Raw genomic sequence first — 55,806 nt, 5'->3', positions numbered from 1 at the left:
AGTTCTGTGCACAGGGAGAACAGGAGAAAATCTGTTCTCTGAGCTCTCCCCAGAGAAACGCCAAGGAGGGCACATCCGGCCGTCTTCTACGAGGCGCTGCAGGGCCCAGGTTTGGAAAGTTATGCACGAGCCCAGATATACAGAGCTGGAAAATCCTCTCAAGGCTGAAGTACTTGGCTTCCTAATTCCTCAAGCCAGAGGGACTCCTGCACCTAACTGCTTCTGTAAATTCTGACTTTAAGACCAGATTACTGCAGCTGTGGAGGGGTCTGCTACCCCCCTTCCCTGCTCTGGGGCTCAGTAAGAATTACATTTTTTCTAGTGCAAAGATTAGCAATTCAAACAGAGGGAAAAGAAGCCTGAACATGCTGCTGCCAATTGCTTGTTTTAATGAAAAAATTCTTTCACCATATTTTTTTCAAGGAAAAGTGGCTTTTCCAGAGGAAAAAGTCAAGCTCTTTTGAGGGGGAGAAAAGGAAGGCAAAGCTATTTACCATGTCAAACCCAGTGAGGTTCATTGAAGAAGGGCAAAAAAATAATGAAATCTTCACATCAAGACTTAAAATTCAGTTTTGTTTAAACTGGAAGCCACTGCCGTTTTTCCCCCATTCCAAACACACATCCAAGAGATGACCTTGCCTTGCCAGGGTGTTGTGCCCTTGACTTTCTTGGTGCTCTTCAGTGACAACTTCACTTTTATCAAAAAAGGAGCTGAAGAAGAAAGAGGACTTGCTAGAAATCTGTAATTAGCATTTAGAGTCCCCTCTCCTTCAGGTTTTGTTTTTGCAAGCGCTAGGGTTTCTCCAGGGGAAGTGGTGTGCATTGATACTCTCCCTATGATTAGCAAAATCTCTCCTGTCAATGCAGTAAGTGCAGAAATGCAATGGGTTGTCATAAATCCGGCCCAATACCCTCTTGCAAAATAATTACACTTCAAGAGAATTTTAATCTCATGTTAACAAGACCCCCTACAATCTTTGTGCTCTCAGTCATATTAGAAACTGATTTATAATTAATGACAACTGCAATGCCACCACCTTTCCATGCGAGAGATCTTTAGCTACCTCCTCAGAAGGGGTTAAAAATAAAAAAGAAAAATATGAGAGAAAGGTTTAATGGATGCTTTGCCATGTTAATAGTAAGTGGCTCTCACTCAGAAGTACCTGGAAGCACAGAATATATGAGCAAGAAAATAGTCTTTGTATATCGAGCATTTAAATTACAATAGAAAAAGCCTTTTTTTGAGTAAAACCGAGAATGTATTCCATGTGGCATAATATCCAATAACTGTATTTTGCCTCTAGAGAGATATTGAAGCCAATACTTTGACCAGGATTTGACAGTTTGCAGAGTTCTTACTCCAGACAGGGCATTTGTGGGATGGATGTTCTTAAGAAGACTGTCAGATATGAGTTTGTTTAACACAGACATTTTTTTGATGCTGTTCCTGTTGACTTTTGCTCCTTTGATTTTTTTTTCCTCCAAGATTTACTCAATAAATAGGTCCCTAATGTATCCACATTCTTCAAAAGCATTAAAAAATCTGGGTCTGATTAATTAAAATCTCATTATCCATCATAATTGTGGTAGGTATGCAAAAATATAAGATTTATTATTCAAGGAATTAATGCATTTCTAGAACTCTTTGGGGTTCATATGAGAGTTGGAAATGAGCACTGTATAATAATTTGTTTCAGGAGAGCTAATTAAGTCAGTTCATTTATTCAGTCATCTAAGCCTGATCTAATCCCGTATACCGCTAAAACCTTTTGATGCTCCCAACTTCATTACCGATTTGAATTAATGTGAGGACACAAACAGAAAAATGTTCCTTCCGTTTAGTAACGCATGAGAAGTGCCAGACCTGAGGTCCACAGGGTAAATCTGTAGGCTGCCCTTGTCTTCCAGCCAAAGACATGGACTCCTTTTCCTTGCAGTGGGTACCTTCAGTCCTGCCAGAGTCTCTCTGGGTAACACCAGCTGAAGCTGCCTCTCTTCCAGCCTGGCTTTGGACCCCGAGGGCTCTGGGACAGGGGAGAAGGAGGTCCCCAAGCAAGCTGCGATCACAACTGCTGTTAGAGTTGGCATTTACTCTGCACAAAGGGTCTGTGCTGTGGGAAAAGAGGAGAATGGTCCTTGCGGTCATCTTTATGCCTTTCTGCTTCTCTGCCTCATGCCAAACACTGGAGAGCACACAAGGACAAAAGAGAGTCCGCTTGTCAGTAAACAAAGGGTATTTGTTTAAGATGAGGATTAATTCTGAGTTCTGACAGCTCTCTGTTTGAGGATGCTTACTGTGAGGGTGTGCAAAAGGCCATTGACGCCTGTTGTCTGCTGTCTCCTAGAGAAAAGGTTACTGGTTGCTTTGAAAGCAAGACATTTTTTTAGAAAAACATTGGAACTAATTATTATTAGTCTCATGGACGTCAGTTTATTCCTTCCATTAGAGCCCCACTGTATTTTCATGGAAAACAGGAAACCAGTCTTGGTATCCAGTACTTGGAGCTGATACCATTGGGATTTCAGGGTTGAATTTTCATGAGGAAACCTCTGGAGACTTCAGTCCTCATGCAAACTGGCCACACTAGGCATCCATTTAATTTCTTTTCATAAAACTGTGCTGTAAAATGAATTCTTGGGTCTGATGCTTCTGGAGCTTCAGTATCCTTAAGAAGATCAAAGGGAGAACTAAGTAGCTGTTCTGGAGAATTTGCATGAATATATTGCATGAGGTAAGAAAGCTCTACAGGAAACTTCTGGTTTGCCAAGAAGGACTGAAGAAGCATTTCTGTCCTTGCATTGCTGTAGTAAGGGGATTATTTATTAGCCAGATGATCACTGGGTGTTCTGGCTTATAATTTACTGTTTTGCATGGGAGTTTGCAGACCTGCTTCCTGGAGAACTGAAGGCATAGCTCCATCAGAGAGATGAAGTGATGATGGCCTCTTAAAATTTTCAGAATTTTTTTTTTTTCTTGACTGTGCACAGATGCTTCATAAATTTTCCATCCAGCTCGGTTTTTTACAGCCCCAGATGCCATAGCTTTCAATTAAGTAGGGTTTGGATTTTCTCCTCCATTTTGTAAAGAATCTCCTCTATTAGATGTTGACACCAATTGATTATCCCCCTTTATTGCGTCTTCTAAGAACACAGAGCCGATTAAACCCGTCTGCCTTCCTAAGGGTGAGCCAGCCCTGTAGACTCCTAATAGTCCCACCACAGCATGTTGTTCCTTTGTTACTAAGGCAGCAATTAACAAGTTTTTAATGGAACAAAAGCTCCCAGAGACAGGCACGGCATGATAATAGGAAGGTGTCTCCTTTTTGTCTTCTCAACATGGCAAGATCCTGTATAACCCTTCCTCCCTTGGGCTGAACAGCCCTGTCAAGGTGCTCAGTGTGGGGTTCTTATTCCTTCGCTCCCTGCCGCAGTGCATCTAAAAATAATGATATTTACACACGTTCAATTATTAAAGGGTTCTAAAACCCAAATCTGAACTGCAGTCCTGTTTAAAGCAAGAGGTGTTTTAACGTCAGTGAAAGGGAAAGATTATCTTTTCTTACCCAGATGATCTCTGCGGTGCCATTGAGTTCTGCAGTGTCAGGTTTTGTTGATGGAATAATTGTTTGTAAAAGCGATTCTTTCAGGTTTTAATGTCATGTTATGCAAATTAAAACACAGCAGCCGAGAAGGAAACTTGTCATCTTTCCAAAATAATCTATGAGACTATTTTTTAAGACAGAAATCTCAATTGGGAAATAATTGCTTCTGTGCATGAAATTAATAATAACTAAGTAATTTGCTATTGTTTTTCATTAGGAGAATTGGTTTTCAGCTGAGCTATTTAAAAAATCCAAAAAGATGCCTCCTGCAATCTTGGTGATTTTTGAGGGAGATGAGATGTTATTGGATATGACATGGAATCCAAAACACATCTTTTCCCAGGGTGAACTCCAGCCTGTCTGGGTTTTATCTTGTGCTCTGGTGAGTGCGAGGTAATTTTGGATTGGAAGGAAGCAGCACTGTTGCATCTGCATTACTGGGGAGCCTCAGTATCCCAGTCTACTCCTACATGTCCCTTCTCCATGAGGAAGGGATGGGCTGGCAGAAAGGCTGGGGCAGGGGTCATTCTCCAAAGTGAAGGAGGAGCCTCAGGCTGGATCACTGAACGGCTCTGTTTAACCCATGGCAGATAAGACTGTCCTTCCTTTTCTGTCTCCTTCGAAAATGAGAATTTTGGGAGATTCAATCTGCTTCCCACTCTGGCTGAGCAGTGCTGCCATGGTCTCTGGAGGCAGGAGTAAGAAGGAGGGGAACTTGTCCCTTTGGAGAAAATGGACATGTTAATGGCCATTTACTTCTCCAGTAGAAAGTAATGTTTCTGCCTAGGAAAGTGTTGGGTTTTCACTTTGAGGATCAGGCATCACAGGAGGTGCACGTGGGTGTTTGTGGTACAGCCCAGAATCTGCATCCTTTGGAAAAGCCTGTCACTGTGAGAGACCTGCACTAAAACTGGAAACCACGTCGAGTGTGACTAATTTAGCCTCTGCTGTGAACTTGGATCATCTTGGGAAGCTGTAAAGAGAATCTGTCCTGAGCTTTGAGAAAAGATTTCAAATTAAAGGTTTGCATCCATGTGTGCTGAATTCATTGGCCTCTGCTTTTACCTGGATCTGGAAAGGTGCTGCTTTTCTTTTCTATGGTTCATTTATTATGGAAATCCTTTAGGGAGTTGGTGCATTTCCTCATTACTGGTGTACCCAAGCTTTCTTTCCCCTCAAATATAAATATATACATACATACATATATAAATCTAGAAATTAGTATTTGACTCTAAAGAATTTAGCAAAAACTCTGGCCTGGAAACTTTGGCAAAATGTAGATTCACTGTGGAAGTTTATGACCTGAAACTCATTTTTTACAGTTCATTAAAAATGAAATGGGTGAGCTGGAATCTGTCAAGGCAATTAGTCTAGGCTGGGGGAAAAGCAGGAGCTCATTTCTTTTGGACGGTAGCATTCTCTGTGATGCACCCTTGTCTCTGTAAGCAAGTGCTTTATCAGTATGTAGCAAAAAACCCTGCGCGTAGGTCTTGCACTCCAGTGCTGTCACTTCAGAGTGATGCTTGAAATGCTTTAGGAATCATGTAGCTGCAGCAAACAAAATGTTAGTACAGCGAGAGACTAGAAGAAAACACAAGGTATAATCACACCCTTGTAAAATAACTGATGATACGTCTTCATTGGCAGCCCAAGCTCTATTAGCTCCGAAACAACACAGTGCTACAGAGAGGACCTGCAGATGTGAATTTTAAATGGAAATTTTCTGCTTGGCTTTAGCCTTGGCGATGGAAAAGTCGCTGCAAAGCTGGAGCTGTGTCAGGGTGTGTGTAGGAGTATGAGTATCAGAGAAGGTGCACTTCTGGCTGCCCTTGCCCATAAGGTATTAAGAGGGAGTCAATTATACCGGAGGACAACAAATTGAAATTGAGAGGAACTGTCTGCACCATTAACCAATGTGACTCTCCAGGGCTGCATATGCAAGTGCAGAGAAACTCTGAAGAGGAATAACCTCCTCCCTAGGTTATTTATCTGGCAGCTTTGGTCCCTGGTTCTACAGGACTGCAGACAGTGGCTCAGTGACAAGGCACAGGAGAAAACTCCCGTACAAACGGATTAGTTTGGGGTTCTGTACACCCGTGTTTCTCACCCCAAAGGGCTCTGTGTCCCTGCAGGAGCTGTCTCATGGTTCCTGCGTTGGTCTGCAGTCTAGTATAACTTCAGACCACCATGGTGACAGTGCAGTGAGAGCCTGTGATCTCTGTAGCTCGTGTGGGATGTGTGGAAGTCAAGAAAGCTGATCTGCTCGGAAAGATGCGTTCAAATGTGTTCTGCAGCATCCCAGCATGGGTTTTCCCTGTGTCTCCTGTGCAAGGGGAGTTAAACTGGGTCTCATATTCTCACAACTCAACAGACCTACTCCTGCCCACTGAGCACATGCAAGTGGGAGCCCATGGTTAATGTCTATCAGGTGCTTCTCTTGCAGTGACAGTGTCTGAGGTCGTTTCAATAACGTGACACACCCATGCTTTTCCTAACAGGCTGTTAAACCATTTCAAGCTGCCCAAATCTCCCTGTGTACAATGGGATGTACAAAATCGTGGTAATGCTGTTGCTGAGAGGAACAAACTGCTGTCACATTCCCCTCCGTATCCTCAAAGAGCGAGGGTACAATCGCAAATCCATTGAGCTGCACTCCATTATCTCTTATTAATGAGAAATTGTCCATAAATTGCTGAGGCGTGTCTGTGCGGTTTTTTCCCCCCAACACAGCTGCAGTCTCTTTATCCTCTGATATCCCAGCCTCTCAAAAATAAAAAGAGAAAGTGGTGTGTGGGGGTGGGGAGGGAGGCTTGAAACCCCTGGTGCAGCATCTTCCAGCAGTCCCTGGCAAGAGGAGCTTCTTCCCTGCTGGGGGGTGTGTAACTAACAAGGACATACAAGAGTAGGAGCAGGAAGAAGCAAAGGATTTACTGTGTCATGGTGAACGTGAGGTTTTATAGAGAGAAACAGTTCTGTTTACAGCATTATTGTGGAGCACAAACATTGGTGGGAGGCCTTTTCCGTAACACCAGCTTCCCTCCCTTCTTCTTCCAACAGATCTTCTCTGAAGAGGAGTGTTGGGTGTGGAGGAGCTCAGAGAGAGTGGCCCAGCACTCACCAAGGGCTGTGGAAACTTCCCTTTTGCCTTTTATATCAGATCTTGTAACAGCTGGGAGTGGGGAACCATGGGGATGGTTGGATTTTCAATAGGACTCAGTGCTCTTTGGGACAGAGCAAAAAATCTGCCACAAACATCTCAGACAGAGACACTGAAAACTTCTGAACCTGGCCCAGGGCTGTTGTTATTGATGGCTCAAGTGGTGCTTGAAGGGGAAAATCTTGGAAGGTGCGGTAAAAGGGAGGCTGGGCTCTTAAACCAGGGATGATGGCACCAAGTTGTGTTGAAGCTGGGTCTTGCAGTGGCCAGCTTTGCAATCCTAGATCCTCCTTCCCATTTCAGAGCCCCGTGAGTTATCTGCCTGGACTTTGGGCATCTCCACGAGCAGCACAAATACTCCTGAACAGCAGGAACCACGGAGCAGAGGTCTAGGTGTGTTTGGTCAGTGACCCGCACACACGATCCCATTCCTCCTGTCATGTTAGGATGAGGAAAGGAGCTGCTTTGTGTGACGAGTAACAAAAGGCCATACAGTTTTTCTTGTGTTAATTATACTACAGACTGTTTAATTCTGTAAACGAGCTGCTTGGCAGGCTTTCAGGACAATTACACAACTCCCTCTCCTGCTCTCTTGCCACAGCTCAAGAGCAGCTCAGCTGTGAAGCTGAGGAGCCTCAGCACCGTCCACCTCATGGTGGATGTTGGTGGGAGCTTCTGTCCTGACAGCCTGCAAAGCTGGGGCACCCCACGGTGTCCCTGAGCTTCTGTACCGGGTTGGAAGGACTGAAACCTGCAGAGAGGAGGGAAGGTGTGCAGTGGAAGCCACAGTCAAGCTGAGAGAGGAATAAGATGTGATTAATGGGATCCATGGGCTAGAAATTTTTAAGGCGAGATGCTTAAGGCGTGGTCGCCAAAGCCTTTGGAGAGAGTCTCTGTCACTTTTGGGGCAAATGTCTGAGTCTTTGAGGGGCTTGAGCTCTGCCTGTCCCTTAGTCATCAGCATGAGGCACAGTTTGGGCAGCAAACTGCTTCTGGCTCAGCCTCTTCACGTGTCGAAAGGAAATAATGACCCCAGGCTCCTGCTTTGGGACTGGCATCAGCTGAGGAGAGACCAGCAGGTATGATCAGAGTGAAGAGGGGAGAAAGGACAGAGCCCCTGGGGGTGACAAGTGAGGGACCTCAGCACTTGACCGGGCTTGGTAGGGAATGGCCTCTCCTAAGTAAAAGCCTGTGCTGTTGAAGGGTCCGGCCAGCACAGCAAATTAGCATTTGTGTAATTGCACAGTGAAATGCGAGCAGCACAATTTCCCCCCCGGGATCCCATGACGACTTTGCACTGCAATAAATGTTACAGAACACAACCCACCTGTGAGCTCAAGGTTGTTCACCCACTAATTACTGCGCTCTGAACTTCTTGCCCGAGGTCTGCAATGTAAAACATCCCAGGAAAAGTGCCTTTAAATCTCTTCTTTAAGTGGCAAATGTGACTGTGTACACCGAGCACCAGCTCTGCTTTCTGCCAGCAAGGCAATTTTCAAGCAAGCAAAATAGAATCATCCAAAGCACAGTTGAAAATATTAGTCTTTTATGCGGATGCTCAGTAACAATGAAAGGATTCTAGAATTTGTTGAAGGAAATTATGGCTTTGAAGAGAGAAGTGGCTTTTAGTCCTTTGATACATAAGGATTTATAATGCAATGTAATAGAGGCCTTTTTCCCCGAAGGATATATGAATTCCATTACATCCTATTACTTGCCATAAATTTAATATTAAAAGTGTGTTGTTTTTTTTTTTATTTAGGATGACATGTAGAGATGAATATATGAACCAGATTCTTGACTGGTTAATATTGAATTTATTTGTTTTATTAGTGTTATTTATTTTTATATTGCTTTATATAAATATTCCGTCAGTTGAAAGTTTAGTCTTTAAGTGCTATTTATTGATTTGGGGTTTTGTGGTTTTTTTTATTATTCCCCCTTCGTTATGTGTTTTGTTTGGGGAGAGGGGAAGTTCACATATGGACTTTCCCTGTACTTCAAGCCTGGCTAGAAACTCATAGTGGAGCTATGTGAAATAACTTAGCGCCTGTGATTCAAGAAATTAGGCTTGGGCTGAGCCTAAGTCGAAGTCGACTGTCACTTCCCGCTTACGTTTTGTGACATATTATAGAGCACTGCTTCTCTTTGCAGCAATTTTGTCATTATACAAGATAGAAAGAAAAATGGGAAATCCATTACAAGCCAGACTTTGTTATGACACAAGAGAAGAATCCCCTGGGAAGTTAGATTAGATTCTCTTTGAAAATAAAATAAAAATGCCACCATGCTTGACAACATTAGATTTATTATATATTTATCTCAGAAGCTCTGGGTATGCTCCTGTCAAAGCTTCTTTAGATGCTGAGATATGTGAGACAAAGCAAATCATTCCTTGAGTCATTGAAAGGGAAGTTTATTACAGAACTGGAATTAAAAGATTTGAATAAGGACAGAAATCGGCAGTTCCATCACGAGTTGGAGGCTGATGGCTCTCTGCCTATGTGAGCTGCTTAAACCAGCTCAGCTGTGAGGTTTATATGTGCAGGAAGAGGTGCATGCTATAAGCTTGTGTTTGACAGTGGTTTAAGCCAAGCTGTTTTATTCCACCACAGAGCGAACTGGTGGTTTCCCCTGCCCCAACCAGAAAAATGCCATTTTGTGTGATTAAATCCCAGGGATGTTGTTCAGAGGTTTTTCTACAGCCAGTCCCCGTGCTACAAGGAGCTGGCCATGCTCACATGTGATTAATTCAGGTCGTACTATTACACTCCAGGCCTGAGAAACTGAAATTATTGGAAAGATTGTTCTCTCCAAAGCTGTGCATCATCCTAGACAGTGCATCTCAGAAGTACTGGCAGATTCATCTTCCATGGCCTGCTCCAAGAGCTTAGGGGTGTGCACACAAGGGAGCTGGGGCTGTTGTCATCACGACTGAATTCTCTGCAGGAAAGCTTGCAGAAGAAATGGGGAATGGATTCCAACTAGCATCAGGTTAGAAACATTTCCTGTTTCCTGAGGACAATCAACAGGAATATGCACCGTCTGGAACAGGTGTATCTGTGCTGATACCTGGCTTTTCCCGAGGTCCCAGGTGTGGTGGGGATGGATGTGGAGAAAGTAGCTCTCTGTGTAAAATTGACACAGAAAGTGAGGTTGTAACAAAAAAGCAAATGAATGCTGGGCGCCAGGATTGCCCTTGCAGTCAGCAGTGTTAGAGCAGCTCGTGTCTTCAGATCTGTGGGAAGTCTTTATGAAATTGACTTGCTCCAGGGTAGTAGCTGGTCGTGAGCCCCAGAAAGCAGGGAAGCAAGGAGGTTTTCCTTGCCTTTATGGCACTTCCACTGTTCAGGAGCAATAATGCCAGAAAATGACACCGTCTTATTTTATGATTCCCAGATGTGTCAATAAAAGGCCTGGGGTGGGGGGTGGGGGGGGTGGAACTGCATAAAAATACAGAAGCAGAAAGCTCCAGGAGGAAACTCTGAAGTAGCTGGAGAAGAAAACTCTGTACTTGTTGTGGGAACAGGAGTATTGTCCAGAAGGGAAGAGGAATGGGGGAAAAGGAGAAGAGTAAGGAGGTTGAAGAGACACTTAAAGATGAGGAAAACTGAGCAGAGATGAAAGAGGCTACCTGTAAAAATCTAAAGATAAATGAGACTTAAGGCTTGTTAAATAAAACTTCGATCCCCAAAGTTTTTCTTCTCTGCATTAAAAAGCTTATGGAAGATTCTGCTTCCAACTGTGAATTTAGCTTGAAGTTCCCCACTCCAGCACTTTGAGAGAGCATTAGGATTCATTTAAAACCCTTTATTCCTTTTGATGCAATAAAACCCATATAGTGCTTTCCTAAATGAACATCCATTACGGGGACAAAGCCATGAAGGAGCCATTTCCCACAAAATATGAAATCCAATAAGGTTTATTACCTCGCATTTAGTGAATGGCAGAAGCCTGTGAAGTATATGAACAAGTTTCCAATCATCCATCCATTTGTCTCCTGGAAGATGTACAGCACGGAGTGCGCCCGGCTCTTCCCTTCCCCCATAGGTCAAACACAGCATCAGGTTTGTTTATGCACCATTTAACTTTCTTATCTCTTATGCGACACTTTAACTTTGGCTTTTATCTTCTCGCCACTGCCCAAAGGATGAATTCCAAACGCAGCTCGACCCTGCAGTACACTTGACAACCAAACCTCCCTGCACTGTCTCTGGCTCCAGGAGCATTCCAGGAGGGGCAGCAAGGTGTTTTTCCTCCACAAAAGGTGTTTTCCTTTAGCTAGTACCAGAAGCTGTATTTTTGGAAAGCAACCCCACTTTTTAGCTGCTTTTATGGTATGGAACGGGAGAAGCAGTATAGGATTGACTCTTTCCATTACCTTGGAAAATGAGATTAAGGAAAATTAAAAGCTGCTTTCTTGAGGCTGAAATTTGTCCATATCCTTTCAGGTCTCTCAAGCAGTAGCAGAGGAAAACTCTAAAACATGAAAAAGAATATAATATCTTTGTTTTAGAAGTCAGGTTGGTGTGTCATCTAATATTTAAGTGATGGGGTTTAAACTTGACTGGCATTCTTTGCTCCTGTGAAGACTTCTGGCTAAAAGAGGGAGGAAAGACCACAACCAACCTTTATTTCTGAAACTATCTGGTGTTGGCTGATTCTGATTTAAGTACAGAATTTGGAGGAAATCTGTTTCATGAAAGTTTGTACCGGAGGAAAGCATTTGCAATTTTTTCATCCAGAAATTACATTTTTGAGGAAATTACATTTTCTAGGAAGGAGAATGAATACAGTTTTGTAATATTTTCTAACGTATTCCACTCACAAGCTGCAACTCTGCCCTGCTGCCCAGATGTGGACAGATGGACAAATTTTTCTGAGAGCTGCTAGGCATAGAAAATTGAGGGGGAGGGATTTGTCTCACTAATCCCAGGGGATGTCAAAGAGCAAGAGGATATGTAACACTGTACCTTTGCTCTTTGGAACTGTCTTGATTACTGGGTTGTTTGGGGGTTGGATGTTTTTTGGTTTTGTTTTTTTTTTAATATCCTTTATTCCTGGCTTTCTTCTTTGATCTCTCCATGAAAAAAAAAAAAAAAAAAAAAAAAACCAACCAAAAAACCTCACATATATGCAGCAATTCAGCAGTCAGTCTCTGAACAGGGGAGAAGGGTGAGCAGTCTATTCTCACCTTGACAAGCCCCTGCAGAGAAACTCCTACTACTGTTAATGGGAGCTGCTGGCACGCATGAAAGAGAGAATTTATTCCCAGGTTGTTAAGGGGTGTTTTTTTTTATACTTTTTTAAATTTTTCTTTTTTATTTGAATTGCTGTTGTCAGACAGCGCAATAAGAGGATTTGCATGGTAATATGATGGCTGATGGATTTCTTGCAATAAAATCCAACAAGCTGGTTTATGAGGTATTTTATATATTTCTTATTTGTATAATAGGAGCAGCAAGGAGCCCGGGGATATGTCTCTGCTGCGTGAAACTCTTTGCATACATGTTACAAATAGTCATGCTCTGTGTGTTTTCTCTCTGTTTGGGTTGGTTTTCTCTCTTTTCTCACTTGCTCTGAAGTAAGCACGTATAAAGGCGACACATTTGTATGGATGTTATTCATCACTGTTTGTCCTGTGATCGTTTGACAAATAAACCCATATTGGAGATAGGTGTGAGCACGTTTCCCTCCTGACAGGAAAGACTCACAAAAATGGATGTCATGTCATAGATTGATATGAAAAAGGAATCCGATTTGAATAATAAAATACCTTTTTTCCCCCCCTCAAAGCACACTAGTTTTCACACTAATGCGAGTAAGCCACATGTGCAAGCCTTCAGCCTTCATTCTTCTTGCCAGTACCAGGGAAGGTGTGATAATTTTGTCATCTGTGCTGCTTGGTTTTCCTGGGTGTCAGCTTTGCTTCCAAATTAGACTCCACGCTATTAATGGCTCAAAAAATAAATGTGCTAAGTCAGTCAGCTCGCAATTTTTAGAGAAATAAAAACAAGGAAAAAACCCAACAGATTTAAAGGTACTCCTGATTCTCAGCGGTGCTATGTCTGCACAGCTCCAGCAGTCCTTTTAAATTTGGGGGTTTTCCCTAGAAAATTATGCACTTTCTCTGAAGACAATAGATCTGTTCTGATTTACGTCAGCTCAAGATCTGGCTCTGCCTAACTCACATTTTGCCATAAAGAAACATCCATTTCATTTTGCTTAAAAATGTCAGCCCTGTTGAATTAAATGAGTGTATTTGGTTATGGGAAGAAGGGGAAATCTCAGAAAGGAGGGGAAAATGTGGATTTTGAAGCATGATCTGCTTTCTCCTGCTTTCCTGCCCCAAATATCCAACTTTTTGTGTATAATTACCTGGAATGAAAGAATAACAACAGGTGTGGGGAAAAAAATGCTACAAAAGATTGTTAGATTATCCCAGTAGGAAACAAATCCAATTTATGGATGAATTATGCACAGAGCACTACATTTAGGAAAGTAAATTTTAGGGAATTATGAAATTGAGTGGGCCAGGTCCACTGGGAGGAAGCAGTGAAAATTAAAGGGGTTGGTAGAAGGCTGGAGGATAATAACTGGAGCAGTAATTAAAGCAGAACAGGTCCTATTTCCTTTTGGAAAAATGGAAATTAGAAAGAGAGGGGGAAAAAAAAAAAAAGAAACCCTGAAGAAGAAAATCCACAAGAGAGGAGAGTGGCATTTCACAGGGGAGCACACAAGAGTTGAAAGAGAGAGCAAGTGCTGGGAGCTGAGGAAGGTTGGCAGGGAAATAGAAAACATGAGAAGCCAAGTGCAGAGTGAAGCAAGGGTGAGCAAAAACAGGGAATTTCATCATCATGCTCTGAGTGGCTGCCGGGATCTGCCCCAAACACCCGATCCCATTGAGACCCTCTGTGCCCATGCAGAAAAAAATCCAAAAATCTGATTTTGTTGTTTCTCTTCAGTGATTGAAGGTGATGGGGAATGGGGCTAGAGGTTATGATCCATCTGCTGTCGTTCATGGACCGTGCAGGGAAAGGAGTGGATGTGACCGTGAAGGGGCAATCGGGGACCAAGCCAACACAAAGTGAACTCCAGTGGGCAGGGAGGACTTCAGAAAAATGAAGTGTTGAGGCTGCAGTGTCCCTCCTGAGGCTCCTTCTGAGGGCTTAAATTGGAAAGGCTTGGGAAATATTGTGGTTAAATCAAATTCAACCTTTCCCAAGGGATTTCCCAGCAAAGGAGTGCACTGTTTCTTTTTGGGATGGATAGTTGTGCTGGACTGGGAAGTAAGGCAGGATAACATTAGCCTTAATCCACTTTTTTTTTTTTTTTTTTTTTTTCTTTTTTTTTTTTTTTTTTTTAATGAAAAGCCTTCATTAATGAGGCAAAAGCATCATAAAAACCAAGTTGATATTGAGATGTCGAATAACACACATCAGGATGTACTAAAAAAAGCACATAAGGAACAGAGAATATTCACAAATTACGGAACTTTACCTGGAAAGTGGGAAGGGATTAACTTTTTAGGGGAGATTCAGTGATAAAAAGGCACCTAGAGTGACATGTCCTTTCTCTGTAGCCTAAGCCTGAACCTGCAGTGCAGGAAAATTGCGGATGTTAAAGGATGGGCGGGACAAATCCCATGTGAATCCAACAGGGGCTTGAGCAGAACACGTTTAAATGGATCCTGAGCAGCACTGGTGGGGTAGTGAGGTGCTCGTCCAGGAGAGGCGCTTGTCCAGGAGTGCCTCCCTTGCCTGGAACGTAGGAAGAGAGCTTTGAGCTTTGGGGGAAAGCAGGGAAGGGTGACATCGGGAATACTCTGCTCCCTGAAGGCACATCAGACCAGCAGCCACTCTTTTCCGTGGTGGTGTTTTTGGCGTGACTTGAGGACAAGGATGGGATGTTCCTGCTCACGAGCTCTGGCAGGTGAAGCTGGGGGAATTAGAGATCTCCATCTCAAGCTGTCAGCTCCACTTTTCCGTCACGTTGACTTCTCCGTGTCCATGCGCGGGACTGAGCCGCGAGGGCTCACCCGTGCCGCTACAGCCCACCTGAGGATTCAGCTGCAGATGTTGTAGCTCCTACTGGCAATGAGGAGAAACCTCCTCCTCCTTGATGGTCAGCTGCTCAATCCCTGGGCAGAACACAGCACCGGTGCTGCCCTTGCCCTTTCTCCTCGCCCCTGCACCGAGTGCTCAGATGCTCTTTGTTGTACCTACAACCTCCCCGTGTCCAGGGAAAGCCTCAGGGATTTTTGTTTTGCCAAGTTCTTTGCCTGCTTCTGTTGACCTCTGACTAAGTGGTGTGAAAGGCCAGGCTGGACAGGGCTCTGAGCAACCTGATCTAGCAGGAGGAGTCCCTGCCCACGGCACGGGGGGTGGACCTGTTGTCTTTGAGGTCTCTCCCAGCACAAGCCAGCCTTTGATTCTAAATTGCTGGGAAATAGGATCGGATGCTACAGCCGACCAGCTGACTCCTTATCCAACGTGCCCTTTGGTTTGGTGGAAAATGTTTCTGCGCCCATAGGTACATTTACGTACAATGTGTATTTATTTATATGTACAATGTATATGTACCTGTACATGGAGATAAATGACCCTCGTTAGGTCAAGGCTTTAGAAACCCTCAATATTTGGTGTGAGTAATGCCCCTTACTGATAAAATCTTTCAAAATGGGAGCTGGAAATAAAAAATGTAGGTCAGAGATTAGGTTCTGAGTGTGCTTCAGCTCTGTGAGCTGTTCTGAACAAGATGCATCTGAGTAAAAAGTATTAGGGAAAGAAGAAAAGAGCTTGTCGTGTATATATTGTTTTAAAAAAATACACAGAGGTAGAAGGATATACAAAAGTGGGTTTAAAGCTTTCCTATTAATCAACTAAAGCCCTATTAAAACAACTGTGCAAGTAATTGTTCTTCTGCACATCCAACAGTGTTGAGCTTCTTTTGATGTTTACCTCAATTTCTTCTTCTTTTTTTATTTGAGTCTGCAATTAACACTTGTAATGAAAAAGGAGATGACGTGCTGCTGAGAAATTCTGGTGTTAATTAAAATTATTAACAATATGAAAAAATAAGCATGGAAAAAGAGGTAATAAATAGAAAGGTTTGTGTATTATTTTATAATTAAGGTAGAGTAAAGCACAGAGACTGTATTTCTAAAGAGCTCCCTTGAAAATGAATTATGAAACTTGGCCAAAAGAAGTTACAGTGAAATTCTCTCTTTTTAGAAGGATTGTCATGCCCCATGCTCTCTTCAACGGCATTTAGTTTTGCCAAGGCCATTATATGGAGCTGAATTTCATTCCTGAATGAATTACCCTAATCCATAGAAGAACAACAGGGAAAATGAGCTCTGGCAACAATAGAGAAGGAATGGGAGCGCGGTTCATCTTTGCAGAGCGAGAATTTGGGATTGGGTGGAAGCCTTATTCAGAGAGGAATGGTGCAAAAGGGCCCAGGGTTTCTTGTGAGAGCAGCTCACCCACCCAGCTGTGTCACTGTGCTCGCTGGGAACTCCTCAGTGACAGAGGGCCCACACCTGGCATCCTCTGGAGCCTTGGGGGCACCTGGGGCCATCGCTGTGCTCACAGCTCCAGGCACAGAGATCCTTCCACCAAACGGGTGTTTGGCACCCAAATATGCCCTTGGATGCCAGCCCAAATCCGTTTTGAAACGCCGTGCCCGCCTCCCAGCATCATGGAGGTGCTTGCAGAAATTTCACCCGCACTGGGTAAAATTAATTTGGAGGCGCTTTCCAGGAGTGTGCTTGGAAAAGATGCTGTGAACGATGCTGGAGAAGGGAGCAGCAGCAGGGATGGGGGCGCACGTGGGAAGTGACCAACTTGGACAGGTCCCTCTGCGTCCCTCAGGGCACTCAGCCATACAGGCAAGTGGCTGCTGCCTGCTTGGTGGTATTTGCAGGTTTACACACAGGCTAAGAAGCTAAGAAACACCCAGATCCAGTCCAGTATCTTGGGATATTACAAGGAACCGCTCTGGAGCAGTACTTCTATATTGAATTTCTTATCAAAGTTATTACATTTGCAACATTAGAGAGTATGACTAATTACTTTGCCTCCAGAGAAGCTATTACTCAAGAAGGACCATTAGTTTCCTGCTCAGTGCAGATGCTCAGTCATGGAATGGGAGAAAGATACTTTGTGGTTTCAAATTTCCTCCATCATGGCTTTCGGGATGTTACCTGCAATTAGACTTTGCATGGGAAATTCCATTAAAAAAAATCCCATAAAGAAAGCGTCCTTGAGCTGAACAACACTAGAGCTCCGGAGAAGCTGTCAAGAACAACCAGGGGTGTTCCATGTCTCTGGTCTTAAGTGAGCTCTGCAGGTTGGAACCAGTCCCACTGGTGATGGAAATCACGGTCCTTCCCCAAGGAGGGCTCTCCTGGCCGTGCTGAAGCCTCTCAAGGGATGGAGATTGTCACCCAGACTCGTAACTCAAGACTGAGTGATCAAGAGAAACAAGCATGATGCAAGCTGTAGGAGAAGGGAATACAGGTGACCTGGCCCCTGATCATTAACAGCTGTGTTAATTACCCAATACAGCCCCAACCCTGAGGAGTCACAGCTGTAGCAAATAAAGATGAGTGTGATAAAAGGGAATGGGTTTGCTGGTGAGGGAGAATCATGGAGGAGGAACCTTGAAGAAGAGGGAAGGATCCTGAGGAGAGAGAATCCCTGCTCTGAGGTCAGTCTGGGTGTGCAGTCAGAGTCTGCAAACTGATCCCTGCAGTCAGAGTCCAGCAGGAAATAACCAGCAGTCAGAGGCTGCAAGGGAAACCTCCAGTAGGAGCTTGCTGCAGCCAGGGTCAGTGAATGGTTGGGGTCAGGATGGCTGAGCTGTAAAGAGGAATAAACCAGGACCCTTTTTGTGCTGTGATAAACGAGAAGTCTGTGTCTGGGCTCATTTCTACCTTCCAACAAGAGGGCTGCTGCAGTAGCAAGCCATTTGACCCAAAATTAAATGGCAAAATCTATCAGGGACATGAATCCTACAGGTATGTGACTTTATGGAAGTTTTCTTCCTCTTTCTTAGCTGCTGGGTTGGTTTCTGCTTTATGTTTCTACTTTATTCTTCTTTTATGTTGGTTCTTTAACCACCTTCTTTTAGCTGTTCTTTATGACAGATTTTAAGCTTGTTTTCTGTCTAAGTAACCAATTTCATTCCTGTGGTGTCGTAGCATCTTTCACTGAGGAATTAGATGTGACTGTTGAGAATTAAAACTCTAAATATCCTTCCCTTGAGACCTATAACTTGGAATGGAGTGAATCGTTACTGGGTTTAAAAATTTCTCTTCAGGGAGGGTTCAGGTAAGGACAAGAAAAATCCTCTCAACTCGAACATTTCTCACATCAGCAACTAAATTAATCACCTAATCTTGCCAGATCTTGCTGATGAAGGAAGACATTACTGAAGAAGTGAGGCACTCATAATCCATAATATCTTAATCCTCACAGTTTGTAAGAGAAGTAGAAAGTTACTGGTTTTTCCTTTTAACTTCCCGGAGCCTGAGTGATGTGGTTTGGGCCTCTTAGAGATCTGGCATTTAAATTTAGGATCGTTTAAGCTTGAGGTCAGGGTCATTCCCGCTGCTCCATTCTTCTTTGTGAGATAAGACATTTGAAGCTGAAGTGTTACTTAGTAAGTATGGCTGTGGAAAAGGGGAAAAAAAAGTTGTTTCCATGACATTTTAGAGCTGAGTAATTACAGAGGAGGAGAGAAGAAACCAGGAAAATGCAGACTTTATTGCTGGATTTCTCTCTCTACTCTCAAGAGCCAACAGCCCCTTCTGGGCGTCCTGGTGAACAATGTGTTGATTAGAAGAAGGTTCCTGCCTCATTGTGTTGGGGCAGGAAGCAGGATAGGATGACTCTCCAGCCTGCCCCAGTGCAAATGTTAGCCCAGGCCGGCTCTGCTGGGGCCTCCCTGGGTCACTCTGGGTGTGAAATGCAGTATTTTCAGTATTTTGCAGCTGTAACTGCTTGCAAGCCCTTGATGTGCTTTGTGTACACACTGATTTAACCCATCACAAATACAGAGCGATGTGGGAGGGAGCTGTCAGCTGCAAAGGAAGGAGGGATTCAGGGGCTTGGTGGCACTGGTGACAGCCAAGCTAAGGAGCAAATCTGCATTCTCCCCTGCCCTGACATAAAACCCTTTCTGAACCCAGCCTCCAGAGGACGATTTTTGCTTCATCACAGGCAGAAACAAGAAGGCTTAAAAAAATGAGGAAAATGAAAAGGGAAAATGACCGTCAAGTTTTTGTGGTTTTAGGGATGAACTAGAGGATGCTCCATAGGAAAACCACCTCGGATAATGGAATTTGGGTGGGTTCAGCTACGGGTGTGGGGAAGTGTGGAAGCCCGGACAGACCCAGTAAAACACGACAGTAATTAGGGATTTTCACAGATTAGGCTGCCCTGTATTTGTGAAACAGGGGGGTTTTCTAGTACAACAGTCAAACAAGTCCAAGTTCACATTGCTGAAGACACCAATCAATTATATCCATCCAAAAGAGCTCACAAAAATCCGTTTGTGGGCTTTGGTTCCTGGGCTGACATCCTTCCAGGGAAGCTGCCTTCAGTTGCCAAGGAGCCCTAGCCTGGTCCTGTGCTAACATCAATGTGCTAAAAGTGTCTCTGGGAAGGCTCTGGAAGCACATCCTCCCTCTCGGGGCCCGGGAGAGATTGTCACAGCAGCAAACTCTCTTCCAGGAGGCCCCACGTTGTAGTCCCAAAATGGGAGAAGGAGTCCATCAGGGAAGGAAGACCCTAATGCTGCAGGTTAGCCAGTGTCACCCCAAGGAGCAGGGAGGGAGGGTCAGCAGCTGAGCTGCACCCTGCGGGATTTGGCGTTCCCTAAACAGTGTCTTTATGGCAGGTCACTGTGCTGGGAGAGGTGTCCCCCCGGGCTGTGGCACACGGCCCCCAAGGAATCTTTTGGCAGGAGCAATGGTTGAATGAGCCCTGGGTTAAGAGATGCACGAGTACAGACTGCAGTGCGTTCAGACCCTGAGGAACAGCCGCTGCACCCTTGGCAGGTTTTATATCTACTCAAATTCAAGGGTCAGGTCATCCTTGATCAGTTTTGATTGAAGTATCATTCAAGTAAAAATTGCTTTTCATGGGTCAGGAGACACTTTTCAGAATCCAGCTCCCTGCTTGAAATGTGAGTGTCTGATGTATTTATAAGTGCCCTGGAAACTCAAGAGGTTGTGACAGAGCTAAGGGGAGAGCCCTTTGGCTGACCTCTGCCCTTGCAAAGCCATCACAGACAAAATTGATATCGGCTCAAGGGAGCTGTACATTAGTGAAATGTAACGTCAGTTCAGATTCCATCACGTCATGCCATTAAAAAAATCATTATGTTACTTGGTTTAAAAAAAAAAAAAAGTAAAAAATGGTAACAGAAAGCCATTCAGACACAAGCCATCTGGAAGGGAGAGACCATAACACAGGTACTGGTTGCTTTAAATCTCCAGAACAGCTTCACTTTTCTATTTCTGCAGTTGTTGTATCTGCACTTTGCTCTTTTTGGAATAGCAATTACAGCGTGTCTAGTAAGAATTCATGACAGCTTAGGACCTCACTTTAAAAGTAGTTGGGTTCTTTTTTCAAATCAAGGAGGCAAGAAAAAGATATTAATATAACTTCAGATCTCTGCCAACTCCCAGAAGAGATCCAAGCTATTAATATAGCCACGTGTGCAAGACACGGTACGCTGGTCTGGATCTGTTGTTATCAGAAGGGTTTGCAGTGATGCCTGTATCTGTCTAACACTCTCCATCCCTCAGCATTCGTTCCAGCAGAAATTTCGATTCCAAATGGCTGCTTCAGGTGGCTGGCTTGTTTTGGAGGAGTGGGGAGGCAGAGAAAGGCTCAGCAAGGAGAGTCTTGAATCATTAAAAACCGATATAGTCACGGACAAAGACCCTCTAACTAATTAAAGTTAGAAAGTGGTATGTTTATTCACTGGCGGGTGGCACAGGAGTCATCTCCCAAAGGCGTGTCTGCCCCAAACAAAGCTCTTTGCTCTCTATTTATTTTCCAAGATCTTACATACAATACATATGCATAACCCCAGCACCTCCCATCCCCGCTCTGTATTAAAATGAGGCTATCAGTCCTTCAGGCGTGCGCAGTTCTTCTCTTGAATTGGGTCGGTGGTCTCGAATTGGGTCAGTGGTCTCAAAGGATGAAGTCAGGAGAGTCTTCATCAGGTCTCTGTGACCCTCTGGCACTGTCTAAGGTCCCCTGCTTTGTGATTGATTGATACCAAGTCCAGGTGCTGGCCATTGTTCTTAGTGGTTTCAATCTGTTCTTATGACGGATCACTTACTCCACTTTTTCTATAAACAAGCTCATAATGTAACAGTTAGCTCTAGCTTGGGCATCTAATAATCATTAACCTGCCATTTACTAACCTAACTTACATTTTGATCAATATAAATTTCTTCTAACCCTTAGCTAAAATCTTAACTCTTTGAAGTCACGTTTCAGTCTGGTGGCTCACAAAAACCGAGATCCCCACTAGTGAGGGTGTATTAAAGTCAGAGACCTGGCACTGGTCCTGGGGGGCGGTGTTGATGTTTCTGCAGGGTGAGATATCCAGAGACAGTCCTGTGTCATCCCCCAGCCGGGCTTGGCTGGGGCACACACCTGAGAGAGATGTCAGATGTGAGCATCTGCTGGCAGACAAACCCCAGGCACCTCCTCTGCTCTGCACAGCAGGCACTGTGCACTGACCGTGGTTTGGGTACCAGCCCCCTCCAGGCACCGGTGTCTGAACAGCCTGCTTACCCTCCTTGGCTGTGTGACAGCAGATCTCCCTGCTTACCTCATCCCCAGGCTGATGCACTGCCCAGGGAGAGTCACTGCTGTGGCAGAAGGCACCAGATGCGATGAAATCCCTGACGTGAATGTTTTGGTTCCTATCTGGAGCCAAGGAGTTGAAATACTCTGTTGAAAAATTAAATGCCCAGGAGCCAGAAGGGCAGTCAAAGCTGGGGAGCAGGGGAGGGAGGGTAAGGTTTGCATCTTGCCACAGGAACATTGTGTTATTTGCTCATCTCAGATCTGTGGTTGTTTTGCGCTGCTCACTTGACTGACCTTCTGAGTGGGGAAAATGCAAAAATTTACAGTAAAGCTAAGGGGGGTTTAATTGCTTTTTGTTTCCCCTTCTTTATGTAATTTCAAGGCTGGACTCTTTTAACAAGCCCTGGAAGCTCTGAGCCCTTACTCTCAGCTTTTTTCTTGCAATTTGAAGCCACACCTGAGAAAAATCAGATGCTTTTTACGTATTGAGATGTACAACTGTGAGTCCCAGGAAGAGACTAGCGGTTCCCTAAACACAAGTTTTTGGGTTTCTGAACAGACTGTAACCCTACAGATGGGGCCAGGCTAGTTTTAGTTATTGGTACAGGCATTTCTTCCATCAGAGGAGCTGAAAGTTGTTGAACTATGAGCTGGCTGAGTGTTCCCTCTGACTTCAAGGTTGAGATGTAATTTCACATAGCCCATGAAATGTGGTCCCTGCAGAGCAGAGCACAGAGCAGCCCTGCAGGAGGGCTTGTGGTACAGAACAAGCAAAGATTGTGTTCATATCCTCTGGAAAAAATCCAGGTGAATCCACAGGAACAGAACAGGCAAAATAAATCCCTTTTCTGGCTCCATCTCAGCAGAATTACGTCAGTGTTTCATAAACTGATGGAATTCCTATTTGACCAGTGCTCTGAGTCCCAGATCTCACTGCTTGCCATATCTTGCTGCTAATTGAGCAATCCCTGCTCCAGACCAACACTGCAGAGCCTGGAAACTCTTGGGAGCCTCTGAGAATAGCCTCAACAATTAGGAAAGTAGCAATGCTTAATTAAATTGCCTGTGTGTTTAAAACCGGCAGGGAACCAAAGCCAGGATAATCCCCTTCCCCAGAAAAGCATCTTTGGGTGGGATTCCTCATTTCTAAGAGCCAACTTAATTTTCACATCACCCACAACAGATTGTTTTATGAAAGGACTCTTCCCTTACCATTTATCCATCTTTCTCATCGCCCCATTTTCTCCCTGTCCCAGCATTCCTGACTTTGCCTCCTCTGTCTTCCACGGGGGAGTTTCTCCATGTGTTTTCTGGCAGTGGTGCTGGCTTCTGAAGACACCTACTAGTTCCATAACCTCAGATAGCAAATTTCCTGTCTCTCCATCCTTTTGAGAAGCTGGTTATGCAATTACAGGCAGCAGAGTCTCTACTTGAGTGTGTGCCCCACAGCCTGTGCCCACATCCCACCAGCCCCTCTTAACTGCAGCCCCACCCTCAGCTCAGGACTGTCTGCAACGCCAAAAAACACAGCTTTGCCAAGCCAAATGTTCCAGCAGCCCTGTGAGGGATGTAGGACTCGCAGGAACCTTCCTTTCAGAGGTGGATGTCGTCTTTGCTGATAACAGATTTTCCAGAGCAGAAACTTTGTGAGACAACTTTGACCTGGAACTGTCAGCTGAAGATCCAGTGTAACTTCTATTGGACATGTTATCAGGAGCAGCAGTAATTTATTAAGGCAAGAGCCTGCATTCCACATGAAGGGAAAATTATCTATAGCTATGTGTGATAAAAATCCATTCTTCCTTTCCAAGAAGGCAGGTGCAGTGACTTCATGGGGGATCACCTTCTGCCTTCCCAAACCTCTGCAGCTCCCTGGCTGGTGAGCCACGAGCAGGCTTACAGGAAAAGGGTGTGGGGGGAAAGGGGGATATTGTCCTTTCTTGTAATTACCATCTGCAGTTTGGGCCGTCTTACTCTTGTCCTGGATGTTATCCCACAGAGCGCAGCAGGGCTTTTATTCTTTTGTTTGTTTGTTTTCTTTTCCCCTGTTCTTTTGAAGGTGCTGGTGACTTGGGTACGGGGGAAGGGGTACCTGGGCAGGCTCATACTTTCTGACCCCACTGGTGCATTTTAGCATAGAAATGGCAGCAAGGACCGCCCACTTTCCACACTCTTTCATTTGGAGAGGATGTGGATTTATCAGTGGTTTTTTTCCCTCTGTCTGACATTGGGGTATCACCTGTGATCTTGGTGTCTCTTATTTGATCTGCACGTGTCTCGTGAATATTTTAGACAGAAGAGAGCAGGGAAGCTTTGTAAAATTTCCAGGTACCTCCCAAGAACAAAACTTTGCTCTTTCCTGTGTGCTTCTGGAATGGATCTTGCCCCTGCCTTGAGGAGTGCTGGATGTGCACTTGCCCTTTCTCAACAGGCTGAGCGCTTCCACATCGCAGGTGGCTAAACAGGCACATTTCTCTTATCTGTATCTCAGCCAGGCTGCCCAGGACCCTCATGAATCCCAGGCAGCTACAAATCCCTCTTTTGGTTGTCAGGAAGACACAGCAAAGCTCTCCTGTGGGACGGTTTGGGAGTTCAGCCCTGTCCTTCCCCGTAAACAAACAGCTGGAAAATCAAGGAACTGCTGCTGCAGTGATGTAGGGAATCCCAGCCCTACCTGCCTGCACCCGGAGCTGTGCTGCTTTCCCACATGGAGCAGCCAGCTGGGACATGATCCATGTGAAAGCAGCAGTGGAGGAGGGCTGGAGGTGGCTCACACAGGCACGTCAGAAAAGACTCACAGCTCCTGTCCTTCAGAGGCAGAAATTCACCCATCTCGTCATTCCATTCAGAGGGAGAGAATTGTGCAAACAAGAGGCAGGGTGCCCCTTTATTTCCCCCTCCATCACTGAAGTAGCAATTACTGTTCTCTTCAGACTGCCAAGAGCCTGCGCTGAGAGGAACCCAGACGTAAACAGCGCTGTGCAGAGGGGGAATGACGTGAAAGGGAAAGGTCTCCAGGTGATGTTTGCCTTCAAATGGGAGCAGCTCTAGTGCCTGTTGACTATGCCAAATGTGACGGATGTGAGCACAGTGACGTTTTTGAGTAATATTTGCTGCTGAATGTTAAGTATTTGTCTGTCGGTGGACTCCTTTGGAAAGTTTATTTTAGTGGATACACCAGTAATGTGAATGTGTTTCAAACGCATTTCCTCCTCTGTTAACCAGAGGACAAACATTTTAAGGGATCGTGACCGGTTTCTCATTCTTTCTTGCATGAGAATTGCTGTTTCCCACAGATGTGGGCTACTTTGTCATCATGTAGAAGCTCATTTTCTTGCTATTTTGAGAGCTTGATGAGGTGCAGGAAGGGGAATTCTTTGCTCCAGCCATCAGATTCCATGAGTGGCACAAGGCATCGTGTGAGAGAGCTGAGGAATTCTCACGTGGGAAGGGCAATGCAGACAGTAAAAGTGCCTGTGTGTCATAGGGACAAAACTTAGGGATGTAAGACACAAAGCCAGTCTTACATGCAAAAGACCAGGACTCCTGCACGCAGAGAATACAGCAGAAACTCGGTGCTATTATCTGCTTAACGCAGTTTGATTTGACAAAAAAGCTGGGATTTTGTGGATGAGATGCTGCTGATGAATGTGTCAGCACACTGCACGTCCCCGTGGCAGAGGACAGACCCCTCTGGGGCTGCTGGAGTTTGTTGATTTGCCTTCTAAATTCCGTGGAAACGAAAACCAGCAGTTCGCCATCAGGATCCACAGGACGTTCGAAGCTGTGGTCTATAAACTACAAATAAATGTTCAAGGTCTGCTGGATTTGATTTATGGCTTATAAGTGTGATTTTTTGCTGACCTAAATACTACTTATTTGTAGCCTGCCTTCTGTGAGAATGGTTAGAAATAGGAAGCCAAGTTTGTTCCTGCTTTTTTGAGAGAGTCAGCTAAAAGGGAACACACGCTGTTCTCTAGTTAAAAGAAGCCCTTTTCCTCCTGCCTCCCTGATGCATGGAGAAAAGGCAGGGAAAGCCAGTGTCCCAGGAGAATCACCCATTGCTCAGCCCCTTCCTCCCTCAGGGGTAGGAGGGAGCTGCAAAATGCCCTCCCTGTGAGACCATGACTGTGACTGACCATGAAGGAACAGCCCCAAAATCCTGTGCCCCACTTTTAACCACAGCCTGCTGGCTAAACAAATATATAAATAGTTCTGTCCTGCACCGCTGTAGTGAAATCCTGAGACTGATTGGGGCAAAGCAGTGGGATTTGAGATTTCTGGTAAAAGAAGGGCGCTTATCTGTTCTCAGTGCCTTTTGAGTGCTGGTGTCTGGAAGATCTGAGGAGGATTTTGTATTTATTGCTTTATTGCTGGATCAGGCTGTTGGAAATTAACCTCCCACCTGCAGAGCCGTGGCTTTCACAGGCTCCTAATCAAGCTGGGTTCCTCTGCACGGTGAAGGTGCAGCTCTTCCCTAGGACACGACTTGTATTGAGCTCAAATTCATTTCAGGAAGGTCTGAATCAATTACAGTTACTTCAGAAGAAATAAGCACAGGCTTATTTCAAAAGGGTTTTAGCTTTTTTAAAAAAAAACAGCCTAGCAAAGAAGTGGTTTGCTGGCTAATCTGTCAGTGTGAGCTGGGGGTGTTACCCCTGAGAGCCTCATGACAATTTTCCCCCGCTCTCTGTTGAAATTTGCAAGGAGGATCCTGTCCAGCACCATCCAAATGGCAGTGCCCTTCAGCTGGACAGGGATCTGTGAAATGTAAAAGCTGCACAGGAGCCACCAACACGCTGAGCTGGCAGTGCCAGCCCGGGCGGGTAAAACTGCGGCGTGTCTGATTCCCAGGGGATACCCAGGGGAAAGTGGTCTCTGAGGAAGGTCTGTATGTAAAAGTTGCTGATGCATAGCTAATGCTTTGTTTGGGGAAATGTGGGGCTGGCAGGCTCTGCTCCGCTCTCCTCGGGTGATTTGCCTGCAGGCAGTGAAGCAGAGATGTGTTTGGCCAGGAGCAGAAGGCTGCGCATGCAGGCAAAACCACCGGGCGTCCAACAAAAACGCTTCGTGTAACAGGGTCTGCTGACTGAATACAAAGTCAGACATTGCTAAAAGCAAAATCACTAAAGCGGGGAACTGAATACACCAATTTTCTTTTTTTTTTTTTTTTCCTGGGTGTAGCACAATGAGTGGAAATATAGCTGATGACTGCCCTTTCTGTCATTATCGGTGGTGTTCTTCCTTTTATCTGTGGATGATATCTCTGTATTTCACCCTAACAACTCTCCAGGGCATTGATCTGCTGCTCCTTAAGCCAGTCCTTACTGCAATTAAGTCAGCACAGCGAATCTGTGTGGCTGCAGGTACCAAACACTGAGGAGCTTTTAGCTGACCCAGCTTATCAAACTGTAGTATTCGCTTATTTGAGAAGAGAGAATCGGGAAGTGGCAAAGAAAAAAGGTGTCTGTAAGCAGAAGAGAAACAGCAGAAATAGCACCATTGTCTAATGGCCACGATGGGGTACCTACACCCTTACCCAGGCCGTTGTTTGCCAACAATTCCCCCATCACCTGTACTCACCAGGCTCCTCTGTTAATAGGCTCTGATTTCTCATGAGCCACAGCCACCTAATTACATCCAGGAATGGGACTTACATCCCACTCTTCTCATCAGTGTTTCTTACTTAGTAGCTGCCATTGCTGCTCCCTTCTGTGGTTTTCCCAGTACGTTCAATAAAGAGCTCCAACACCTTCACCAGGGCTAGGAAAATTAGCAGGCACTGGAAATTAGCTCTCGTGGATCCACTCCTAAGTGTATCCATGGACAATCTTTCATGTTAAAAAATGTATGGGAAGCCTTGGCCAAACAGACTCTTCAGCCTAATGCAAGGGAAACTGCAGGATGGATTTCATGAGGAAGAGAAAAGGGAAGGCAAGACAAGGTCCTGTTGAGCAACAGTATCAATGATATTTATAATGACCAATATCTAATGTGACTTGTCAGTGGTGGAAATCTGTCCTCAGTCAGGGCTCTGGTGGGTTGTGGGCAAATCTTTCCTGGGTCATCACTACTGGAAGGAGAGCACATGCCAGTTGCAGGCATGTGGGAAAACATAGTACGCAGATAAAAATGCAGCAGCCTTTTGGTTAGAAGCTCAAGTTGCCCTGTCACCTAAAATTACAATAATATGAAATTTATGTAAAAAAAAAAAAGTCACGCTGTCAAAATAAAAGCCTAAAGGGTTTATTGTTTCTGTTGAAATTTCACTCTGAGGAAATGGAAGGCAAGGAAATATTTTTTTCTTTCTTGTTACCGCCATAATGTGTTATTTTAGCTAGGAACAAACGTTTTGGGTATTTTTAACATTTGTTTGATGGAAAATTTCAGTTGGGCCGTGCTGGGGCAACGTCCCAGTGGTGCATGTGGAAATGTTGGAGGTGGCCCTACCCTGGGGCACATCTACAAAGGGAACGACTGTGTCAGTGAAGCAGCCTTTCCTTCACACCTGCATTTAGTGTTTATCACAGTGGAGGTCACGGCAGCGCTGCCCCATTTTGAGTGATTATTTTGTTACTATCTGGGTTAAACTGAAATAGGACGGAGCTTATTCCCAGGAAACCTCCCTATGGAGATACCTACCGCAGTAATGAGATGAGAACTCAATCTAATTGTGGTGTTTTGCTTCCAGAGCATGTGTGGGCAGGTCTCATTCTTAAGACATATTCTTACAGGGTAAAAAAAAAAGCAAACAACATTTAGGAATTGATCCTTCTTCCATAGAAACTAGGCTCTGTTTTGTAATGGGTTCAAATTTAGAAAGACTTACGAGTTAGAGAATAATTCTTTGCTGGTTTTAGAGAGGAGATAGAGGACCTCAGAGGATCTTTAGGTCTCTGATTTTTATGTACAGATATTGCCCGTGTCTGTATCTCTTCTGTTGCGGGTTGCAGCTGTTTCTGTAATATCCTTCTATAAGCTTATAAGAACATGCTCCATTTGCAGTGGTAATGAACTAATTATGAAACTAAAATCAGCCAGCTTTCTTTTAAAAGAAATCAATTTAATTTAAATTTTTAAAGTATACTACCACTCTCCAGATATTGAAATTGCACTCTTTTGTGTCCTTAATACATTTCAACAAGATCAAGTAGCAGCAACAAAATATTCCATTTCCATGGAAATCAGTGTAGTTTTCTTTGCCTCTAATCAGACCACTTCGCTGAAAGCTAAACTGTTTATTTTTAACCTCTCAGAAGATGAAAGCTTGGCATGCCTTTTATGTCAGGAGCGTAGCTGTTCTTCTCTGCTTCATTAGGTCTTTTGGCTGGGAGCTGGGCAGTGGGACAGATGTGCAGAAGATGCTGATGCCTCTGCCCACCTTCCTTCTCTCTGCTGGCAGTTCCCAGCCCAGTGCAGTGGGAAACAGCATTAAAAATAGGGAGACCTGCATAGGACGTGTCTGGCTGCGGGCTGGCTCGGTGGGAAGCATCAGGATCCGGAGGGGGAAAGCGCAGGGGATGCTCAAAGAGCTGGGATATCTCATGCACGTGCATGAAGTAAAATTGGTTGTCTTGTCATTAGTCCCAAAAGCGAGGGACGGGCTCAGGACATAGGTGGCACCTCACGTAACCCATATGGCACTTCCCAATCCAGAGGCTGCAGCAGCTCCCAGGTCCTGCACAGCTCCGTGTGGAAGGCAGATTGGTAACCATTGCCCCTGCCCGTGCAGCAGAGACAGAGAAACAGGCGGGTTTGGCCTGGAGCCAAACTGCTGTCCGTCAGTGTCTGAATCAAGCCGTGGTACCCGTACACCGTGCTCGGTGATGAAGGTGCAGGGGCTCTGTAACCCCCTGTGCAGGTGCCACCGCTTCTGGCCTCACAGCCAGCTCTGATCAGAGAGATTCCTGTGTGTCCTCCCTGGCACTGAGAGAAAAATGGCAGGAAAGCACATTTCAGGAATGCACACTCCAGCATTGTGAAAGCTCTCACTATACCATACTTGTAGGTAGACCGCTTATTTTTATTTTTTTTTTTTTTCCAGAAAACTGAGCTGCTGACTTAGAGCTTTGTACTAAGCCAGAGGCTATTACAGCAAATTGTATTGGGTGGGCTTGTTTATTTTTTTTTTGGAGAAGCCCAGTCGCTGTGACCAAGCTGATGTTTATTTGCACTGATTGAAGAGCACAGCAGATCCCATCAGTGCATGTGTGTTGTGAGGGGTCCACAGGGGTTGGATGTAAAAATGTTTCTTCAGTTTAGAGACACTTACATTTAGGGTTGCCGTCTCCTCTGTGCAGACTCAGCACTGCCAAGGCACTTTTGGGGTGACTAATGTAGGAAGGAGCCAATGCAGAAAATAGAATTCAGGTGGGGAAAGGAGCCCTGAGGTGAGAGGAACAGCCAGAGGGAAGCGACTGGCAGGTGATGGCATAAATAGGGTGTAGGGCAAGGGAGCAGGAGGGCAGGAAAGTTAACAGGAATTTCTGATGTCCATCCCATTCCCGTCTATGCTCCCCACCAAGGTCTCCTCTTCGTTACAGGTGTGTTACTTCAGTGCCTGGCTGCCATGTGTTGGGGAGGTGGTTCTGCTGTTTCAGGTTTCTTGGCAGCATTCTGAAGTTGGTGGTGTTTGCCACCTTCTCCAGGCTGAGACAGTGATCTTCCCATGGATCATCACCAAGATCATGTGTATTGATCTGATAAGAGTGATTTATTGGTTTGGGTTATTTTCTTTTTCTTCCTTGACCTCAGAGTTTAACTTATTGATGTATCTGCTTGGCCCTTGATTTTGTTGAAGGCTGTGTACCTGAGCACAGTTTAAAATCAGCTGTAGTGCTTTTTGCTTTCCTTGTCTCACGTTCTCGTTGGCCTGACAGTGCCAAAGCCATGGCAGGGACTGGGGACAACACGGGGCCTGAGCCTCCAAGGGCAGGGACAGATAATCAGCTCATCAACACAAAGGCCTGTGCAGATCCCCCTAATCACTCTCTGGCTTGCACAGCAGAGATGCAGAGATGTTATTTACCTCTGCTGATGACGCACAGGGGGGAACAATCTCCTGCTCCCTCTTTAATAGCTCGATGTTCTGCACAAACAGCAACCAGCAGTAAAATTGTCTCCTTGCCAGTAAGGTCAGTAGCTGCAGCTCCCAATTCACAGGGGAAAGTGTGCAGGGAAATACCATTTTTGTGAGGTCACTCTTCACCCTGGAAGTGGCATTGAACTGCCTGCGTGGGGCCTCTGCCAGGTAGGGAGGGAGAGAGGCTCTCTCATGATGCCAAAAACGTACTCCAGCCTTTTCATCAAGTATTTGAACTGGGGAGACAGCAGGAGGATAATCAGAATGACCTGATATGAAATAATCTCCTCTGCTTTACTTGGGGGGGGGGGTTTTGTTAGCATTCAGATAAGATTTTAATTAAGGTTTTCATTCATTACCTATTGATCTTTGATGTTTACCCATGGTCCCTTTTTTTTTTTTAATTGATGTGATCTTGCTAGTTAGGCATTAAATACACAATTAGTCTTAAGTTAGCTGAAACTGAATAGTTCAGTTAATGAATGATTTGCTGACAGCACTAATTGCTCAGGTTGCCGATAGACTCCAGGAACCAACACAAGACAAACTGATATATTAGAACAGGTGTCTGAAACTGGCAGATGGTTAGGGAGCAGAAGCAGATAAGCAGGTTCAGGGAATTCCAGAAAAAGTTAACCTCTCTCCTTTCTGGGCCACGCGGGCCTCGCCTGAGGCATCGTTGCTAGAAAATGAGGCCATTGTAAGGTTTGTTGGCTCGGCGCAGCATTTGTTTAGTGCCAGCCGCAGAAGATGGGAGTGTGAGCATGTGCAGCCCGCGGTGTTTAATCGCCTCTGAGCCAGGGCTCTGGTGCCCAGGTGGGGAAGCACTTCCCCAGACGTGTTTAGTGGTGTTTTTCCAGATACACAACACAGGGAGGATGCAGCAGGAGCGGGACCGCAGCACACGGCAGAGCTCAGCTTTGCTTCTCGTGTTACCCCTACTCAAAACATCTCCAGGGAGCATCGCTTCTGATGACTCCATCCTGTGGAGCAACTGCAAAACAAGCACCTACGTGCCTGCCAGAAGGTGCAAGTCAGCCAGGACCAGGAAGAAAAAGGGGTGAGGGGATGTGTGTGTGTGAGAAGGAGACAAAAGTTTCAGTTGTTTCAATCCCAGGTGATTTCTCTTTAAAAAAAAAAATCACAACTCCTATTCTCTTTTTCCTGCCTGTATTCCCTAGAGAGAGTTATCTTTTCTTTACCGGTTTTCCTCCTTCATAGGCCCACTCTTTTTTCTTTTTGGCGCTGCAAGAAGAGGAAGAAAAGAAAGTATGCCGGAGGAAATGAAGGAGAAATGGATAAGCACAACCTGAAAAAGCATTTAATTTCTTTATCACTGCCTAAAAAGCAGAAGTATAGTTTTATAGAATAGTTTTTATAGAAGAATAGTTTTAAAGTAACTTTTATGGTACAGAAGTCATTCAAAGTAATTTTTTTTAAAAAAAATGCCTACCAGGTCAAGCAGTTGTTTCTGTGTCCATCATGCAAGTGAAATGAGTAACAATGAGATGGTAAAAACTGGCTGACTTCAGAAGTTAAAAAAAAAAAAAAAATTGGTCACATCACATTTTGCTTTGGTACAGCTTCTTGCTTTCCCACTCTGATGCTGGACACCAGCTTTATTGCTGCCTTGTGCACTTTGGGTTCAGGAGTGTGTTGCTAGATTAGAGAGGTTAGGTTGGCTGGGGCTCTGAGCAGCCTGGTCTGGTGGAAGGTGTCCCTGCCCCTGGCAGGGAGGTTGGAACTAGATGAGTTTTAAGCTCCCTTCCAACCTAACAAATTCTGTCATTCTATGATTAAAGCATTTGGCCCTGAACACTGAGCCAGGGAGCAGCAGGGGCTGCCTAACCCCACGAGGGCACACCACCTGTTGATGGAGGCAGCCAAACCATCAGATCACCCAGCATCCTTGCCCTACAAGGAAAAAACCAGAAAAAGGCTGGGATTTAATGTAGTTCGGACTTCTTTTTTGTTTTTGTTTTTTTCCTCCACAAGGCTGGTGAGGATGGAGGAGGGGAGCAGGTGGGGATGCCAGGGGTGAGCTTCATCTGCCACAGGATGGAGAAGCTGGGGCCATGCCCAAAGGGAAAGTGAAGCTCAGCCAGGAGGGCTTCTGAGGATACCCTTCTGCAAGTGGGCAGGCACATCATTCCAACAGTGAGAGAGGATCTGGCTTAAGGGCTGAAATGAAAAGCTGTGTATTGCTGAAAATGCGGAGTCTCAATTTTCCCGTGACATGCAGGATTCATTTCTGGGCCTTGCAGTTCATGAGATAATGGACTGTGTAACTGTTCCTCATCGCTGTGACTAACAGCCCCTTTTTGGCACACATCCTGGAACTCAAAGCAGTGTAATTTTTATTTCTGGATATATCACAACTAATTATTCTATTACAACTAGCTGTAATGTTACAACTAACATTATTCATCTGGGCCCTGGTTATCCTTTCCCTTTTATAAATCCTACTTCTGCACAGATTAAATTTTGAGGCTATTAACACTTTGATTACGGTCTAGTCATATTAAATTATCCCTTGGTAGTAAGGTTGTCCTGTCAACCACTATGATACCCACAATTAATTGAAAAGATAACTGGTGGTTTGATGCTAAGGCTGAGCTGGAGCAGGGTGGCAGCCCCCAGGGAGTCTGGTGGAGGCTCAGGTGGGCCCTCCCTCCTTTGCAATGGGGCTGGAGACAAAATGGAGATAGGCTGTAAATGGGAACAGGATTTAGCCTTGTAGCAAAGGCGGGTGGCTGCGTGCTGAAGCATAATTAATTTTTTTTTAAGTCCTCCTTGGTGACACAGGAGAGAGAAATATGAAAAATGGGGAATTGAGTTACTACCTTCTGCTTAAAACTATGTCCCCATCCTTATGTGTTCAAAAGGCCTTGGGGAAACATCACAGCTCCAGGGAACAAAAATCATGGTGTTTGTACACCAGGGCTGAAATCTCAATACGGCCCTTGCCTGGGGCCGTTCAGGTTGCTGTTTACCAGGGTATCTCAGGGTCCCTGAGGGGGTGTGTGCCACAGAGACTCCTATTACCAGCAAAAGGACTTTGGGGTCGTTTCCAAGCACACATCATCCCTGGATTGAACAGCCCCAGGGGAGCAGCTCCATGGAGAATTGCCTTTTTGGCAGCCATTGCCTATGGCTGGGAGCTGCCGAGGAAGGGCTGCTCGCCCCAGGCCTGCCTTGTTTATCTCCCCGCACTGGGATAGACAATGAGCCACGATTTTTCCTTTCCATAATTATTGATAGAGCGGCTGGTAAATGCTTCCTTGCCTTCTCACCGGACTCAAAGGTTAGCTTGTTAACGAGGAGGTTTTCAGATACTTGCCACCCGTGTTCCCTTCGGGGGCGAGCGGGGTGTCTTTTAATGGCTGTTTGATGCCGTTCACATGGGCAAGGCAGCGCGATAACAAGGCAAATGATTGTCTGCTTTGCTGATCAGAGCCTGTAATAACCGCTCGCTTGGTGCTGCACGCTCAGCTCTGACAAACCAAAATGCACTTACCGTTTGGGCTGACGCTATTTTTTACCCCTGACACACACCAGTTGGGCATGGGGTTGTTGCGTCTAATTGCAAATGATCTTTGATGATTTTTTTTCCCCCTCCCCCCCTTCATATCTCCAGAGGCATAACTTTTGGAGTGCCAGCAGCAGGCAATACAATTTCGAAACATTTGGGAATGCCAATTAGGGCTTATTTGTGTGATGATTGAGCTGCCTGAGAGCTCGGTGCCCACTGGAACGCACTGTGGCCTTAGACAAAGGGAATTTTCTTGCCTCCCTACATCTGATGGAGAGGGATGCTTGCGTGACGATAGCTTCTTTTCTCTGTAGTTGAACACCTCAGCTCAATTGTTTGCACCTTCAAAAAGTAGTGTGTCCATCCTTGCATGGAGGCTGCTGCATTGTCACATGTCTATACTAATTTTTGGTGCTGCACATAGAATACAAAAAGAAATTACAAGTAGCTCTAGGAGAAGAAACTTTTTTTTTTTCCCACTAATCTCTAATAGTAAACTTAGGTATATAATGCATATAGTAAATGGTTTATGGGTAAATAGTAAACTCAAATCTCTGCTGAATTATTGGTTAGTTCCACTAAACCAACTGGGCAGTATTGTTTTGTGATGTGGGTGCAGTTTTCTTTTGGTGTTCGTTGCGTTTTTACTATTTGAGCACAGGTGGGATTTTGACGTAGGACTTAAGGCTGTGTTTCCAACACTAAACATTCCTGTATTTCGGAGATAGGCTCTGCTGTTCTGCCCTGGCATCTCCCAGCCTCTGAGCAAGGCAGGAATGCATTGCAGACCTTTCCAAATCACGCAGTCCTTGCAGGTGGCTGGAGGATGGTTTCTGCAGCGGACACGGCGGGATTTTCCCTCTGCTCCCCTTCCTGCATGGTGGGCCTGGAGCTCATCACCTCATCAGCTTCTCCCCTCCTACTCTTGCTAGTTGTTACTGTTTCCAGAAATATTCCTGAATCCGGGTTAACTGGGAGCTGTTTCCCTCTCCTGTGTGGCAGGAGGGCAGAGCCCAGCCTTTGCCCCCAGAGCCCGGGAGAGCCATCGGCCGCGCTGCGCAAATCCAAGGGCGACTTCGGTCCCGAGGGACTCGGCCTGATGCGTGTGAAGCTCACACGTTCTATAAATAAGCAGAGTGCGTATGTTAGGGCACAGAGGTAGGAGGACAATGTCAGAAGACATTTACCGCTTGCTCGAGGAGCAGTCAGGGGAGGTGAAAGCTCTGTGGCCAGACTTTCCCAAAGAGCTCGCTCGCATGACTGAGGTCGGCTCTCATTTAGCCACTAAAACTAGCAGTGGAGCTTCTAGGCCAAGTGACTTTTTTGGGTGCTAAACAGCTTTGACAGCCTGGCCAGAGACATCCCAGAAAGTGCTGCTGAGGAAAAAAAAAAAAAAATTAAAAGAAAAAAATCTATTGGTTATAGAGTTTCTCCAAATGGAGTGGACCTCCTCTGGAAACCCACCCCTCCCAGTGCCTGCTAAGCTTTTGAAAATCTACTTCTGCTTTGCACACAGGTAGGATACACTTGGGAGATATGTGCAGGCAGAGAGATACAGGTCTGTAATGCACACCCACAGCTCTAGGGCGGCTTGAGCTGCGTTCAAGCTGCTGAGCACTCAAGTGATGGAAGATTGGGTGAAAGTAGTGCTGTAAATCTCTCCCCAGCCATAAAACAAGCGCTGTCCTCTGCTTCTCCCTGGGAATGACAGGGGTGGCATTTAAAAACAAACCAAAAAAACCCCACAACAAACCCAAACAAGCAGAAAAAAACAGAACAGCAAGCTTTTTCCTTCTTGCTCCTGTTTCTCCTGGTTTTGGTGTTGTCCTTTGTCTTCTGGTTTTAGCTTTAAAACCTTGAAGTTTTCCCCACTGTGAATTTGGTGAGATGTATTTTTGGAAAACAATAAGTGTCTCATGAGGCTAGAGCCCTGTCTAATAAAGAAAAAGACTAACTGGGGAAGGGCAAGAACCAAATGGTAATGCTTCACTTATTATTATGAAAATCAGCCATGAATAGGAAGAGGAAACAGCTGGAATTAATATTGTCTCACTTGCATTTTGATTCTTTGAAGTCAAACAGAAAAAAGAAATATTTGCTAAGAAATGAGAAATTGAGATACTATTTTTTGAGTTTTTCATGCAAAACTCTTTAATCCATTATGGGAAATATCCATAAAATGTTTTTCTATATGTCCTGCGGAAAGCTGGTCCTTTAGAAAATACTTAAATTCTTTTTCTGTATCTGTGCCAGATACTTTAGGCTTAATGTAGAAATCACAAAATTTGTTGATAGAGAGGGCAGCAAATGAAGCAGGACTTTGGGTAGAAAGGCCCCTGGAAGGCTATTGACTAAATCTGCAGGTCCATTAATCACCTATGGATAGGAGTTTTCTTTTTCTCTTTTTTTCCCATGAGCCAGAAGATATAATTTTAATTAAGACAAATGAAGAAAGGGTGGTTCTACAACTCATTTTATGACAGTAATGGAAAGTCAGAACTTTATTTCAAATGTATACCCACCATCTGTGGGGAGCTGGAACAGAACTGAGTGATAAGGCCATGACCTTTGATCATGTCTCAGAATGAAACCTCATTGAACAACCTCTCTGGGTGAAATCCAGCCCTTGGATATGAGGGTATTTCTTATTAAAGACATGCATCTGAGAGCTAAACACAGCTACAGGAGTCCAGGCCAAACAAATACGGTCAGGGTATGAAAGTGAATTTTCACTGGTTATATGTAGGGAGTGGTATTGAATCAGTGAATGAAGTCCTACAGAGGTCTGATAAAAATGATTTTTATGGAAACTATTAAATTGGGTTTGGCTATCTTGGGTCATTTTATTGTTATTATATCTCCGTCAGCAATCAGCCAGAACAAAGTTTTCAGACTTTCCAGGAAATTAACTGAAGATCGGTAACTGTGCTGTCCTCCAAATTTATGGCTCTGCAGCTGACTCCAGACCCAAACATACAGCCATAAATAATCTCTTGTGTCTTCCAGCCCATCAAATTGAAATCTGCTTCCTTGGGAAGAGGCAAAATGAAACTGGTGCACTACAAACAAATTTATTAAGAGGTGTGTTCAATCTTTTGTGGAGCATGCTTAGTAGGGAATGAGATTTTTTTTCCTTTTTATTTTTTATTGTATGAGTATGAATACATCTGAGAAACTCAATAAGAGGAGCAGCATGGAAAAAGTTTACCTTCTGAAAGTCAAAAGCAAAGGCCAGACCTGGAGCTGATTAATGGCTGCATAATCTTTCAGCTCAGACTCAAGGAGCTGTGGGTAGAGGCTAAGTCATTTGGAAGGCAATTTAGCTTGACCTTAATGAAGGCTAAGTTCCCAAGACCATGGAAAAGTCTATCAATCTCTCTGGCTCTGGAAGCACTTGGGGAGTTTTCTTACTGTATCATCATAAGTGCATTTGTTGTTTGTGAAATATTACAGCAGAAAAGGCTTTTTCTTTAATTCTTTTTAAAAGCTGAGACTATAGCAGTGGTGGTAGTGCCTCTGGGATAACAAATTGTTATTAGAAGGGGGAAAACTGCAACAGCAGGATACAGTGGTGAATTCCCCAGATGCAGAAAATCCCTTCATCCTCTTTAGTCAGCAGTAGGAATGATTGAGTCTCTCCCTTGGCACAAATGTTTTGTTTAGCAGATCTCCTTGTGTCAGGCCTTTCTTGCAGCAGATAAGGGAAGGTGCTGTGGTGGGGTGAGAGAAAACTCCTGCTGACCGTAGATAGAAGGTACCTGAGGAAGGTGACTCATCTGAGGGGTTTGGCTTGCACACACTTAAACCAAAGTGGGGATGTTTTGCTGACTGGTGGCTACCAAGGAGTAACACGTTTCCAGCCTTCACCACCACAGCTTGGTACCTTCAGCATTCCTTTAGCTGCCCAAAGTCAAGGATTTGTTCAGTTGTCCCTGACCCTCCTGTCAGCTCCTGCCAAGGAGCTCCTCTCTTGGGCACCTGTTCTGTGCAGATGTGTGCTGGAGAGGGAGTGAAAGCAAAGTGCCTCCCCTGGCACCTCAGTGCTGGAGAGATCCACATACCTGGACTCCTCTAAGGTTTCCCATCTTTGCAATGAGTCTTAGTGCTTGGATAAGCACAGGTTCCAACTCTCAGTTCCCAGCTACAAAGTAGGTTTAGGCCTGTTTTCTTCACATGAATAAATATGGTGATGACTAGGCATGAATGAGGCATCTTAAATTCTACATTGCTGGGTTATTTTGCAGTGTTGAAGATAACACAGGAGCAGCCCATGGCTGTTTGCACACCTGGTTCATCCCACAAATTATTTGCTCAAGAAGGGCTGAGGGTCTGGTACAGTCTGTTTAAGACACTGCAAAAACTTCCATTGTTTCCATTGTGACTTCTGGTAAATAGTCTTTGCTACTTTCCTCCAGCAAAAACGTCTTTTTTAATAAGGAGAATTATCTGTGTTCTTTCACAGTAGCTCTGCCTGTTTACCCTGTTGCTTTACTTACACTGTTTTCTTACCAATATTTAGTTTGTTCATATTTCTGTGAAATTCCTCCAGGAATGGTCTTTTGGGGCTAGTTTTCAGTTTGCTGTTATATTCCTTTCTCACCCAGCAAATCCAGCTGCTGTATTTTTTTTTTTTTTTTTCCAAGTGCATTATTCAGCCTTGCGCTCTTTCCCAGATTTTCTTCCTCTTTCTCCCCCTTCCTCCTCCTTCCATGCAGAGGAGTGTTTTGTGCTGTGCCTTTTTTTCATTCTCACTTTCTGCTTTCCTCATTTCCTCATGATATCTCCCTGGAAAGAAAATAAGCAGAGAAGGAGCCACGGAAGGAGGCAGTACAGCCATACTTACAAAAACAGGAAGGCAAAGAAATGGAGTGATGGATGGTAGTTCAACATGGTGTCTGAGCTGTCCTCACCTGTTTTGTTGCTTTATGCTAAGCAGAATTGCCACTCTCGATTTTAAAGACAGATGAAAGGGTTCAAACAGCAAAAGCAGCCAGTTCCATCTTTTATGTTTACAAAGCAAGGCTTCAAAATGTAGGTCAAAGCTGTCTCTGGACGGTCCAGGCTAAATGTGGCAGGAGGGGTGAGCTCCTGGACTTTCCCACAAGGGTACCAGAGGAATTTTGGGTCTCCTGTCCCAGAACCAGCTGGCAGATAAACAAGACTCAAAGTCAGGATTTCCATTTACTACATTGAGTTGTAATTCTGTTACAGGGTTTTATGTTTTCAAATGATGTTGCTTTGAATTTTCTTTTAATAGTAGTGTCGTTACTTACTCTGGAAGTATATTTCAGTTGTTTAGACACCTCACTATTACAGGGAGTTCTCTCTTTTCAGAAGGAAATTAATTCAGTGTTTAACTCATAGGCGTATCTTCTGCAACCTGTTTTTAGTGGGCAAAACAAAGATAAATTCAATACAGTGCAAATCATAAGAATAATGTCCAGTGTCTTCCTTCCTCCTTTCTTGGGGCAGACCTGCCAGGCAGCATTACAGAGAGCTCTCTGGTGAGAAAAGGAGATGCAGAAAGTGCTGCCATCAGTCTTTGCCTGCACTTAGCTAAACCCGTTGACATTCACGGACTGTAATGGCAGGAAAGCTTTCCAAAGCCATTTGACTGGAGAAATTTGAGTTATCGTCATTGTCGTATCTCAGTCTGACAGGGAAAATGATTTGTCGGTCAAAACGTCTCGTAAACACAGACATTTGATGCAATTTAATCAGAGGCGGCTCCTCGCGCGGAATGCGGGCGGCTCGTCTCCAAGCAGAGGGGGAATGGAAGAGCAGGGAATTCACTGACTCCTGCACCGGCTCTGGGTTAGCAGGGAATGCATCAGAAGAAAAGCTTGACTGCCTGGGGAGAGGGAGGCTCTCCCAGGCCTTGGGAGCAGCTCCCCATTCCCCATCCAGGCACAGGCTGGGCTGAGCTGGGGCTGAGGGTCAACCAGAGACCTGCTGGGAAGAGGGAAAATCCAGGCGTCCCTTTGATGCCTTGGGAAGGCTGACCTGGAACAGAGACTGGACAGGGCTAGAGGATAAAGTAGGTATTTATTGAAAGGCCTTTAGGGTACACCTTGGGCAGGACAAGAGCCTGGCCAGGGCTACACCCGAGGTGGACCCAAAATGGTCACAAAATGGACAACCAGTCACGAGGTCTCACACTTTTATAAGTTTTGGTCCATTTGCATATTGGGGTTTAATTGTCCAATTACAGCTTCAGATTACAAAGTCCCATCCTTCTTATTTTCTCTCTTCAGCCCGCTGTCGTTTGCTTTTGGGCCGGAAAAATTTAACAGTTGTCCTTGGTCTCCAGCAGGAAGAGGATTTGTTTTGTCTCTCTACTCTGTGAAGAGAGCTGACTAACACTGAATATGAGGCTCAGGACTACACCCCTAGGCAGCACAGAGTCTGAAAAAGATGAAAGCTAAAATTAAGGCATCACCTTTATGCCTGGATGACCCTGGGGAGGGATGGGGCTGGCTCAGTGCCAGCCAACTGCACCCGGGATCTCCTTCCTTCTGCAGGCGCTTGTGGGCCTGAGCAGATCTCCTTGTGCTAATGGCCTCATTAAGATCAAGCCTGTGTACATTGCAAATCTACACAAAGAGAAATTAAAGCCCAGATTAGATTAGGGGCTGAAGGCTGGGAGAGTACAGCTGTTTGCCAAATTGCACACAGAATTCCATTTCTGCGTAGACTTCTACTGACAGCAATTTGAAGGCAGTCATTAGAGCCATCAGCCTTTGAATGAGAAATTTCAAGGGACACTTCAGCATAAATCTGCTCCTCTGCTATAAGAAATTATTCCTGATATGCTTTGGGCAATGGAAACCAATTACATGAATTTTGCACAATAACCTGTTTCTCCCAAACAGGGGTAGCACTCCTGGCCATAAACAGACATCTTTTCACTTCCAATTAACTGTGTGGGTGTATAAACATAAGGAAAACTGCCTTTTCAACTTGAACTTAATAACCAGAAAACAATGGCGGAAAGGAATCAGCATTTACAGTTAGAAGATGAGACTCTGGCCATCCTTATTGCCTTCCTCTGCAAGCCAGCTGGATTTGTGAGAACAGACAAACCCTTTCCCATTAAATCGTAAATACTGCAGGTTTTATTCCTTACTGACTCCTAGGCTCCAAGATGTAGGAAAGGGTAGGATATTAGCTTCCAGAACTAAACTTGACATAATTTACAGTGCTCTAGTTGTCATTTAAACTTCAGCTGTGTTTTTTTCTTCTATTCCAGATATTCCAGAGCTGCCCTGTAATCCCTGAATCTTACTGAATCCACACCCTGGTGATACATCAATGTCAAAGGGATGCAACTGGTAATTCTGCCTGGCTGTTAAGCTGCCTCGTCTCACCCTGTTTCCAATGGCTGCTGTCAAGGTAGGTGTTTTACCTGCTTCCAAGTGCTTTAATCTTATTATTAGTAGAAAAATAAGCCATTATTAATGCTTAAAGCCATTGTTATCTTCTCTCCCTGCCAGCCTGTTCTATACAAATATTAGTATTTCTAAACCAAAGCTCTGTACGTGTGACTCAGGCCCTCCATGTCATTAGTTTGAAAACCCTGAGAGCATTTTCTTACATAAAAAAATTGCACAGGGTAGGAAGAGGGTCTTTTTATTTACCTTCAGATATCCATCCTTGAGGATTTTCTTGCTGGGTGTTCTCAGGTTGCAGCTGCAATTAGAGGACTTAATTGGTTTTCTATGAACCCTGGGATTCCTTCATTCCCCAGGAGCTGCAGGTTTCATTAAAACCACCACCCAATATCATGAGACATGCAATTAAATTCTCGAGCTGCCAATGTAGTTGCAAAAATGGTTTTTAAAGCCTCAAGGGATAAATAGGTTGGGAGAGGAGGCTCTGGAGGGGGGTGAGCTGCTCCAGCTCCCGCTGTAGCGAGGTCTGGATGTTTGGTGAGAGGCAAAGCACTGCTCAAACCAGGTCTAGCCAAGCTGGGGCCAGGACAGGCTGCAGCCACAGCACTTGCACATCTCCTGTGTGCAGGCAAGGCCCTGTAATTGCTGCTGGACTTGTGTTAATCCATGTCTGTAAAGGCCTGGCTAGGAGATGGAAGAATGGACCACAAAATCTTCAGTTGCAAAGGGGCCTTTGCAAAGCTTTGCTTTCCAAGCAGTAGCAGCATTGGGAAGGCAAAAATAGACACTCATTATGTCTCCAACCCTCCAAACTCAGCTGAGTGGAAAAGGAGTGCATTATGCCAACTTCTCTTCCAGTTGCTTGGCTTCTTAGTGCAGTGGTGGTGGCACAACATGGGGGAAGTCGTGCCTGCCAGGTTGAGACGTGGACTCATATCCAGCCAGCAGGAAAGAGCTGAGGATTTGGTTGGGAGAGGAGGGAGATTTTCCTTTTTTCACTGTTTTTGCATCCCGCACTGAGAAAAGAATCAAAGTTTAAGATGAGCAGCCCAGCAGAACAGCGTTGGATCTGTGATCCACGTGTCTCTCCCCTTAACCTGCTCCTGAAGGCTTGAAGCACAATGAGAAGTTCCTTTGAAACTGTGGAAGTCTTAAGAGAGGAGCATTGGTAGGTCAGAAGGAAGAGACATCAAGAGCTAAACTTGCTATTTTGGTCTGTTTTTTCCCCGGTACCTTCAAAAAAAAAAGAGAGTGCATTGTAGAACCAAAAACTCATCTAGCCACCACATCAATACTTTCCCTTCACAATTAGGAGGGGAAAAAAAAAAAAAAATCCTTCCAGGTATTGAAGAAAAGAAGTATGTGCAGGGTTCTGTGGTCCCCTCCCTTTAGCCCTGGCTGTCTGCTCTCCTTTCCTTCAACTGCAGTCTGCTGAGCTCCTGTCTTCCCATGGGACGTGGACCTTGTGGCCTTGCATGCAGAAATTTCAGGAAAGTAGGTGTACGTCATTCAGGCAGTTGCTATTTTATTCACCCTCTGAGGCACTGGAGAGAGGGCGTCTTTTTCAAATAAGACTAATATTTGGAACAATTTGTGGTTTTAATTGTGAACAAGCTTGGTGTGATTATTTAGCAGCAGATGCTGGGAAACATGAAGTATTTTGTCTGGCAGGTCCTATCTCTCTCTGGGTCTAGCGGGCCAAAAGACCGAGCTTTCCTGGGAAGACCCACTGCAGGAACAGCATCCAGCTTTTTTCCCCTTTCCTTTCTTTTCTATTTTTCTTTTTCCCCCAGCAGCCGTGCTACTTTTCGAACTTAAAAGCAAAACCTGTTCCCTTTTTCCTCTTTGTGCGAGCCTGCAGAGAGAGAGAGCGTGCAGGAAGGTGGGCAGAGGCTGGGAGCACTTTCATCCTGCTGGGGCTCTGTGTGTGTGAACATCCCGAGCATCCCGGGGGGAGCCCTCTCTGGGAAGCGCCGCAGAGCCGGTGTGCGGCGCCGATAAGGAGATGAAACAATGGCTGCGACACCCAGAGCCTTCGCACAATTGCTTGGTGAGGATGTTGCGGAGTCGAGAGCTTTGTGCCTTCGCTGCCGCACGGAGCAGATCTGCTCACTGCCGAATGCTTAACTCCTTCTCTTCCTTTTTACTGTGTAGTTCCATGCACGGCTCATAACAGCGTCCAGATCTGTGAATGCTGAGGAAATGGCACTTGTGGTTCTCGTTGCTTGCAGGGGTTTTGCGTTTCCTTCCTTCCAGGGCCACTGTGAGACCTGTAACCCATCGCAGTGCAGCCCAAGCCCTGAGCCTGTGTGACGATGTCTTGGTTTTGAAAGACAGCTGTCTGCCAGGGAAAGTAGAGCCTCCCTTGGAATGGAGAATGTAAAGCCCCTTCCCTCCAGTTATTATAATTTTGCAATTAGGGGCTTTCAGGCAAAGATATGGGAAATAGGAGTAACAGTTCTTTACTAGGAATATTAAAAATAAAAAGGAAAATACAAACGTAGTAGTACAAAAAACACAAGCAAGGAAGCAAACAAGGATCCTGGAAAAAACCCTGACAGAGTCAGGGATACGACCTGGCACCCTGTTGGTCAGGGTGCTGGAAGCAGTCCAAATAAGTCCTCCTGGAATAACAGGTGTGGTTCTGTGGAGTAGAGATGGTCCTGTAGAAAGTCCAGTGGTGGTGAGATGGGTCCTCCGGGAATCCAGTGGAAAAAACAAGATCCCTTGTGTCCTTCAGCCCCAGTTTTTATCTAGCTAGGAACAGTTGGCTCCTCCCCCACTGTGTGGAGCATCTCCCAGTGGGATGATGGAATGTGTCATGTCATTGGTGGGCCCTAATGGCCCATTATCAGAAGATGTCCCCTGGAGGATGGAGGGGTGGTGAAAGAGATAAGAAACACTGCCCCACATGGATTTAATGGCTGGGCCATTATCAGGAGGTATCCTCCTCCTTCCCTGCTGGAGGAACAAGAGGAGGACAAAACATCTCCCAAAAAAACCAGCCTTCAACAGATGAAATAGAATACACATTGCTAGGTTACATAATCCACTACAGAAGATTTAGGGATGCACAAGCTGTGCCTGGCGGAGTTGGGCAACCTGAGATGTCCTTGCTTGAGATCCCCAGGTGGAGCTAAGGAACCAAATTTCTTATATGATTGATGCCTCATCTCCTCATTAATGCCACAGAGATTTATGTGAAGGGACTTCCAGAGTGCTAATGGAATTACCCACCTAAATCTCCCCCACACTGATGGCAGGGAACGCTCCGGTTCTTTGCCCTCACGTTAGTGCTGGGTGAGTAATTGAATTATTTGTTAGCTAGCAAAACTAAAAGCCCTTGATTTTTGTTGGTAGTGTTGAGGGTTTTTCAGTACTTGTTTTTTTAATACCTTTACTTATTTAGGCTTGAGTTATAATTTGAAATGCAAAATGAAAACGCTTTGATAATTTTTTCCCATTCCAGTGTGGGTCAGTGGTTTCAATCAGTAAACTCTTTTTTTTTTTTTTTTTTTTTTTTTTTTTTTAAATTATTATTATTAAGAAAATGCCATCCTGGAGCATTCCACTTACCTCTGTTTAGTGTGCCTGGTCCTGTCAGGATTTTAATGTTGCTTCAGATCTGGTGCTGATTTTGCTGAAAAGTCTTTCCCCATAGCCCCACGGCTGCCAGTTAATTTCCTAAATTCCCCTCGGGCTTAGTGTCTGTGCCAGGGTGCAGAGCTGCACTGGCTGAGCTTGGGGAGGATGAAAAGAGCAGCACAACCACTTCTGCAGAGCAGGACCGACTTCTGGTCTGGTGAAAAATGGCTGAAGGAATAGGAATAATTCTGGAAATCACTCTGAAATCAAGATGGGAGGAAACAGCTGGGGCTGGGCAGCCTCTTGTGTGAAACCACTTCTGTGAACCTTGTTCAAGCGTGTGTGCAGACACCTGGGAATGATTTAGTCCTTGTCGTGGGCCTGATCCTGTGGAGCTGTGAGTGTTGTCAGGAAAGGTGACCGGGTCGGCTGCTCCGTGCACTGAGAGGACAGCTTGTGCCTAAAAAGAGAAATACAAGTTCAGGACACTGGAAGTATGAGAGTCTGAAGATTAATGATAGAAAACTATTGTGTTTGAGGAGAGGAAAGTAAGCAGGAAAAAGGAGCCTAAATTAGGCTGCACCTCCCTGGGCAGAACGCTGAGGTTATAAATATTGTGGCAGCATTGAGAGCAGGACTGGCTGTGCTGGTTGCTCTTTGCTGTCTGTGTGTGCATTCGTGCTACTGCTGTGCTGTGCTGACAAAGCCACCCCGAGTGTCTCCGAGGTGCGGCTGAGTGCGGGTCTGGCAGCAGGACTGGCTCCTGGCTCTGCTGCAGAACACGGGGGCTCTGCATTGGGAGCATTTCACTGCTCAGCAGGTGCCAGGGATGCTGGGTTAAAAGAGCATCTTCTCAGAGGAACCAGACCTTTCCATGCCGTCACTGACTCACCCCGATCTTTGTGATCGAGCCGGCACAAGGGCTTGAAAAGCGTCATCAGCCTTCTCTGCGGCCCCAAAGGTGATGGGCAAGGGAAAGTGAGGCGTGGAGAGGAAAATGTGGGGTGCTGATGTCCCAGCAGGGTGGGAGAGCCGGGAGCAAAGCAGCAAAATGCTTGTCACTGTCAGGCTTAAGTCACAGCAGATTTCAGCCTTCAAAACCCCCCCAGTGATTGTTTTAGAGGAGCAAAATGGTCACTGCTGTGAGGAGCTGGTGCCTGCAGCGAGCTCTACCTCTGCCTCCCTTTTTTGTGGCCCTTTCCTGGGGGGATCGAGGTGTGAGGGGGAGTCAGCAGCACCCAGAGCGTGTGCTGGATGAGATCAGGCACTGGCCAGTGTTTGCTGGGCTGCAGTGTGTGGGATCACCGGGAATTGCTGCATTGCTGAGTGCAGTCCGTCCGCTTACCAGCGCAGCACTGCTCCTGAAGGATGCCAGCCAGCTGCTCCCGTCTGCCGTGGTGCATGGGAACGAGCAGTGCAATCCAGCCGCTGGTTCCAATGAAAATCCTCTCTAACCTGGAATAGCTCTGCCCTGGGAGGTGCCTTTAATATGACAGTAGGGCTGCTATGTCAGGACAAATGTTTTTTTTAATTTAAAAACAGAACAAAAAACTTTATTCCTACCCTAAAAAAGTTTACTGCAGAGAGTTAACTGAGGTAATGTTTTTAGAAGCTGAAAATATCAGGAAAGCAAATAAAAGGCAACAGTGACTTCTGGTTTGGTTTTTTCTGTTTGTTTTTTGGGGTTTTTTTTAGATTTCTTTATCTCCTCTTTTAAAGCTCCTGAGCTCCTGGGAGTTCATTTCCTGGTGTCATTGTCATAACTCCATATCTGAGTAATTCATTTTTATTTATGTCAATCCCACGTATGCTTCTGTAAATACTGCATGCGGTTCAGACTAAATGAACAGCTAAACTAAAGCCGGTACTGAGCAAATTAAGCTGCAAACTGCGTGTACAGGCAGGAATAGAGCCCTTTGCAAGAGCTCCACGGTGCCATCAGGTGTTCTCTGCTGGGTGCAGAGTTTTTCTTGGATCATTTATACAAAAAGGCCGCTTTGATTTTTGTTTCCGTAACAGATGCATTATGAGACCAGTGCTGATATCCCGACTGTGTCAGTTTCCTTGATTTTAAGGAAATTTTCTGGGCCCCTCTGTCTGCTCGTTCCTGGTTGTGCTGATGGCCCTGATGTGAACAGAGCCACCACTGAGCAGGTAATCCTAATGTCATTCAGGACTCAGACTCTTCATGCTAAACACTGTTAAGCTTTTGGCTTAATAACTCAACAGCCTCTGAACTAACAGCACTGTTCAGAAAATCAGAAATTTAAACCAGGCAATTTCTGTTAAGGCATCAGTGGGGTTTGGACATGCCTCTTTGCAAAGTGATACAGGAGTTACTTTATGGTTATGGCTGAGTTATGGTTATTTTTAGGGTTAGGATTCCTGCAGGGAGAACAAGGAAGGGGCTGGTGGCGGAGTGGGGCTGTGAAGGGATTCCCAAGGGAGGTGTGGGCTGCCAAGGGGCCTGGGTTGTCAGAAACTTTGTGCTTCAGTGTGTTATATTTGGGGAAGAAAATCCAAAAGGATGCACTGCCTTTCTCTCACTCCTTCACAATCAGTTGCTTTTGGGGCCAGATGCATCCCTTTCCTGGAGCATAATTTCCAGCTCCAAGGAAACCATTAGCCATTTTCCTTAGAATATACTTTGAAATATATCATCTATTCATTACTATCCCATTTTGAAGGAAATGGGCAATTCATTATTTTGAAATCACCAACTTTAATGATTCCTCTCTCCATGAGAATTCATTAGGCTTTATTTCATCAACTACCTGATGGACACTGTGGTCTTTGCAAACAGCACAAGCAGCTGCATTACAGGAAAAACAGACTCCATGGACATGAGGAAAAAGAACACCCCAGATAGCAGTCTAGTCTGCAAAATCAAAAATCAGATACCCATAGTTTAGGTAAATTGAAGCTGAAAGAAAACCAAATCACTTTGCAGCCTCAGGATGAATGAAAAGCCAATCTGAATATCAAATTGACCTTGCTCCAGGGGAGAATAATTTAGCATGACGTATATGCTGTCTCTGAATGTGTTGCTTACAGACAAACTAAGTGTCTTTTCCTGGAAAAAAGAAGAAAAGGAGGTGAACATAAAGTCATGAGGAAATAAGGGTTTTACTCCCAAGTCAACCTTGAGATCATTTTGGAACCAATACACTTGTAAGGGGAAGCAGCACAGCTTTAAAGGAAAGATGCAAGATTTTTCTTGGTAGGAGTGTTCCTTTATGCATAAATTCTGTAGCTATTGATGCCAGTTTTAGCACAGCAGCTCAGGGACAGCATTAATGAGTACAGGACAAGTAGGAATGAGTGCATGAGGAATGGAGAAAAAGCATGCTGTAGAGGGACGGAAGGAGTGGGTGTTGAGAAGCATATTCTGGCCTCAGTTGAAGGTACTGGAAACTTTGTTATGAATGTCCAAAATATTAGTGGGGGCTTTTTTTGTTGTTTTTTTGGTTGGTGTTTGTTTGTTTTGAGTGGTCCTGCTATAGAGCTCCTGAAGCCAAGCAGCTCTCCTGAAACGCTTGGAGTGGCTTGGTGTGTCTCTAGTCCCACCACCCTGAGAGCAAGGACAGGAGTGCTTTCATTCCTGAAGCCTCACTGCCAGGTCTCATTAGGGAACTAAGTGTTCTCGTTTCTCCTAATTACCCTGCAGACATCCCCGGTGCTGTTCAGCTTCAGTTTATGGCCCCTTCAAGTAAAGTGCAGCTCCATAAAAAGCCAGCCTAAGATGTGGAGGGTAAGAAGGCACAGACCTGCTGGGTGGGTGCAGAGCATAAACACCAGGGCTAAGTGAGAAGGTGGGTCGGCAGGAACAAGAGTGGGAAGATTGTGCCTGTTAGTTACCGCTGGGTCTCGGGGGGGTTTTGCCACCAAATTCCATTAAAATGAGAGCTTCACCCTTTAAAAGCGTCATTCAGGCGCTTGTTTTGTTAAATAAGCTAGCAAAGATTGTATTTTAGTCTCTGACAGGGCTACATTTGGGTGAAAACCATGCTGAATTATTTATTTTGTCATTAATGTCACGGAAACCACAGTAAGGAGAATTATATAGGCAGCAAAAGCGAGCGGCTCTCAGTCAGGTTCAAACAAATGGAATTGTTATTCTTCAACACCAGCAGTGGGCTGCAGCTGCCTAATGCATCCAGGAGAGGATGAGAAGTGAATGGCAAATCAGTGGAAAGGTTCACACCTGACTGACAGCCTTTAAATAATGTAAAGGGTCCCTGGGCACACGGCAGAGTTATACAATATATTAGTATTTAAGACCAGCGGAAAGACATGCAAGAAAATGTTTGGCAAGCTTTGTTCTTGTTGCTGCGAAGTTTAAAGAGCTGGAGAGTACATGGAAAATGGGGTGAAAAGCTCAAAGTGTGCTTGGACAATGAGAAAACAAAGAAATTTTAATTTGGCCAGACCGAATTTGGTTGGTGTTGGCGTTTGGCAAGGCCGGAAAGGTCCTTGTGCTGTGCGGGGCAAAGGACTCCAGGGAATGGTGCTCCCTGGAACAGCTGGGCCAAGGAGGTGACCCCAAGGTCACCTTGGGACTGGGGGCTCAGCCCCTTCTTGTGCCACACAAGTGACACCTCCAAGCCACATCCTACAAATTGCCACATCTCTCTCTGATGGTCTGCCCATGCTGGACCAGTTCCCAAAACTCTGACGCTCTGCCCACCTCTTTCCACCTGTGGAAAGACCATTCAGGGTGTCCTGAAGGTTTTCAGCTGTGTTCTGTCTTCCACAAAACAGCTTCTATTTCCCTGAACAAACATGAGGAGGAGCAGGATGAACAGAATTGGAAGCTGGAAGCCGTAGGATGAACACAGTTGGAAGTTGTATCTAGCAGATGCTGAGGTTACAGTCTGGTTCTGGGAGTCTGTGCATTATTGCAGATGCTCTCTGGACGTCTGTACAGGCTGGCTTGTACACATGTGTGCTCTCCCTCTCTCTCTCTGAATTATGAAAGGTCTGAAGTTTGCATTTCTTACCCCAGAAATGGGTCATAAAAGGATGTTTGACTTGTGGCTGTTCGGTGTGCTCAGAAAAGGGGAAGAGGATAAATGTCCGTGATCAGACAGATGGACAGACCTTCATGTTATGATTTATTTATGGCCATAAACTATGCCACCGTACGTTTCACTCAACGTGAGGGAGAACATCTTTATCTTGAGGGTGGCAGAGCACTGGAACAGCTGCCCAGGAAGGTCATGGAGTCCCCCTGACTGGAGACATCCCAAACCCACCTGGATGTGTTCCTGTGTCACCTGCTCCAGGTGATCCTGGCTGGGCAGGAGGTTGGACTGGATGATCTCCAGAGGTCCCTCCTAAACCTAATAATTCTGTGATTCCATGTTTTTCCACTGCACGTTAGGATGGGAGAAAGTAAGGCTCGGCCGGGCCGCTGTTTGATTTGTGATTCAGCAGCAGACTTTTGGTGGGACACTAGGTGTAGAGTGATTTACATGAGCTGTGCAGCTCTCTGCTTTGTCATCTATGAAATTGGGAGAAGTAGCCTGAAAATTATGTAGTGATGAGAAATGCCTTAGCAGCTCTGTGGTGCTGAGGAACAACTGTGATGAGGTAACAAGACTGTGAAACTTTGGTTTATTAAATTCTTTCCGATGTTAATGGTTAAAGTTTATGGGAACACTATCAGAAACGCCTCTGGGTTTTTAAGAAGCTGAGGCATCATTTATTCTGCAGTGAGAAATGACAGCCACTAGGAAGACAAATATTAACTTTTTGTGTAACAGTAGTGAGGATGAGTTAATGAAGGTTGAGAGATTGTTTTAGCAAACAGTAGTTTGATAGTCCACAGCAGACTGGGAGCTTTATATGGAGGATTTCATGGAATAAACTATGGATTGTAATGGTTGGATGCAGCCTTTAAACAGGCACAGACATCAGAAGGAACTTCTGACTGCCAGGAATGGGCTAATGAAATTAACTGAAAACATTTTCTCAGCAGTAGAAAAATTTTAAAGTAATCGTACTTTTAATATAACAATGGGGGAAAAAAAGCGCTTTGTTTTATTTATGAATACTAGTTTTAAAAAACCTTAATCTGGTAACACCATTTGCTTCAGCGTCCTTAGGCAGCCCTCTGACCTTCTGACGGAGCTATGAGAAGTCTCTCCTCTCTTCCTGGGATTTCTCCTCTTTTATCTGCCACCCACCAGTCTCCTCACTTGATCTCCTTTGCCTGGCTGGCTGCTCTGAAGCTTCTCCCTTGGTTTTGGTGCCTCCAGGCCATGGGGTAGGAGTTGAGCACAGTGCAGCAGTGAACAGCTGAGCCCCTCTTTCCTTGACAAGGAGAAGCAGCAGGGTCTCTTCTCTGCACCCTGGCTGGAAATCCTCAGTAGCTCCTTTAGCCATTAATTCAATAGAGCAACCTAAAAGGTGTCTCCACTAGCAGCTGCCTTTCTCTGTTTTCACTTGGCCGGGCATTGTTGTTATCCATTTTCCTACTAATTCCTGTGTCACCGCATGTATGTGTGCCATACGTCATGTGTGGCACATCACTTGGATCTGTTCTTTTTCCCCCCTAAATCCTGGGCAGAGATACTGAGCAGCATGGGCCCAATATGCAGCTCTCAGGCACCTGTCAGAGACAGTCTCTTAGGTGAGAATTTCACCTGTCACCATTTAGTTGTTTTGGCTGTGAAATGTGGCACACTGACTTTATTCTGCCCTGTGAACCCACAGGCAGAGCATTTGCACGACACACAGTTACTCAGGTGAGAAAAGGTGTGAGGAAGGAAAACCCTCCCAGATAATGAGCAGAAAACTGATTCTGCCCGATGTTCTCCTACGTGTGTGGGTGTGGTGAGTTCAGCGAGGCAGTGTGAGACGGCTGCAGTGGTGTGAAGTGAAGAGAATGGGTACAGCCCAGGTTAAGGCACTCAGGATAATGCCACTGAAGTCACCACAGTGTGTTTGTATTTCTTAGAATCATGGAATGGTCTGGGTTGGAAGGGACCTCAAAGATCATCCAGTTCCAATCCCCCGAGGGTGGGCAGGGACACCTTCCTCTATCCCAGGTTGCTCAGGGCCCCCTCCAACCTGGCCTTGAACACGTCCAGGGATCCAGGGGGCATCCAACTTCTCTGGGCGACCTGTGCCAGTGCCTAACCACTCCCATAGGGAAGAACTCATTCCTAATATCCAATATAAACCTACTTTCTGTCAGTTTGAAGCCATTCTCCCTTGTGCTGTCACTCCAAGCCCTTGTGAACAGTCCCTCTCCATCTTTCTTGTGGCTCCCTTCAGGTACTGGAAGGCCACAGTTAGATCACCCCTCAGCCTTCTCTTCTCCAGGCTGAACAACCCCAAATCAATGAGCCTTTCTTCGAGACAAGCTGCTCCATCCCTCTGATCAACTTGGAGGTCTCCTCCAACAGCTCCATGTCCTTCCTGTGCTGGACCCCAGATCTGGACACAGCCCTGCAGGTGGGGTCACACCAGAGAGGGGCAGAGGGGCAGAATCCCTTCTCTTGACCTGCACTCCATTGTGAGTAGAAGCAGAATTTGCATTTTAACCTATAAGAGTTGCTCCTGGGAAAAGTAATAAATCTGGCTGTGCTGCAGTCACAGCGCATTCCATTAACTGTGGAAAGGGAATTGGCTGCATTCCACTGGGTAAAGCTACCTCGGGTTTTCACCTTGCTCTAGCATTGTTAGTCCTCTGAGGAATTACTTGGTGTTTGTCCAGCACTTTCCTTTCCTGGCTGATGGAACAGCTTGTTTACCACAGCAGCCCCAGTGGTGACTCTACTGCTCGGGCACAGGGGATGTTCACGTGAATTTCGGAAATTATTGGTGTTTTAAAGCAAAAGGCATCTGATGTAGTGATGAGGTGCTCAGCCAAGAAAGTGAGGTTTGCTAATTAACCGAGATTCCTGTGCAATCATCTTCAGTAACAGAAGAAGAATAGTCTGAAGAGTTTTCAGATGAAACGCCCTTGTTTCATCTGTTGGTTTTGCTTTCCTATGTCTATGCATGCACTTAGGGGAAAAAAAAACAAAACAAAACAACCCTTAAGAAATAGAAGAATACAGTTGCTGGTGCTGAAAGATATTTTTAGCCTTTAGTGTTTGAAAAGACATTGCTAACACTGCCAAAAACAACCAGAGGTGAGAGTGGATCCATTTTTCCTTTCAGGGAGGCTGCTCCAGACCTGAAGGCTCCCGGGTGCTTGTCTGGGCTCACGCTGCTGCTCCACTCGTTTTCCTTATGGGAAGAGTAACATTTTGTGGCTAAGACAGAGCTCCCTAAGAGCACCAACAGCCAAATTACTCTCTTTTCTGACTGGTCCTTCAAAGGAAAATCACTCAGATCTGACTCCCAGGGGGCTGAAATCAATGTGGATGTTAAGCAACATGGCTTGGCTATCTGGGTAAAATGGCCTCGTTTTGATTAGGTAGGGAATTGGAGGATAAAGGGATTTCTTTTTCTCAGAATTGGGCATAGAATAGCAACATAAAAACCTGGATCAAATAGCTGAAGCCAATATCTTCCCCTTGAGGCTTTCTTTTGGTTCCTTTGTAGCGCATCAACTTAAAAGAGACTTAAACTCCAGTCGCTGAAGGTTGCCGAGTGGGAGGGCAAAAAATATAAAGGGTGTTTGGAGTTCACGGATGCAGCCTCTTAGGAAATTGTGGTAACAACCTGTCATCCTTGGAGTCATGGCTGATAACTCTTACATGCCTCTTGGTCTTTATCAAAATTATCTGCTGGCACATCTGCAATTTAACGATGCCGTGTGACACTTGGTACAATACAGTCACTCCAACGCGTTCCCACTCTCCCGGTACTCAGGAAGGCAGCATGGCCAGGAGGGGAAATAAAAAGCTTTTTTTGCTACAGTTTGCCCCGGATGGATGTGTTAATCCTCTCCAGCCTGCTGAGCAGCTCAGGCTGTCAGCTACCTTTGGGCGTTGCTGACCGAGAAGCTGATGCGGACACTTCCACCCACCTGCAGATATCCTGTGCTCTGTGTGTATTCCTAAACTATATTTGGAGTTAAAAGGAGAGAACAGACACACAAACACTTATTTTAACAACTCTCACTTTAAGGAGCTGCTCCTGCTGAGTGGGCTCAGGGATATGTGCTGCTTCTTGCTCCTAACAGAGCCTGGAGGCCCTGGGTGGGTGGGCAGAGCCCCTGGTGACACAGGGGATGATGAACCTGCCCCCAAGTGAGGTAGGGGAGCAGCAAAGACCTGACCCTGCACCCACAGAGCTGCCCCCAAGCCCAGACTCCAGCTTCTGTCCCAAATTTTACCGGATTCGCAGTAACTTGTTTTAGCCTTTCACACTGCCTGCCTGGATCTTAATTTGAAATACATCTGCTGCCAGGTTCCCTGAAATATATTGAAGGAAACAACACAAATGGCCTCCCAGATGTGACAACAAAAGAATATAAAATAAAACTATTCCCTTAAAGGAGAGAAAATGGGGTAGAGAAAGGGGGAGAAGCAAGGAAAGAAGAAAGACTTGGATATTTTGTCAGATATATTTGGTTAGTATTTTTTTTCAAAGAGCTTTTTGTTTTAATAGTCTTTGGTTAGAAGGAAAAACTGTTTTACTAAGAATACTGCTTCTACTTCCTTTCTGTAAAATTAATATTTACACAGAAAAAAAATATAGAGCTTCTACTTTGTGTGCTAATTTTGACTGCTTATCTTTACTCCCTTTAATTTTTTTTTTATTAAATTATTCCTTGATCCCTGTAATCCTAAATTCAAGATGAAGAAGGAACCTGAATGCTACTGTAGATCTGCCTGCTGCTTTCCAAAACATCTTACACAATTTCCAAAAATATCTTACGCAATATATGACCTGGAGAGAAAGCACATTTCCTTCCATGAAAGAAAAAGGAAGAAAGGGCAACTTTCTCTGCCTCCCCGCTCCCAGAGAAAAGCTGGAATATTGAAAATCTAAAGGCATCGTTAAGACAAGGTACATAATTAACAAATTTTTTTAAATCTTATTGTATCTAAGTGCCATCCTGGGCTTTGGTGACTTGTTTCACAAGGCGTTGAGTTTCCTTGCTTTGGCACGGAGCAGTTTGTATTCTGGAATTGCACTTTGCTGTGGGGAATGCTGCTACAACAGGAATGGGATTTCAGGGTGATGAAGGCCCTCTCCTCTGGGAAAATTTCCCCAGAGCTCATGTCATTATTTATTGTAGGGAATTGTAGGGGTGCCAACTCCAGTCATGCCCCTGCTTTCCCAGGCACCGTTCCAGGGTATTCCCATCACGGGTTGGACATGGCTCCACATTTGCCAAGGAGTTTGTTGTGACATGTTTTTTCTAGCGGAGCACTGTGCAAGGGGCAGCAGGCAACCACTGCCCGTCTCCCAGGGTGAGAATTCCCTCCCCGGGGACATAACAGCCCGACTGGGAGGAGCAGTCGGATGTACATCGCTTGTGACATCATGCTTGAATCAAAGCCTTGAGTCCAGAAGTATGATGCAGTTTCTGTGCCTGCTTTCCTTAGGAGAGATTTTTTTCCCCGCGTTGAACTGCCCCACACCTTTGCAGACCTGTTCTGGCCAGCAGGCGACTGCTTTCTCACTAGCATGATGCATTTTTAACGAGCT

General features: G+C 45.1%; 2 long non-coding RNA genes across 2 annotated transcripts; one reads left to right on the top strand and one right to left on the bottom strand.

Moving 5' to 3' along the window:
• The first annotated feature begins 17,390 nt into the window (after nt 1-17,390).
• On the top strand, nt 17,391-54,190 carry LOC120750634 (uncharacterized). The gene is made up of 5 exons (XR_009207637.1): nt 17,391-17,472; nt 41,463-41,605; nt 47,209-47,343; nt 52,471-52,711; nt 53,362-54,190. It is a non-coding gene; the product is annotated as an uncharacterized LOC120750634 (long non-coding RNA).
• LOC120750636 (uncharacterized) lies at nt 41,473-46,620 on the bottom strand. The gene is made up of 3 exons (XR_005700082.1): nt 46,535-46,620; nt 45,181-45,649; nt 41,473-41,902 (listed from the first exon to the last, which is right to left on the bottom strand). It is a non-coding gene; the product is annotated as an uncharacterized LOC120750636 (long non-coding RNA).
• Nucleotides 54,191-55,806: the final 1,616 nt, after the last annotated feature.

Source organism: Hirundo rustica, chromosome 3, assembly GCF_015227805.2.
Source record: "Hirundo rustica isolate bHirRus1 chromosome 3, bHirRus1.pri.v3, whole genome shotgun sequence".
NCBI lineage: Eukaryota > Metazoa > Chordata > Aves > Passeriformes > Hirundinidae > Hirundo > Hirundo rustica.
Note: the sequence above shows the minus strand (reverse complement) of the source record. Positions and strands in the feature narration are given on the sequence as shown.